Raw genomic sequence first — 72089 nt, 5'->3', positions numbered from 1 at the left:
TTACATTAAATACACAAGTCTCATGTCGCTGCAAGCATGCACCATGACACTTGGGGGCTAATGCAAAGTCCTTTTTACTAGTCTTATTGAAGACCCGACTCATCATATTATAATGAGCCGGCCCTTGGGGGCTACCAATTGCTCCTGTCAACAATTCAAGGTACACAGATTTTTCATTTATTATTGAAGGATCCACTGCTCAGTTGATAAAGCACAAGGCTCTTAACCTTTTGGACGTGGGTTCAAGCCCCATGACGGGGGTTACATCATATGATGTTATTTTCATTGAAGAATACATCAAGTCCCAGCTCAATATTATCTTATTAAGCCGGCCCTTGGGGGCTACATATTGCTGCTCAAGTTTACATGATCATATTTGCAAAGTCCCTGCTCATTATTGCATACTGACCCAGCCCTTGGGGGCTACACTAGTTGAAGTTTTTTATGAGAATAAGGCAATTTCAAGTCCCAGGTTGCTGCAAGCATGATAACCCGACACTTGGGGGCTATATATGTAGAATACTCAATTCTGACTATGATTGAGATGAACAAACCGTATTTCTTCAAGGTTGAAACACTTATTGGAGCAAGTCTTAAGTTATCACTATTCTCCTCTTAAGACTTGGGGGCTACAGGTATTATGCAGATAAAGGAGGTATTATGCAGATAAGGAAGATCAATTACATGACCCGGTCTCGACAACAATTATGACCCGGTGCCATCAATATTTATAAACCGGCCATTTTGGTAAATATTAAATCAAAAAGTTTTACATCTTCAAACCGGCTGAATATCACATAAGTATTTCAAGACCCATATTTCTTAAACCGGCGCTTTGGGAGCTGGGTCAAAGGAGTTATTCTTCACAATATTTCTCAGTGATAAACCAATGTCGGTAAATTTATTATGAAGCTGGTCTGTTGACCCGGATTTCCCAGAAGGAGGAAATAACAAGGACTTAAGGGTGATCAGGTACCGGTTTACAAGAATTCTTAACCTGGAGCATAACCTGTCAAATTTGTTCTTGTGTTTATTTTGCAGTATAAAGTTTACCATGGATAAATCCAAGCTAAACTTGGGGGCTAATGTCGGGGATATACCCCGCGGCGTAAACCGGTCGGAAGTATAACCCGGCTGGACTTGGCGTTTCATTGGTAAACCGCCAGAAGATTGGCGACTTACGTGTCTGGCGGTTCACTGATGACGATTCACAAAGCCTAAAGACTCATTGGTGACCCGGCGCGTGTTCCAGATGGTTAAGACAGACGGTAAACCGGCTGGTGTTAAACCGGCAGACGATCTTAAACCGGTAGACCAATGTTAAACCGGCAGACGTTAAGAAGCCCAGGAAGGGAAGTCAAAATAGTTTAAGTAAAAGTCCGAGTTGGATTCCACATGTAACCTGCCCCTTCAACATATATAAGGAGGGGAAGGGCTCCCCAAAGGGGACAAGATTGACAAGTTCCACAAGTTGGACAAGTTAGGTTTAGACAATAGCTCTCGAGATAGAGCACTCTTGTAACCGTGATCATCATCATCAATATCAATGAAGCAGGATGTAGGCTTTTACCTCCACCGTGAGGGGCCGAACCTGGGTAAAACATCGCGTCTCCCTACCCGCTTAACCCCTCTCAAACTACCACATAAATGCGTTGGCCTCGCGACTAAGTCCTGACACTAAGGACATCTGCCGTGACAATTCCACGACAGATGGGGTGAGGCTTCAGATTTAATTCCACCCACCCACCCGAACATAAGCGATCTATCCCAAATCAGGCAAGAGCCCGATGAAACAGTACATCATTACTGGGCCAGATTCCTCCTGGTTAAGAACAGGATAAAGGACTGCCGCGAGGAAGACGCAATCTCAATCTTCTGCAATAATTGCACGGACAAGGGAATCCTCAACGCCATAAGTCGCTGTGATATTACACGCTTCGATGACTTGGCGTCCATTGTACGAAAGTACTGTGCGATGGAAAGCGCCTAGAAAACCAAAATAAAATTTTGGGACGATCCGGCCCTGATTACAAACCTAGTCCGAAATAAAAGGGTGCATCATCGCCCGACACTCGGGTCAAGCACCAAAAAGCAAAAACCCTCTACAGGGCATGGAACCGTACTGGATGGATGGCTTAATGGACCCTGTAAAATTCACAGTACAGAGGACGCCACACCAACTCACAGCCTTAGAGCATGTTGGATACTCCGGCAGGTGGCCAAAATTGGCGAAGATCTCCTAATTCCGAGGCCACAGAAAGCCACCCCAGAGACACCAATACGGTATTAACAGTCTTCGAGACTTTCGCATCAAATAATATGCGAAAAAGGACACTCCGCAGCCTTGCCGAAGTCTACCAAGTAGCAACAATAAACCCATGGAGTGACACGGCTATGACCTTTAACGCCAGTGATGAACCTAAATTCCGAACAGCCCGAGCACCAGCCGCATTGGTCCTCAGTCCAATAGTGGACGGCTTTTGTCTTACCAAGGTACTCATGGACGGCGGCAGCGGATTGAACCTCATTTATGAGGAAACCCTTCAAAAAATGGAAATAGACTGGAACCGCATTAAGCGAAGCAACACAACCTTTAGAGGAATAATCCCCAGTCGGGAAGCGCGCTGTACAGGAAAAATCACACTAGATGTGGTGTTCAGCACGCCAGATAATTACAGGTCCGAAGAGGTCACGTTCCATGTGGCTCTGTTCAATAGCGGTTATCATGCTCTGCTAGGGCGGGAAGCGTTTACAATCTTCCAAGCAATACCCCATTACGGGTACATGAAGCTCAAGATGCCCGGGCCTAACGAGATCATCACTCTCACTAGTGATCCGGACATAGCACTCCGCGCCGAAAACAAGACAGCCGCACTGGCCCTCGAGGCACTATCTGAAGCCCTAGCGGCTGAGGTACTAACTGCGCTGCGCTCTACGGTGAATAGGGATGATGCCGTACTCGACAAAAGATCCAAGTCCACCTCCTTTAAACCGGCGGACGAAATAGTCAAATTCCAGGTCCATCCAACGGACCCCAATAAAGCAGCTTCCATCGGGGCACATTTAGACCCTGATGTAGATGCCGCACTGCCAGAGTTCCTACGAGAGGACTGGGACATTTTCGCCTGGCACCCTTCAGTCGCCAATGGGAATACAAAACGGATGGTCAAGTAAATGTGACCGCTTACCCAGCTTGGGGGATTGTGCATAGAGAATCCACCCTGTGGGTTGACGCGGAGAAATTCCTCCTCTTCTCCCTTGTACAAAGTGGACAAGATCTTCAGTAGAGCGGCAGCCGAATCCGGCCCCTTACGGTCGTAGCGGGTGGCGTCATCCTCCCCGTTGAAGTCCCACATGGGATGGCTTCTATACTGAAGCGGCTACACCCCCCGCATGATGCATTCGGCCATAACCCCGATCATGGTCAGTCCGGAATGGGCTAACAATCTTATCCGGCCCATCAGGTAAATGATGTCCCTGTCACTTTCCCTCTGAGGGCTCCGTGGGCGCCAGCTTAGGCGCTTCTTTAAGGGAGCACTGTCGAACTTAGGGAGGCCGGTCCGGACAGGATCCGGCAGCGGGACGTCCTCTATATAAAACCATTCCGAAGGCCAGTCTTCGGACACCTTCTCTGTTGATAAGGTTTTAAGGTAAACCGGCGTCCATTCACCCGGCCAGATTATAAGTCATTTCATCAGTCCGGTGTTTTTCAACCCGGCACAAGCTTTCAACTATCAGTTGTTAGTACAAACTCAGTTATAAACCGGAGTTTTCTTAGCCCGGTCTGGCATTGACTATAAGTTGCCAGGATGATTATCCAGTGTTTATTATAACCCGATACTGTTTTATTACAAACCGGCAAAATATGATGGGAGTTATCATACTCAAGATTTGGGTTATCACCCTTACTAAAAAAAGTTGGTAAACCAACGATGTGATTCAATGTCACAGGTATGATCTATTTCATATTTGATTGTTCTTAAGTGCAGCCTTGGTTATAAACCCGGGTTATATATTGGGCATTATGACCCGTCCGGCGGCAAACCGCCAGGACACTTTAAACTTGTTTTATGCAGAAACAGGTTGAATAAAGCATAATTACAAATCACCGGTGTTTATTGACCCGGCCTGGCTCTGGACTATAAGTCGCTAGTATATATTTGGATTGCGCCATTGGAATTATGCGCTTATAAATCATTGGGTATATTATTCAAATAGCCAACATGGCTGGATTTTTTATTATGGTTATCAATAACCAGTACTATGATTAAAGGTTTTCAAAAGTCGCTTTAGCGCAATGGCTATCATATTATCAATATATATGATTTATTCTACAATTGAAGGAATAGTCCCGAGTTGCTGCAGGCTTACAACCCGGCACTTGGGGGCTACATTATTTCAGTTAAAATTACATTAAATACACAAGTCTCATGTCGCTGCAAGTATGCACCATGACACTTGGGGGCTAATGCAAAGTCCTTTTTACTAGTCTTATTGAAGACCCGACTCATCATATTATAATGAGCCGACCCTTGGGGGCTACCAATTGCTCCTATCAACAATTCAAGGTACACAGATTTTTCATTTATTATTGAAGGATCCACTGCTCAGTTGATAAAGCACAGGGCTCTTAACCTTGTGGACATGGGTTCAAGCCCCATGACGGGGGTTACATCATATGATGTTATTTTCATTGAAGAATACATCAAGTCCTAGCTCAATATTATCTTATTAAGCCGGCCCTTGGGGGCTACATATTGCTGCTCAAGTTTACATCATCATATTTGCAAAGTCCCTGCTCATTATTGCATACTGACCCGGCCCTTGGGGGCTACACTAGTTGAAGTTTTTTATGAGAATAAGGCAATTTCAAGTCCCAGGTTGCTGCAAGCATGACAACCCGGCACTTGGGGGCTATATATGTAGAATACTCAATTCTAACTATGATTGAGATGAACAAAGCAGATTTCTTCAAGGTTGAAACACTTATTGGACCAAGTCTTAAGTTATCACTATTCTCCTATTAAGACTTGGGGGCTACAAGTATTATGCATATAAAGGAGGTATTATGCAGATCAGGAAGATCAATTACATGACCCGGTGTTGACAACAATTATGACCCGGTGCCATCAATATTTATAAACCGGCCATTTTGGTAATATTAAACCAGAAAGTTTTACATCTTCAAACCGGCTGAATATCAGATAAGTATTTCAAGACCCATATTTCTTAAACCGGCACTTTGGGAGCTGGGTCAAAGGAGTTATTCTTCACAATATTTCTCGGTGATAAACCAATGTCGGTAAATTTATTATGAAGCTAGTCTGTTGACCCGGATTTCCCAGAAGGAGGAAATAACGCAGTCATAAACCAATGTCGGTAAATTTATTATGAAGCTGGTCTGTTGACCCGGACTCGGCGAAATAAAAGCCATATTGGCAACAAACCCAGTCCTGGCCGGGCCAAACATTGGCGAACCAATGCTATTATACATTGCAGGAACACATCAGGTTGTAAGCGAAGTGCTCGTCGTCGAACGAGAAACGGACGGACACAAATTCCCCCTTCTAAAGCCGGTCTATTATGTGTCCACTGTCCTCACTCCGTGCAAATCACGGTACCCGCATTATCAAAAGATTGTGTGCGCGGTATTCATGGCATCCCAGAAGCTACGACACTACTTTCAAGAGTGTTCAATCACAGTAGCCTCGGAAGTACCACTTAACGACATTATAAACAACCGTGATGCAACAGGCCGGATTGCAAAATGGGCCATTGAGCTCCTCCCGTTCGACATAACTTATAAGCCACAGTGAGCCATCAAGTCGCAAGTCTTGGCCGACTTCGTCGCAGAATGGACGGAGGCCTAACTCCCTAAAGAGTACGGCACATATTCAAATTGGATCATGCATTTCGACGGCTCCAAGATGTTGGCCGGACTAGGGGCTGGCGTCGTTTTGACGTCCCCCACAGGAGACATAGTTCAATACGTACTCCAGATTATATACACGGACTCCAACAATGCAGCCGAATATGAGGCCCTTTTACAAGGTCTCCAGATGGCAGTATCCATGGGCATTCAACGCCTAGAGGTGCGCGGGGACTCGAACCTCGCAATATCCCAAATAAATGGAGTTTTCGATGCCAAGGATCCAAAAATGGCAGCTTACCGCAACGCCGTCCTAAAAATGTCAGCTCGGTTCGAAGGGCTTGAATTCCACCATATAGCCCAGGAAAATAATCAGGCGGCAGATGTCCTGGCACGCATCGGCGCAAAACGCGATGTAGTCCCCCCCAACATCTTCTTGGAAAGGTTGTTCAAGCCATACGTAGTATGGGAAGGGGAGTCGAACAATAACAGCCCGGACCCAACCGCACTGCCCGACACCGAACATTCCGACACAATCGGAGGCTTTGCCAATGAAATAACACCTTCAGCCCACCTAATAATGGCCGTTATCGCCCCGTGGACAGAACCATTCCTCGCCTACCTTACTAGGCAGGAACTCCCTGAGGACCAAAATGAGGCACGCTGCATAGTGCGGCGATCCAAAGCCTACAAGGTCCACGAGGGAGAGCTTTATAAGAAAAGCACTACCGGAGTCCTTCAAAGGTGCATCTCCGAAGAGGAAGGGCGGAACCTCCTGGCTGAAATTCATGCCGGACTCGGCGGTCATCACGCGGAAGCTTGGTCCCTTGTAAGCAAGGCCTTCCATACATGCTTTTATTGGCCGACGGCCCGGGCAGACGCCCAGGACTTAGTCCAACGATGCACCGGTTGCCAGCTCTTTGCAAACCAAAGCCATATGCCACCCACCGCCCTCCAAACTATCCCCATCACTTGGCCCTTCGCGGTCTGGGGGCTTGACATGGTTGGACCCCTTAAAGGCGGAACCCACAAGCAAAAATACTTACTGGTCATGGTGGATAAGTTCACCAAATGGATAGAAGCCAAGCCTGTTAAGACGGCCGAATCCGGACCGGTGATAGACTTTGTATCCGGGGTTGTACACCGTTACGGCGTCCCCCACAGCATCATCACTGACAACGGCACGAACTTTACGGCCGACGAGGTAAAACTCTGGTGCAAAAACATGGGCATCAAGCTCGATTATGCTTCCGTCTATCACCCACAAACTAACGGCCAGGTCGAACATGCAAATGGTCCTATCATGAGCGGCATCAAACCCAGATTAGTGCGGTCCCTCAAGGAATCTAACACGCACTGGGTAGAGGAGCTCGACTCCGTACTCTGGGGGCTGTGGACCACGCCGAATCGCACCACCGGATACACACCATTCTTTATGGTGTACGGCGCAGAGGCAGTTTTGCCTTGCGACATAATTCATGACTCACCTCGAGTGCGCATGTACGAAGAAAGAGAAGCCGAGCTCGATCGGCAGGACAGCTTGGACGCATTGGAGGAGGAGCGTGACGTGGCAAAAGCCCGTTCCGCATTCTATCAACAGCAGGCTCGAAGATACCAAAGCAGAGAAGTACGGGCCAAAAATTACAACGTTGGCGAATTAGTTCTATGACTATCGGACAAGAAAAAGGACAAACTCAAGCCCAAGTGGGAAGGTCCCTTCATAATTGACCAAGTCCTGACTGGTGGAGCGTACCGCCTGCGAGATGCATCGGATAACTGACTCGAGCCGAACCCATGGAACGCAACCCGTCTCCGAAGATTGTATGCCTAGCGCCGGACTCTGTGTTCGTCTCCTTCCTCTGTCCATTTTTTATATACTTTCTGTCTTACATTTCTCTTCTTCTCTCGCTCTCTTATAGCCTTTAAAGGCTCATAAAGTGACGCGCTATCCGCGCCCATTAAATCTGGGGGCTTCTTTAAACAGAAGCTTATTTATACGGGCTTCATGCCCAACACATGTGTCACACTTCCGCATGTACCTTTTATTCACCATTATATGCATCGATATGACTTAAGTTTTGGCCAAGCTGGGTTGCCTGGCTCCTGTGCTTACCCCTACGTTCCCAATTGTTCGGCTAGGTGGTAAAGGGAGCACCTCTGCGATTGTTACTGCCGGGTCAGCCGGACGTGTACCTCAGACTGGGTGAAGCCGAAAGCAAGCGTTCTTAAGGGAATATTCGGTCGTTGAACTAAAGATGATCTTTTTTCACTTATTTATCTATACGCCCCCAGATGTTTTTCCTACGTCTCTTTTCGCAGCATGGACATGCACTTTAGGGCATGCCTCCCAGGGAAAGGAACCCCTAACGGAACTATTCTCCCTGGAAGATGTTTCTTACTAACCATGTAATATAACATAACTAGTCGGGCACTTGTCTGTTCACGCACTAATGACCCCTACGCCTGGTCTCCATGCATTCCCCGGTTCTTATATAACCGCATGGGAATTCGGACACACTCCGGACCGTCAGGTCCCGAGACTGAAGCGAAAAGGTCGGCCATGACAGACGATCTACAATCCGGCTAGAAGGCATTATAAATGTCAATTAAATTACATAGTCATTCTGACTGATTGTATTCCTCTTCAATACCATCTAACAGGCTGTCTAATTTACAGTCCTGCTGGGAATACTTTGCGGCCAATTCTACTTGGCCGTATACTAAGCTTACAGGCATCTCCTTCCCATCGGGCCCCACAGGACCGACCTCGGCCATGTGGTTGGGGTCAGCCTTTGTGTACCGCGTCTTCACCATAGCCCAGGCCTCCCTAGCGCCTTGACGGCAGGCCAATATCTTCCACAATCAGAAGCGCCGCCGTGCTCCCTTTAGCTTCTCCGCAAGCTCTCCAAGACCTTCGGGCATGGAGATGGATGGCCACAGGGCCTGGGCGACGCCTTGCATCGCCTGCCGAACTCGATCGAGTAGTTGCGAGAGCTCGGGCAGAAGGTCACCCGTAGAACCGGGCATCTCCTCTGCAGGACGACCCGTTAGCACACCTACAGACATTGCTCTGTTAGTCGACTTCCCCGCCGAACTTTCTTTCAAAGGTTCATTCAAGCACTTACTAAATATGCCGCGCCGAAGCCGCTGGTTCTCCTTAACGGAGTCTGACAGCTGGGCACGAACATCTTTCAGCTCGACGCCCAGCTTGGTGTTGGCATCTTGGAGATCATTCTTCTCCCGCCTCGCCTTTGTCAGCACCTTCTCACCAGCCTTTAGCTGGCGTAGGAGGTGTTGCCTTTCCGGGTTCAATCCGGCGCCATCTGCAATTTCATTTGTCAGATTCACACCCATGTCGTGCTTCGCAAAATACTTATTTTTCGAAGTGTATATTACCAGAGGGGGTCTCCTTGGGCTCCCCTGCCGCGGCCAGTGCGGCCTCAAGTTGGGCTTTGCACTCTTCCAGCTCCTTGGACAGTAGGGAATTCTTTTCTATGAGAACCTGCATAACAAATGATCCTTAAATCAGTTATTCTAACTGTTTCAAGTCTCGGGGGCTACTGGTATATATATAATTACCAAAATTTCCTTACCCGTATGTCTTTTACATATTGCTCCGTGGCTCTGGCTAGACCATTTTGAGCGGCACGGAGGTACGCATCTCCCGAATTAAAGGCATCTAATGCCTCTTGGGAGAAACAAGCATCGCGAAGAATTGTCCGGCGACGCCTGTGGTTCATGGCACTCTCCACCTCAGAGTTGGTGGCAGACAACTTGTCCACATCCTCCGTCGGAAGAGCGTACGGTGCGCGCCTTGTGTTCACCTCCGCCTCTGGGCCAGGCTTTGGAGCCTGGCTGGTGGAGGCGCGGTTGGCAGCCTCTCCGGGTATAGTCCGGCGAGGTCTCTTTGTCCTGAAGAGAGCACGAGTGTTAATATGCCTCGCAGGTGTAACACCTCGGATAAGGGGGCGCGCCATACCTTTGCGCTGACGCCTCGGTCCGGACTGCACCTCTTTTCTGCCCACGGGGCCCTGCGGCCCCTCGTTGGCTTGTCGCCGCAGGTTCGGCCTCCCGTCTCAAAAACCTCCCCTGCAAAGCTCGGTTTTAATCAGGAAACTGAAAACACGAGAGGGCGGACACCTATTCGGGGTACTGGGACTTCGATCTCAGTTACCTGGGAGGCCGGGATTAGCCCCGGGTAATCAGCCGTAATGGCCACCAAGGCGTTGTCCTTGCTCAATTGATGGAACACTCCATCAATCAGCTCCACAGATATGTCCAGATCCTCTTGAGAGGCCGGGTCGAGGGACCGTCCTGGGTCCTCGTGTTGTGGAGGAGGGTTTTTTATTTCCTTAATAGCCCGGCGCAGTTCCTGCGTTGAAGTCATCAGACTGAATATTTAACAATGGGAATACAAAACGGATGGTCAAGTAAATGTGACCGCTTACCCAGCTTGGGGGATTGTGCATAGAGAATCCACCCTGTGGGTTGACGCGGAGAAATTCCTCCTCTTCTCCCTCGTACAAAGTGGACAAGATCTTCAGTAGAGCGGCAGCCGAATCCGGCCCCTTACGGCCGTAGCGGGTGGCGTCGTCCTCCCCGTTGAAGTCCCACATGGGATGGCTTCTATACTGAAGCGGCTGCACCCCCCGCATGATGCATTCGGCCATAACCCCGATCATGGTCAGTCGGGAATGGGCTAACAATCTTATCCGGCCCATTAGGTAAATGATGTCCCTGTCACTTTCCCTCTGAGGGCTCCGTGGGCGCCAGCTTAGGCGCTTCTTTAAGGGAGCACTGTCGAACTTAGGGAGGCCGATCCGGACAGGATCCGGCAGCGGGACGTCCTCTATATAAAACCATTCCGAAGGCCAGTCTTCGGACGCCTTCTTTGGGGTTCCGGATAGATATCCGGTCCCGGCGATGCGCCACACTTCGGATCCGCCCACTTGATATATGGACCCCTCCTTAGAGCGGGGCACAAGGCAGAATAACCTTTTCCACAGCCCGAAATGAGCCTCAACACCCAAAAACAGCTCGCAGAGGGCTACGAAGCCCGCGACATGCAATACGGAGGCAGGCGTGAGATTGTGTAGCTGGAGGCCATAGAACTGCAGGAGCCCCCGGAGAAACGGATGGATTGGAAATCCGAGCCCTCTTATTAAATAAGGGACAAGGCATACCCGCTCCCCTTTGGAGGGATTAGGGTCACTCTCCGCTTGCTTTCCGCCGTTATAGATGGCAAGACCGGCTCGAACCGGGATCATATAGGCCGGGGGGAGAAATTCCTTGGTCTAGAGCGTCACCAGCTCGCTATGCGGGATGGAGCATCTCTCCCAATATCCAGGCTGAGGGCTGGAAGGGCGAAAGGAGGAGTTGCGACGGCTGGCCATGGTGGAATGGACCTTTGTCGGATGCGCTCTGATGAACACTCGCGAAGGGGGAAGATGTGGTTTGGATCTAAATCCTCGTCCCCTTAAATGGGCAGCTCATTTACACGGCTAGGGGTGTGAATGTAAAAACACTCGGTCTTTTCATATTCGTTTGACACGTGGGAGACGGCCATTATTGGGCGTAGAAGCCAAGGAGCGCAACATCTACAAGAAACCGGACTTTATTCAGCAGGTACACGAAATTTGGAGGAGAACCCGCCTTGCAATGCCGAAGACAATCTGCGCTGCCAGGCTCATCGTCATTGAAGCCTGGTTCGGGGGCTACTGAGGGAGTCGTGGATTAGGGGGTGTTCGGATGGCCGGACTATACCTTCAGCCGGACTTCTGGACTATGAAGATACAAGATTGAAGACTTCGTCCCGTGTCAGGAAGGGACTTTCCTGGCGTGGAAGGCAAGCTTGGCGATACGGATATGTAGATCTCCTACCATTGTAACTGACTTTGTGTACCCCTAACCCTCTCCGGTGTCTATATAAACCGGAGGGTTTTAGTCCATAGAACTACACAACAACAATCATACCATAGGCTAGCTTCTAGGGTTTAGCCTCTCTGATCTCGTGGTAGATCTACTCTTGTACTACCCATATCATCAATATTAATCAAGCAGGACGTAGGGTTTTACCTCCATCGAGAGGGCCCGAACCTGGGTAAAACTTCGTGTCCCTTGCCTCTTGTTACCATTCGGCCTAGACGCACAGTTCGGGACCCCCTACCCGAGATCCGCCGGTTTTGACACCGACACTTCTTCTTCAATATTTTCAGTAGCTTCTCAAATCCTTTGTCAGCCCCACCAGTATTCTCTGCCTTCCACTGCAGCGATTCCAGTACGGTCAGAGCTTTGGTGTTGCCATCTTCGCAATTGGGGTACAACCTTTTTTTGTGGATCCTCTAGCATGCGATCGAACTTCAGCTTCTCCTTTTGACTTTCGCATTGCGTCCTTGCATCGACAATGACCCGACAGAGATCATCATCATCAGGCACATCGTCTGGTTCCTCTTGATCTTCAGCAGATTCCCCCGTTGCAGCATCATCGGGCACATCGTCTGGTTCCTCTTGATCTTCAGCAGCTCCCCGTTGCAGCATCACCGTATTCAGGGGGCACATAGTTGTCATCGTCCTCTTCTTCTTCGTTGTCTTCCATCATAACCCCTATTTCTCCGTGCCTCGTCCAAACATTATAGTGTGGCATGAAACCCTTATAAAAGCAGGTGGGTGTGAAGGATTTTCCGGTTAGAGTAAGACTTCGTATTCCCACATATAGGGCATGGACAACACATAAAACCATTCTGCTTGTTTGCCTCAGCCACTTCGAGAAAATTATGCACGCCCTTAATGTACTCGGAGGTGGTCTGTCACCATACATCCATTGCCGGTTCATCTGCGTGCATTATATATAATGATGTGTGTCAAAAGTAAGAAAATCAGACAAGTATCTATCTAAAGTAAGAAAATCAAACAAGTATCTATCTAAAGAAAAAAAAAATCAGAAAGAAGATAAGAACAAGAGGCTCACTACGGTGGTGCCGGTGACGAGATCGGTGCGGGCAATCGACGGCGGTGAAAACGGGGACGGGGCATGACAGACCGCTAAATCTAGACAAATCTCGAGAAAAATGGAGCTCCGAGGTCGAGCTTCGAGAGGAGAAAGCTTAACTAGTGTGGCTTGGGCATTTCATCGAACACCTCATGTGCATAGGAGGTGAGCTAGAGCACCCAAATGCCCTCCCCTCGCCGTCCAAAAAAATAGAGCAGTGTGGACTGCTCTGCTCGCCGGCGAGAGGGTATATATAGGCAACTCATTTGTCCCGATTCGTGGCAGGAACCGGGACTAAAGGCCCCCCTTCTATACCGGTTCTAGGCACGAACCGATACCAACGGCTGTGGGCCAGGAGCGCGGCCCATTGGTCCCGGTTCGTACCTAGAACCGGAACAAATGGATCCAGATGAACCGGGACCAATGCCCACGAGGCCCCGGCCGGCCCCATGGGCTCATGAACCAGGGACTAATGCCCCCCATGGGTCCCGGTTCGTGAAGAACCGGACTAATGGGCTGGCCAGGCCCGAACCAAAGCCATGTTTTCTACTAGTGTCACATCACAACATACCCTGCAAAAACAAGTTAGACGTCCTCTACTTTGTTGTTGCAAGTTTTACGTGCCCGCTACGGGCTTCTAGTAAGAACCTTTCTTACCTACGCATCAAAATCACAACGATTTTTCGTCACGTGTGATGTTTTAACCTTCAACAAGGACCGTCCGTAGTCAAATTTGATTCAACTAAAGTTGGAGAAACAGACACGCCGGCCACCTTTATGCAAAATAAGTTGCATGTTTGTCGGTGGAACCAGTCTCATGAACGCAGTCATGTAAGGTTGGTCCACGCCGCTTCATCCAACAATACCACCGAATCAAAATAAGACATTGGTGGTAAGAAGTATGACTATGATCACCCACAACTCTTTGTGTTCTACTCATGCATATCATCTAAGCATAGACCTAGCTCTGATACCACTGAAGGGGAACGTAGCATGCAATTTCAAAAAAATCCTATGATCAGGCAAGATCTATCTAGGAGATGCATAGCAACGAGAGGGGAAGAGTGTGTCCACGTACCCTCGTAGACCGAAAGCGGAAGTGTTAGCTTAACGCGGTTGATGTAGTCGAACGTCTTCGCAGTCCAACCGATCAAGCACCGAACATACGGAACCTCCGAGTTCTGCACATGTTCAGCTCGATGACGTCCCTCGAACTCTTGATCCAGCAAAGTGTCGAGGGAGAGTTTCGTCAGCACGATGGCGTGGTGACGGTGATGGTGATGTGATCCACGCAGGGCTTCGCCTAAGCAATACGACGATATGACCGGATGAGTAAACTATGGAGGAGGGCACTGCACACGTCTAAGAACAATTGATGTGCTATGGGGTTCCCCCTGCCCCCATATATAAAGGATGAGAGGGAGGAGTCCGGCCCTAGGGGCGCGCCCAAGGGGGGGGGGGGGCGACTAGGACTCCTAGTCCTAGTTGCCCCCCCTCCCCCTTCCTTTCTTTCGGAGGGGGGAAAGGGAATGAGAGGGAGAGGGAGAAGGAAGCCTGCCGGCCGGGAGGGCAAGGCCCCGCCGTCGTGCTCGATGGGTGCCATGCCTTGGATGCTGCGGGGTGGCCGTGGCTATCAGCATATATCGATGCCGCGAATCGCGACGCGGCGATCCGTGTCGGGTGGATCCGCCGATGCCTCTGAAGCGCCGGGAGGAGCACCATCAAGGCCGAGGGCCCTCGCGTCCTCGGCGCCTGATAGCGTCGCTGCCACGGCTGTGCGTCATGGTCTCGCCGTTGGGGCGAGCATGGCGTCGTCGGTCCTCTTCTCTTGTTCTTCTTCCATTCCTTTTCGCTTGTTGCGTGGCCTAATGCTCTCGGTAGAGGCGTGCGTGATAACGTGTAAAGAGGAAAAAGGGAGAGAGAGGGAACGAATGATTGGAATGAACAGTTATTTCTCATTGATTGAAGACAGGGTATTTATACCCACTTACAAGGCAGTTAGGATTAGAATGTCGGTAACTACAACCGACTTAAACAACCGAGTTAAGCATTGATTATACCCGTGGTGACGCCGTAGATGTCACCGCCGTTTGCTACCGAGTGGACGATCCAGTCGCTGCAGGCCTGGACGCGGACGCGCGCCTCGTCCGCGAACTCGACGGTGACGCTGGCCGCGTCCTTGGCGTGTGCAACGGCAGCCACCTGGCCGACGCTGAGGCCGGCCCCCAGATCCTGACGACAGGCTCACGGAATCGCGCCACCATGCGCTTGACCTCGTAGAGGTGGCTGCCGGTGAGCTCGGCCGCCGCGACACTCCAGAAATGTGCCATTTCTTGTTGCTAGTGGATGAGGGTGATGGTTCGGTTGAGGGTAGTGGATGATGAACCGAGCTCTTCTCTTGGATCGAGCTAAGGCAGATGGTATGCTTAAATAAGAGATGCTAGGATCGGATGGGGCGAAATTGCTGCTATCGCCGCGCAAGGCTCTCCGCCACGCGATCTGCGTGTGAAATGGTGATACGATGAAACGGGAAGGGAAAAAGATGGTGTGTGTTTTTGCTGTCTCGGCATTGAGCAGACAACGGGGGAAAGCGGTTGCACATCCAACCATGTCCCTCTTTTTCTTGTTGGGTAGCTGAAGCAAGCATGGATCTGGCGTGCACTGGTAACTCTTGCGTTGCATTCCATGACCGGCCGGCTACGTGAACATTGGCATGCGCACGCCTCATGCCCGTGCTTCACCATAAAAAGTCCCGTTCTTACATATTAATTTGCAGATAAATAAACAAGAATGACTCGTCAGCTCAGCTGCCATGTGACGTGGATTCATTTCATGCTGGAGTAGCCAGCGAGCCAGCGGCTTTATTATTGACTCACTCATGCCGCAAGTCCCACCTAACAACAAGTATGCACGTAGTATCCTACTGGCTAGACTTGTTAAGGATTAATTTAATCCTAATAATCAATGCTTAACTCGGTTGTTAAGTCGGTTGTAGTTACCGACATTGTAATCCTAACTGCCTTGTAAGTGGGTATAAATACCCTGTCTTCAATCAATGAGAAATAACTGTTCATTCCAATCATTCGTTCCCTCTCTCTCCCTTTTTCCTCTTTACACGTTATCACGCACGCCTCTACCGAGAGCATTAGGCCACGCAACAAGCGAAAAGGAATGGAAGAAGAACAAGAGAAGAGGACCGACGACGCCATGCTCGCCCCAACGGCGAGACCATGACGCACAGCCGTGGCAGCGACGCTATCAGGCGCCGAGGACGCGAGGGCCCTCGGCCTTGATGGTGCTCCTCCCGGCGCTTCAGAGGCATCGGCGGATCCACCCGACACGGATCGCCGCGTCGCGATTCGCGGCATCGATATATGCTGATAGCCACGGCCACCCCGCAGCATCCAAGGCATGGCACCCATCGAGCACGACGGCGGGGCCTTGCCCTCCCGGCCGGCAGCAGGGCGCAGCGGCGCAGTTCCTCAGACGGCGTCCAGCGCACAGTGGCGAACCCCAGCGCAAGGCAAGTCATCGCTCACGGGTTGCAAGTCCTCGATATCCCGGCGGCTACGATGGGCGCTGGGCGGTGGAAGCAGAAAGAATCGATTGATTTGTAAAGGCAGAGCCAAACTGGATAACGACGGCGATTAGAAAATTCCCCATCGTGGAACCGCACATGAAAAAGAGTGGACGCAAGCTTATCCCTTTGGCGGATTTTATATTCAGCCCTCCTCCTTTCTGATATTTGTACATTAATACCTACAGTACATGTTCAACACAAACTGTACTTTACATCTGATAACCTGGATTTCTGAAATGGTTTTTCAGGCTGTAACAACTACAAAATAGTCCACACACTTTTTGTTTAGATCCTCAGATCTAATTAATATAGAGTTCAATATGTTTGCTTTTCAAGCAATCCATATAACATGTTTAATTTAGTGCAACAACCATATCTTTGCATGTGAAAATAATTTTCGTGCAAATCTCGACATTAAATTGAAGTGTCATACTTAATATGACTACCTCAAATCGCATTTGTGAATCACAAGGTATTTGATAGCATCTACTGCATAATTTGCAGATTATCCATCATTACTGTGAGGTCTACATCTTATCATTTTGATAAGATGACTACCTTCAACGTGCTCTTCCAATTATTAATGTGATTACCCAAAATTTTATTTGTGAATCACAAGGTACTGGTGGCATCTACTGTGCCATTTGCAGATTAGCCACCACTACTGTGAGGTCTACATCTTGTCTTTTTAATAAGATGACTACCTTCGTAGTGCTCTTCCAAATATTAATATTTGATGTGACTACTTCAAGATATCATAAGGTAATACTGGCATCTACTGCAAAATTTTGCAGACTATCCACTATTACTGGAAGGTCTACATCATGTCACTTTGACAGATGATTACCTTAAAAGTGATTTCATAAATTCAGCATAACATAAGGTAATAGAATTATGAGCATCTACTGGCAAAAGTCAGAATATGTTTTTCTATTACTGCGAGATCTACACCATTGGTGATTATCTTCAAAGTGTTATCCTATATAATTTGAGGCCTACACATATGGTTATAAAGCACCAGATATTTATAAAATTTGCTCGTCTGAAGCATTTGTTGTTGTTCACTAAAATATTTTTTTACTCTCATAGTAAATATAATTCTTGCACACTCGCTATATACCAAAACGGTATTGTGTGCTAATATCAACTATTCAAGCATCATTTTGCGTGAATATGTCATAGAAAACTACATAAATATTTGCATATAATCGTGATTGACTTCTATTACATTGGTAAAATACATGGCAGTGAAGCCTATGTCACTATTTATAATTTTAGTGTTGTTCATCCATCAAGATGGATCCCATAATTATGGCAACAATTGAGTGTATCAACATTTTTGCAATGTCCACATCACATTGTGGTTATACTTTCACAGTGACTAACCAATGTCAAACAAGAAACGTCTATGTTTTTGGCGGTGACTCTAAAGTTGCGACGCTCATATGCATTTTATGTGTCCCAACTTCACTTAGTTCTCAAACTAAATACATAATGGATGAACTTAGATTCACCCTGGATATTTTCCTTAATATAAACATGATGCCTTGAGCACATCGTGAATGATTACCCATTCGTTTTTGAAGACCTCAAGTCTATCACATCTCGTAATTCTGTCACTTAATCAACTTCAAGTTGAGATCCATGATCAAATATTTTCATATGTAAATCTGGTTGAAAAAGCCCTTAATACCCTTTACATGCTCATATGATGGTATTACCATTTTCCATGACGAAGAAACATGGAATTTCTTCAAATCATCAGATTCACCCAATGGGTTCTGTTCCATTATTTGAAATTCTTGCTAGTACTTAGTATTTTGTGCAACTTCATAGTCGCAAAAAAGAACCATGTGAAATTCAAAATTAAATTGGAGGCTAAAAGACAACTGAAGAAAGAATTACCTCTTAATTACAAAGACAGATGATCACAAAGGAATAAATCATTTTCAAATGATCACAAAGACAAATCTCCAGTTTGTCAAATGTGTGGTTATACAAACATCGTACCTATGATTACCAAATCCTTAAACATATGGTCAAACCACACCACAAATTTATTAAAAGGCCAATAAGTTCAATGGGATAAATTTGCAAATTTGCAAATAACAACCAAATTATGGTAAAGGATGTCTCACAGAATCTTCATCAGAAGGAGGAAAAAAATCTAGTGCAGAAAATGGAGGATGAAAACATTTGCACTCAAAAATATTGGAGACCTCAGGTAATCTCCTAATTATCCCAATATATTATTAGCCCATACTAGTACTACTACATGTAGTAAAGTGTCCAATATCATATCCATTGGATACAATATTCGATAAATTTGAATGTATGTTTCAATTCATACTCAATATTGTTGCGTACACAATGATTTTCTAAGTATTAATTAATTAAATATTAGGCTTGATAGCCTTAGCCATCCTGGTTTGGGGATGATTAGAAAATTCTTGACAATTCGGTTGGTCACAACTTAACAAGTTGCAAAAATATTCCCCAGATCATCAGATTATATGTGCACCACATGTGCCATAGGGGAAATCTGTTTTAAGGAACTCTCACCTTAAAATTCTAAATGAGCTACTTATTCTTTCTTGAACACACTCAAAAGATATATGTGGAATGTTGAACCATTATCTGGGTTAATTTAGACACTTCATGGTACTCATATACACACTCATAAAATGTTTTTAAGTGTGTCTTATCACACACAACCATGATCTTACCCAATAAATTGCTTAACTTATCAAAGTAGGAGCAAATTCTCCTGAAAACAGGATCTATAAACCCATTCAAATGGACAATGTCATTGAAATCATTTCACAAGCAATGTCCGATTATATGTTGTACTCTATGTACATACCCAGAATGGTTTAACTAAATTTCTTATCAAAGATAGTGAAATTAATTACATGACCAATTTTAAAGAATTGTAAATTACCAGCCTCTTGCTGGACACATACGGCCTTACACACCGTAAGTATGATCTAAATCATACCAACTGCATATATACTACTTTCCCTTTGTAGTTACTACGTGGAAATCAACAAAGTATTTCCCATTTGCGTACCGATATCACCACTCCAGCGTACATCAATGGGCACTCGCGAAAATTAGGGGTCTATGTGGGGAATAAAAATTTATCCGTCAATCAAAATTATTCATAGCCCGTATGCTGATTGCATCAGCAATAAGGATATTTTTTCGGCATTAGGGGGAGATAAGTACCATAAAGAATGTCGAGAAATAAATTAGAAATGTTATTGACATTCAATCCTTATATCCACGTACTCAAAGAATCTGAACTAGAAGTTTAGAGAATCATATATTTGCAACACATTGCAAATTTGCCACATACATTTACTGATGACAAGGTGTCACTAAATTTTATATTCCTGCAGTAAAGTGTCAGAAAGAGTGGAGGTACCTGATAAACCACTCTTATCCCCAAATGAGAGCAAGAGGGGGAGAAAATATGACAAGACGAGATATAACTTCTCATATGCTTCCGCGGAAACAGAGGAAATCAAATCCTCAACCAGTAAATGTAATTCAACATCAAGTTGAAAGACACCTCATTGGATGCTCATAATCCAAAGCCCGGCATAAATGTGCACAAATATTTTGGTGCCGGGACATCGAAACACCTTGACTCCATTTGTTGTAGGAAATCACAAGGAGTTAAAATGGAATAAATATATTTCCACAAACTTCAATGATTCCATCAGAATCATATAAACTAAAGACTACATTTGTCGACATATATTTCTTCTCAAAATTGCTAAAACTTTTTGGGCCCTGAACCAAAATCCATGGTAGTTTGCCTCTTGCATTCATATTGGTTCACATAAAAGGAAGCAAGTAACGAATAATAGCTCTCGCTCATAAAACGATGGTATTTACCGCAGTAATACCTACTCCTCAAAACCATCTTTCGTATGGAATACTAAAAAACTTCTCATTCATAGACAAAGTCGATGAGGTGGTGAGAAAGCGAGGCTTGTAGCAAAAGGGTTCACGCAGAGACCCGACATCGATTATGATGTAACATACCCTCTGGTATGAGTGGAATTATGTTTCGATACTAAATAGCATTGGCAATAATAATAATAATAATAATAATATACATGCAGTTGATGGATGAAGTGGCTACATACTCATATGAGTCGCTCATTTCGGAAATCTCTATTGAAGTCCCTGAAGGGCTTATACTTCTGAATCCAAAATAAAATCGCAACAAGTTTTTGTGTAATACTTCATAAGTCACTCTATGACTTGAAATAGTCGGAAATCATATGGTACTACCGACTAAATGAGTTCCTTCTTCAAAAGGACTACTCGAATAATGATGATTATTTACATGTTTAGTAATAGAATCAATTTGATTTTATTTCATCACCTCAGTGTATATTGATGTCCTCATCATGAATGTCTATACAATCCCTAAACATACACAAAATCATCTCAAGGCGGAAAATTTGGATTAAACCAAATTTAGCTTAAGTTTACAACTTGAGCATTCTCTCAAGAATACATATCAGTCAACATATATCCAAAACATATATGAGAAGTTCAATATGGATATATCATACCAACAAAAGGTACATGGTCGATATAAGAAATATTAACTTATATCTCAAGCCCACAATAAATCTTGGGTAATTCCATCAAGAAAATCAAGATATGACCATGATATGATGAATGATATTGGCTCTTTATTTGATCCCAACAATGTCATATCAGTGACTGAATTCACTGGAATAGTCTTCTCGTGGAAGTCATCTAAATAGACTTTAATGACTACTTCCACTAATCACTCTAACATAATTGCTTTATCTAAAAGCATTGCCAAATATGCATGGCTCAGCAGAATGATTAACCACACTCAAAAGCATGTGCTTGGGATTCATCGGAATCACATAACTTGATTTGTTAAGATGCTACCACTTGTGTTACTCAAAAACTACAGGTTATATGAAGAGCAATATCATAAAATACATTGCTAAAAATTACTTATCCTCATGAATTATAGACAAGTGAGGAAACAATATGCAAACAACATACTTTGAAAGTCCTACAGATTATTCATAATTCCATGATCATATCAATGGAATTTGTATTACACATTCTCCAGGTTTGCAAAGTTCAGGGGGAGTAATCTCCCAAATCTATAACATATTAACAATCCTAAGATTGCATATATTGTACTCTTTTTCCCTTCATGAGTTTTTGCGTAATGGTTTCTCACAAAGGTTTTTAACGAGACAATATAAACACAAGTTCCCATATATGTCATATCATCTTCTCCTTATATTTTCCCCACTGGGTTTTAAAGGAGTTTTCAATGGCATATCATATCGCACTCTTTTCCCTTATGAGTTTTCTCTCAAAGTTTCTCATAATGATTTTTAACGAGGCAATATCTTCTCAAAGATTATATGTCATACTTTCTATTTTCCCTATCGGGGTTTTTAAAGGAAGTACTCAAGACATATTTATTGTTATCTAAACTCACTAATGAGTTTTATCCTTCTTCAAAGGTTTTTCTCATATGGGTTATTAAGAGCAATAATCATTATATGTGAAGGAAATATGCCCTAGAGGCAATAATAAAGTTATTATTTATTTCCTTATTTCATGATAAATGTTTATTATTCATGCTAGAATTGTATTAACCGGAAACATAATACATGTGTGAATACATAGACAAACAGAGTGTCACTAGTATGCCTCTACTTGACTAGCTCAGAATCAAAGATGGTTATGTTTCCTAACCATAGACAAAGAGTTGTTATTTGATTAACGAGGTCACATCATTAGTTGAATGATCCGATTGACATGACCCATTCCATTAGCTTAGCACCCGATCGTTTAGTATGTTGCTATTGCTTTCTTCATGACTTATACATGTTCCTATGACTATGAGATTATGCAACTCCCGTTTGCCGGAGGAACACTTTGGGTGCTACCAAACGTCACAACGTAACTGGGTGATTATAAAGGAGGCATTACAGGTGTCTCCAAAGGTAGATGTTGGGTTGGCGTATTTCGAGATTAGGATTTGTCACTCCCGATTGTCGGAGAAGTATCTCTGGGCCCTCTCGGTAATGCACATCACATAAGCCTTGCAAGCATTGCAACTAATGAGTTAGTTGCGAGATGATGTATTACGGAACGAGTAAAGAGACTTGCCGGTAACGAGATTGTACTAGGTATTGGATACCGACGATCGAATCTCGGGCAAGTAACATACCGATGACAAAGGGAACAACGTATGTTGTTATGCGGTCTGACCGATAAAGATCTTCGTAGAATATGTAGGAGCCAATATGGGCATCCAGGTCCCGCTATTGGTTATTGACCGGAGACGTGTCTCGGTCATGTCTACATTGTTCTCGAACCGTAGGGTCCGCACGCTTAAGGTTTCAATGATAGTTTTATTATGAGTTTTGATGTACCGAAGGAGTTTGGAGTCCCGGATGAGATCGGGGACATGACGAGGAGTCTCGAAATGGTCGAGACGTAAAGATCGATATATTGGACGACTATATTCGGACTTCGGAAAGGTTCCGAGTGATTCGGGTATTTTTCGGAGTACCGGGTAGTTACGGGAGAAGTAATGTGCCTTGATGGGCTTTAGTGGGAAGAGGAAAAAGGCTGCTGTGCCCCCCTCCCCTCTAGTCCGAATTGGACTAGGGAAAAGGGGGCCGGCCACCTTTCCTACTCCTCCACTTCCTTCTCCCTTCCTCCCCTCTTGGTGGACTCCTACTAGGACTTGGAAGTCCTAGTAGGACTCCACATCCTAGCCGCGCCTAGCCTTGGCCGGCCTCCTCCTCCTCCATCCTTTATATACAGGGGCAGGGGGCACCCCATAGACACACAAGTTGATCCTTGAGATCGTTCCTTAGCCGTGTGCGGTGCCCCCTGCCACCATATTCCACCTCGATCATATCGTTGTAGTGCTTAGGCGAAGCCCTGCGTCGGTAGAACATCAAGATCGTCACCACGCCGTCGTGCTGACGGAACTCCTCCCCGAAGCTTTGCTGGATCGGAGCCCGGGGATCGTCATCGAGCTGTACGTGTGCTAAGAACTCGGAGGTGCTGGAGTAACGGTGCTTGGATCGGTCGGATCGGGAAGAAGACGTACGACTACTTCCTCTACGTTGTGTGATCGCTTCCGCAGTCGGTCTGCGTTGGTACGTAGACAACACTCTCCCCTCTTGTTGCTATGCATCACATGATCTTGCGTGTGCGTAGGAATTTTTTGAAATTACTACGAAACCCAACAGTGGTTTCAGAGCCAGGTTATTTATGTTGATGTTATTTGCACGAGTAGAACACAAGTGAGTTGTGGGCGATATAAGTCATACTGCCTACCAGCATGTCATACTTTGGTTCGGCGGTATTGTTGGATGAAGCGGCCCGGACCGACATTACGCGTACGCTTACGCGAGACCGGTTCTCCCGACGTGCTTTGCACAAAGGTGGCTAGCGGGTGACAGTTTCTCCAACTTTAGTTGAACCAAGTGTGGCTACGCCCGGTCCTTGCGAAGGTTAAAACGGAGTCTATTTGACAAACTATCATTGTGGTTTTGATGCGTAGGTAAGATTGGTTCTTGCTTAAGCCCGTAGCAGCCACGTAAAACATGCAACAACAAAGTAGAGGACGTCTAACTTGTTTTTGCAGGGCATGTTGTGATGTGATATGGTCAAAACGTGATGAGATATAAGTTGTTGTGTGAGATGATCATGTTTTGATAAAGTTATCGGCAACTGGCAAAAGCCTTATGGTTGTCTCTTTATTGCACAAGATGCAAGCACCAAATAATTTCTTTATTTTATTGCTATACGATAGCAATAATTGCAAGAGCAATAGTTGGCGAGACGACCGTGTGACGACACATTGATATAGATCAAGATGATGGAGATCATGGTGTCATACCGGTGACGATAGAGATCATAACAGTACTTTGGAGATGGAGATCAAAGGCGCAAGATGATGATGGCCATATCATATCACATATTTTGATTGCATATGATGTTTATCTTTTATACATCTTATTTTGCTTAGTTTGACGGTAGCATTTTAAGATGATCTCTCACTAAATTATCAAGAAGTGTTCTCCCTGAGTATGCACCATTGCGAAAGTTCTTCGTGCTGAGACACCACGTGATGATCGGGTGTGATAGGTTCTACGTTCAAATACAACGGGTGCAAAACAGTTGCACACGCGGAATACTCAGGTTATACTTGACGAGCCAAGCATATACAGATATGGCCTCGAAACACGGAGACCGAAAGGTCGAGCGTGAATCATATAGTAGATATGATCAACATAGTGACGTTCACCAATGAAACTACTCCATCTCACGTGATGATCGGACATGGTTTAGTTGATTTGGATCACGTGATCACTTAGAGGATTAGAGGGATGTCTATCTAAGTGGGAGTTCTTAAGTAATATGATTAAATTGAACTTAAATTTATCATGAACTTAGTCCTGGTAGTATTTTGCAAATCATGTTGTAGATCAATAGCTTGCGTTGTTGCTTTCGTATGTTTATTTTGATATGTTCCTAGAGAAAAATTGTGTTAGTAGCAATGATGCGGATTGGATCCGTGATCTGAGGTTTATCCTCATTGCTGCACAGAAGAATTATGTCCTTGATGCACCGCTAGGTGACAGACCTATTGCAGGAGCAGATGCAGACGTTATGAACGTTTAGCTAGCTCAATATGATGACTACTTGATAGTTTAGTGCACCATGCTTAACGGCTTAGAATCGGGACTTCAAAGACGTTTTGAACGTCATGGACCATATGAGATGTTCCAGGAATTGAAGTTAATTTTTCAAGCAAATACCCGAGTTGAGAGATATGAAGTCTCCAACAAGTTCTATAGCTAAAAGATGGAGGAGAATCGCTCAACTAGTGAGCATGTGCCCAGATTGTCTGAGTACTACAATCGCTTGAATCAAGTGGGAGTTAATCTTCCAGATAAGATAGTGATTGACAAAATTCTCTAGTCACCATCGCCAAGTTAGTAGAACTTCGTGATGAACTATGATATGCAAGGAATAACGGAAACGATTCCCAAGCTCTTCGTAATGCGGAAATTGAAGAAGGTAGAAATCGAGAAAAACATCAAGTGTTGATGGTAGACAAGACCACTAGTTTCAAGAAAAGGGCAGAGGGGAGAAGGGGAACTTCAAGAAGAACAGCAAGCAAGTTGCTGCTCAAGTGAAGAAGCCTAAGTCCGATCCTAAGCCTGAGACTAAGTGCTTCTACTGCAAAGGGACTGGTCACTAGAAGCGGAACTGCCCCAAGTATTTGGCGGATAAGAAGGATGGTAAAGTGAACATAAGTATATTTGATATACATGTTATTGATGTGTACTTTACTAGTGTTTATAGCAACCCCTCAGTATTTGATACTAGTTCAGTTGCTAAGAGTAGTAACTCGAAAAGGGAGTTGCAGAATAAACAGAGACTAGTTAAGGGTGAAGTGACGATGTGTGTTGGAAGCGGTTCCAAGATTGATATGATCATCATCACACACTCCCTATAATTTCGGGATTAGTGTTGAACCTAAATAAGTGTTATTTGGTGTTTGCGTTGAGCATGAATATGATTTGATCATGTTTATTATAATACGGTTATTCATTTAAGTAAGAGAATAAATTGTTGTTCTGTTTACATGAATAAAACCTTGTATGGTTACACACCCAATGAAAATAGTTCGTTGGATCTCGATCGTAGTGATACACATAATCATAATATTGAAACCAAAAGATGCAAAGTTAATAATGATAGTGCAACTTATTTGTAGCACTGCCGTTTAGGTCATATTGGTGTAAAGCGCATGAAGAAACTCCATGCTGATGGGATTTTGGAATCACTTGATTATGAATCAGTTGATGCTTGCGAACCATGCCTCATGGGCAAGATGACTAAGACTCTGTTCTTCGGAACAATGGAGCGAGCAACAGATTTGTTGGAAATCATACATACTGATGTTTGTGGTCCGATCAATATTGAGGCTCGCGACAGGTATCATTATTTTCTGATCTTCATAGATGATTTGAGCAGATATGAGTATATCTACTTGATGAAACATAAGTCTGAAACATTTGAAAAGTTCAGAGAATTTCAGAGTGAAGTGAAAAATCATCGTAACAAGAAAATAAAGTTTCTACGATCTGATCGTAGAGAAGAGTATTTGAGTTACGAGTTTGGCCTTCAGTTAAAAACAATGTGAAATAGTTTCACTACTCATGCCACATGGAACACCACAGCATAATGGTGTGTCCGAACGTCATAATCATACTTTATTGGATATAGTGCAATCTATGATGTCTCTTACCGATCTACCACTATTGTTTTGGGGTTATGCATTAGAGACAACTGCATTCACGTTAAATAGGGCTCCATCTAAATCCGTTGAGACGACACCGTGTGAACTATGGTTTGGCAAGAAACCTAAGCTATCGTTTCTTAAAGTTTGGGGTTGCGATGCTTATATGAAAAAGTTTCATCCTGATAAGCTCAAACTCAAATCGGAGAAGTGCGTCTTCATAGGATATCCAAAGGAAACTATTGGATACATCTTCTATCACAGATCCGAAGGCAAGACTTTTGTTGCTAAATTCGGAAACTTTCTGGAGAAGGAGTGTCTCTCGAAAGAAGTGAGTGGGAGGAAAGTAGAACTTGACGAGGTAACTATACCTGCTCCCTTACTGGAAAGTAGTACATCGCAGAAAACGGTTTCAGTGACACCTACACCAGTTAGTGAGGAAGCTAATGATAATGATCATGAAACTTCAGATCAAGATACTACTGAACCTCGTTGATCAACCAGAGTAAGATCCGCACTAGAGTGGTACGGTAATCCTATTCTGGAAGTCATGCTACTAGATCATGATGAACCTACGAACTATGAAGAAGCGATGGTGAGCCCAGATTCCGCGAAATGGTTTGAGGCCATGAAATCTGAGATATGATCCATGTATGAGAACAAAGTATGGACTTTGATGGATTTGCCCGATAATCGGCAAGCCATAGAAAATAAATGGATCTTCAAGAGGAAGACGGACGCTGATAGTAGTGTTACTATCTACAAAGATAGAATTGTCGCAAAAGGTTTTCGACAAGTTCAAGGTGTTGACTACGATGAGAGTTTCTCACTCGTATCTATGCTTAAGTCTGTCCGGATCATGTTAACAATTGCCGCGTTTTATGAAATCTGGCAAATGGATAAACAAAACTGCATTCTTAATGGATTTACTAAAGAAGATTTGTATACGATGCAACTAGAAGGTTTTGTCGATCCTAAAGGTGTTAACTAAATATGCAAGCTCCAGCGATCCATCTATGGACTGGTGCAAGAATCTCGGAGTTGGAATATACGCTTTGATAAGTTGATCAAAGCATATAGTTTTATACAGACTTGCGGTGAAGCCTGTATTTACAAGAAAGTGAGTGGGAGCACTACAGCATTTCTGATAAGTATATGTGTATGACATATTGTTGATCGGAAATAATGTAGAATTATTCTGTAAAGCATAAAGGAGTGTTTGAAAGGAGTTTTTCAAAGAAAGACTTTGGTGAAGCTGCTTACATATTGAGCTTCAAGATCTATAGAGATAGATCAAGACGCTTGATAAGTTTTTTCAATGAGTACATACCTTGACAAGATTTTGAAGTAGTTCAAAATGGGGTAGTCAAAGAAAGAGTTCTTGCCTGTATTACAAGGTGTGAAGTTGAGTAAGACTCAAAGCCCGACCACGGCAGAAGATAGAAAGAGAATGAAAGTCATTCCCTATGCCTCAGTCATATGTTCTATAAAGTATGCCATGCTGTATACCAGATCTATTGTATGCCCTATCACTGAGTTTGGCAAGGGAGTACGATAGTGATCTAGGAGTAGATCACTGGACAGCGGTCAAAATTATCCTTAGTGGAATAAGGATATATTTCTCGATTATGGAAGTGAAAAAAAAGGTTCGTCGTAAAGGGTTACGCCGATGCATGTTTTGACACTAATCTAGATGACTCTAAGTCTCGGTCTAGATACATATTGAAAGTGGGAGCAATTAGCTAGAGTAGCTCCATGCAGAGCATTGTTGACATAGAAATTTGCAAAATACATGCGGATCTGAATGTGGCAGACCCGTTGACTAAGATTCTCTCACAAGCAAAACATGATCACACCTTAGTACTCATTGGGTGTTAATCACATAGCGATGTGAACTAGATTACTGAATCTAGTAAACCCTTTGGGTGTTGGTCACATGGCGATGTGAACTATGGGTGTTAATCACATGATGATGTGAACTATCGATGTTAATCACATGGTGATGTGATCTAGATTATTGGCTCTAGTGCAAGTGGGAGACTGAAGGAAATATGCCCTAGAGGAAATAATAAAGTTATTATTTATTTCCTTATTTCATGATAAATGTTTATTATTCATGCTAGAATTGTATTAACCGGAAACATAATACATGTGTGAATACATAGACAAACAGAGTGTCAGTAGTATGCCTCTACTTGACTAGCTCATTAATCAAAGATGGTTATGTTTCCTAACCATAGACAAAGAGTTGTTATTTGATTAACGAGGTCACATCATTAGTTGAATGATCTGATTGACATGACCCATTCCATTAGCTTAGCACCCGATCGTTTAGTATGTTGCTATTGCTTTCTTCATGACTTATACATGGTCCTATGACTATGAGATTATGCAACTCCCGTTTGCCGGAGGAACACTTTGGGTGCTACCAAACGTCACAATGTAACTGGGTGATTATAAAGGAGCATTACAGGTGTCTCCAAAGGTAGATGTTGGGTTGGCGTATTTCGAGATTAGGATTTGTCACTCCGATTGTCGGAGAAGTATCTCTGGGCCCTCTCGGTAATGCACATCACATAAGCCTTGCAAGCATTGCAACTAATGAGTTAGTTGCGAGATGATGTATTATGGAACGAGTAAAGAGACTTGCCGATAACGAGATTGAACTAGGTATTGGATACCGACGATCGAATCTCGGGCAAGTAACATACCGATGACAAAGGGAACAGCGTATGTTGTTATGCGGTCTGACCGATAAAGATCTTCGTAGAATATGTAGGAGCCAATATGGGCATCCAGGTCCCGCTATTGGTTATTGACCGGAGACGTGTTTCGGTCATGTCTACATTGTTCTCGAACCGTAGGGTCCGCACGCTTAAGGTTTCGATGACAGTTATATTATGAGTTTTGATGTACCGAAGGAGTTCGGAGTCCCGGATGAGATCGGAGACATGACGAGGAGTCTCGAAATGGTCAAGTCGTAAAGATCGATATATTGGACGACTATATTCGGACTTCGGAAAGGTTCCGAGTGATTCGGGTATTTTTCGGAGTACCGGGTAGTTACGGGAGAAGTAATGTGCCTTGATGGGCTTTAGTGGGAAGAGGAAAAAGGCTGCTGCGCCCCCCTCCCCTCTATTCTGAATTGGACTAGGGAAAAGGGGGCCGGCCACCTTTCCTACTCCTCCACTTCCTTCTCCCTTCCTCCCCTCTTGGTGGACTCCTACTAGGACTTGGAAGTCCTAGTAGGACTCCACATCCTAGCCGCGCCTAGCCTTGGCCGGCCTCCTCCTCCTCCATCCTTTATATACAGGGGCAGGGGGCACCCCATAGACACACAAGTTGATCCTTGAGATCGTTCCTTAGCCGTGTGCGGTGCCCCCTGCCACCATATTCCACCTCGATCATATCGTTGTAGTGCTTAGGCGAAGCCCTGCGTCGGTAGAACATCAAGATCGTCACCACGCCGTCGTGCTGACGGAACTCCTCCCCGAAGCTTTGCTGGATCGGAGCCCGGGGATCGTTATCGAGCTGTACGTGTGCTAAGAACTCGGAGGTGCCGGAGTAACGGTGCTTGGATCGGTCGGATCGGGAAGAAGACGTACGACTACTTCCTCTACGTTGTGTGATCGCTTCCGCAGTCGGTCTGCGTTGGTACGTAGACAACACTCTCCCCTCTTGTTGCTATGCATCACATGATCTTGCGTGTGCGTAGGAAATTTTTGAAATTACTACGAAACCCAACAATATGTTGCATCATTTTCTCCTTATTTTTCCCACTGGGTTTAAAGGAGTTTTAGCAACATGTCAAATACAATTCTCCTCACATTTTTTCCCACAGGGTTTTTGGAGGAGTCTTTCTCAAAATGAAGACGATGAACATTCTCAAGGCAAACACATATTCGGAGAAGTCTTTATCAAGATGATGCGTATTAGACTAGCATAGATTTGGGGGAGTGTTAAGGATTAATTTAATCCTAATAATCAATGCTTAACTCGGTTGTTAAGTCGGTTGTAGTTACCGACATTGTAATCCTAACTGCCTTGTAAGTGGGTATAAATACCCTGTCTTCAATCAATGAGAAATAACTGTTCATTCCAATCATTCGTTCCCTCTCTCTCCCTTTTTCCTCTTTACAAGACTAATAAAGAATGAGAGAAAAAACAGTAAGCGCCAAGTGTTCTTGATAAAACTAAAAAATTAAATAAGGATATACTTCAATGTTCGGAAATTGCATTTGGAGGACGAGCTCCATGGAGACCTTTAAATTTGAAATTTAAAATTCATCAAAATTCATATTTCTACTTTTCAAAAAAAATCTGAAAAAAAAGAATAGAGATTGACAAATGCATAATGCATAAATGCGTACATTTTTCAGGACGAAATACATTAAATTATGGGCTGCGCAAAAAAGACAAATCTAAAGCTTTTTAACACATAATACTATTCATCCTACTAGACCATGAATTTGCCTTTTTTGTACAGGTCGCAATTCAAGGTATTTTATCGTGAATTTATATGCACATGTAGATTACATCCTTATATACATGCATATTTTTCAGAATTATTTGAAATAGAAAATTTGAAATTTTAAAAAAATTGGCCTCCATTGTTCTCGGCAGCCAAACGTCCTCACTCATGTTCGGAAATTGCATTTGGAGGCCGAGCTCCATGGAGACCTTTAAATTTGAAATTTAAAATTCGACTCTCAGCAGCCAAACGTCCTCACTTTTCAAAGTTGTCTTATATAGTTTTGTTCTATTGATTGCGTGTGCGTACATTTTCTTCCCATGTGTGTGTGAGAGAAGAAGAGAGAAACCTCAAGAGGGTTGTGCGGCGCCAACGGCACCAATATTTTTTTTTCCAGTTTGGCACTTGAGTTGTTACTTGAGGAGAATAAAGGCATTTTTTTCATGTACAAACGTCCGTGTGTTCGATCATGTCGGTCCAAGGTTTTCATTCGTTTAGGCATCTTTTGTGTATTCGAGTATGGACACCTCCATTGCCGCTTGCTTGCGTCGTTTGAAATTTCTGAACTTGAGAACCACTTGGTTCCGCCAGGTTTCACTAAATCCTTTCATACGCATTGTCTGTTGAAGGAAAGGCCACTTAATTTTATCATATGCCTTCTCAAAATCCACTTTGAAGATAACCCCATCTAGCTTCTTCGAATAAATTTCATGTAGTGTTTCATGCAGAACGACCACCCCTTCAAGTATGTGTCGTCTTGGCATGAACGATGTCTGGCTCGGTTGTACCACTGAATGAGCAATCTGTATCAATCTATTGGTACCCACCTTTGTGAAAATTTTGGAACTCACGTTAAGAAGACATATGGGCCTGAATTGTTCGATCCGAACTGCCTCGTCTTTCTTTGGCAACAACGTTATCATACCGAAGTTAAGATGAAACAACTCTAAATGACCGTTAAAGAAATCATGAAACATAGGTATAAGATTATCCTTAATAATATGCCAATATTTCTTATAGAATTCAGCTGGAAACCCATCTGGTCCCGGTGCTTTATTCGGTTTCATTTGTGAGATTGCATCCAGAACCTCTTTCTCAGTAAACGGTGCAGATAGAATATCATTCTCCTCTACATGTAGCTGAGGGATATCTCCAGTAACAGATTCATCTAGGGCCACCATGCTTGCTTCCGGAGGCCCAAAAATTTGTTTATAGTAATTAGAGATATAAGCTTTCAGATTCTCATGCTCCACAATTATCCCCTCGTCCTGTTCAAACTGTATGATTTTCTTCTTCCCATGTTTACCATTCGCAATCATATGGAAGAATTGTATATTGTCATCCCCTTTGACAACCTTAAGCACTTTAGCACGCAATGCCCACTTGAGCTCCTCTTCTCTAAGAAGAGCTCGTAAGCCTTGCTCAGCTTCGGACATGGAGCTTTGCTCATTAACCGTAAGAAAGTTACCTTCAGCTTTTAAATATAGCGCTTCAATTAATTGAGTGAGTTGCTCTTTTTCTTGTTAGTAAATCCCGTTCTCGTTTCTGGCCCAACCTCGCAAAAATTGTCTCAGATGTCTGATTTTATTTTGCCATCTCTCAATATTAGTTCTTCCACTAACAGGCTTTGCCCATTCGCGTGCAATGATCTTCAAAAAGTTTTCTTTCTCGAACCAACCTCGTTCGAAAGAGAAAGCATTCTTGTTCGCAACATGTGTAGCCTCTCCCGAGTCTACAAGAAGTGGTGTGTGGTTTGAGATCGCTTTCTGCATCGCATGAACCGACACCAATGGGTACTTTTGTTCCCATTCCACACTAGCGAGTACCCTATCCAACTTCTCATAAGTCGGAGTGGGCAACGAATTAGCCCATGTAAATTGTCTACCGGTGAGCTCAATTTCTCTCAAATTAAGACTCTCGATAATCATGTTAAACATCATAGACCAATGTCCATAAAAATTGTCATTATTCTTTTCATCTCTCCTCCGAATTATATTAAAGTCCCCACCAACTAGGATTGGCAGAGTTTCATCTCCACATATCCGCACCAAGTCTGCTAAAAAATTTGGTTTGAGTTCAGGTTGTGCTGCCCCATGTACAGCCACGAGAGATCATCGGAAACCATCCAATTTTGATCTCATCCGAAACTTGACCGCAAAATCTCCCCTAACCACGTTAAGCACCTCAAGTGTTTCACACCAAATCCCTAGTAATATCCCACCAGATAGTCCTCTAGGAGGTAAGACGTACCAATCAAATTTAATTTCTTCGGATAAAGTTCCAAGGAACAACTGTGAAGTAAAATTATCCCACCGTGTTTCTAATAGCGCAATAAAATCTAATTTTTGCTCTATCGTTGTCTCAGCCAAGAACCTTCGTTTAGCCAAGTCAGCTAGACCTCTGCTATTCCAAAAGATTCCTTTCATAAGTCATCATGGAATTTTTTTTCTTAAGCTTAACCCTAGCACTTCTACGAACCGCCGAAGTAGGATAAATTTTCCGTTTCCAGGGTCGCTTGGGCTTCTCCCCATCACCCTTCGGAAACGTAGGATCGATAGAACACGAGACAGTGCTCTCCATCATTAGAGGCTCTACAGTGTCCGTAATCTCCGACCCCTCCTCATCTTCAGCCTCCGCACTAGGCAAGAGATTATTACAGATGTTCTCAAGAGCAACCACTCCTAAATTTTTCATGTCATCGTCATTCATAAACTACTAGGGAAAAGCCTAGCAGCAGCGCGGGTTCTAGGTATATCAGTAGTGAGGGGACCAGCACTACTAATAAGGCGCTACAGCTAACCCGTAGCAGCAGCGCGTGCGCACCCGCGCTACTGCTATACAAGTGTAGCAGCAGCGTGCTTCGTGGAAGCTTGCTACTGCTAATAGCTCTAGCGCTCTTTGCCTGGACGTGCTACTGCTACTGTGACACTGCTGCTAACTTTTCTCCACTCGCTACTGCTAATTTTAGTAGTTTTTGTTTTTTTATTCTGCATAGTTGTTTTGTATTTGAACAGGCTTTACACAAGAATCTTTAGCAGATACAAATGTCATCATGATACCCATACAAATGGCTGCGAGACCACAAATGTAATCATAGCATATACATACAAATAGTCTCATCATAATCATCATCCAACACAATGTGGTATCTTGTCGTCATCTCGAAAATAGCGATACATGCAAGTCTTGAATACTTGCAACTACAACGTCATCCATCTAAATAATGGTATACGCGAGAAGAGCTATCACTATGAGTGAGAGCGGAACTATGCAGTACATGAGTTCGTATCCCTCTCTCGCATTAGCGTGAACCTAAACTAACTACTGCCTGTCGCTCGGAAACCGGAAACCGGTACACCTGGGCCTGACACTCCAGCCACTCGTCGTATATATACTCCTGGCGTAGCACTTCTTCCCCATCGATGATCTATACACCTGCATCGTCACATGAGTCGATGATATGCAACATATATAGTTGAGCAACAGAAAGAGACAGACTTGGCAAAAATAGAAGCAACATATCATAAGCATAAATAACAAAGTTGATCGTACCCAAAATGCCCTAACTAGAGTGATCGTCGCTAGTCGAGGAGGACGGTTTAATTACATCACAAATAAAGTTTCGTCATGCATAACTCAAAGTTTCATCATACAGAAAGTATGGACTAAACGGACACATTGTCATATATCGACAATCACTCCAACATGTCATGCCATCCATCCAAGTCAGGGTGATAGTCCCCGAGCCTAGTGAAAGGATTCAGGTCGAGACGCTGAGAGGCTACCCGTGTTCGGACGTCTTCCCGCAACATTTGTCCTTCGTAGAACATCCTTGTTTTTTCGACGACCTCCTTCATGATGATTTGGGAAAGTTCGCTGAGGGAGTCCTAGACTAAGGGGTCCTCGGGCGTCCGGCCCGTTATCCATGGGCCGGACTGATGGGCTGTGAAGACATGAAGGCCGAAGACTGCACCGTGTCCGGATTGGACTCTACTTGGCGTGGAAGGCAAGCTTGGCGACCGAAGATTCCTTCTTATGTAACCGACTCCATGTAAACCCTAGATCCCTTCGGTGTCTATATAAACCGAAGGGGGTAGTCCAGAAAGGACATCACATATACTCATTACCATACCCACATAGGCTAGGCTTCTAGGGTTTAGCCATTACGATCTCGTGGTATATCCACTCTTTGTAACACTCATATTCATCAATATCAATCAAGCAGGACGTAGGGTTTTACCTCCATAGAGAGGGTCCGAACCTGGGTAAACATTGTGTCCCCCGTCTCCTATTACCATCGATCCTAGACGCACAGTTCGGGACCCCCTACCCGAGAGCCGCCGGTTTTGACACCGACATTGGTGCTTTCATTGAGAGTTCCACTGTGTCGTCGATGAAAGGCTCGATGGCTCGCCTTGTCATAAAGACAATATTACCGCAGGGGTAGTTTTGGCCTCGGGCTAAACTCTCCGGCTAGGCGACTTTACCGTGATCGCCCATTCGGCCGCAGGGCCGACGATGACCTCTCAGGCCATCGAAAATCCCATTCGCATCAACTCCGAGCACTCCAAGCAGATGGATCCGTTTGAGTTTTCATCCTTAAACGAGCTCCTAGATCGCATCGCTACTTTGGGAATCGCCACAGATTACGATCAGATCGGGCCTAAAACCAATCAGGGAGAAACCGAAATCCCACCGGTCACCCACCAGATCGCGGCGGTCCTGGAGCAGGATGGCGAGTCTTCTTCTATATTGAAGACGGACTATGGTCGGTTCGCCATTCATGAAGAGACGGATACTCACCCACGAAAGGACACAACCAGCCCTCCGAACATAGCATCAGACGGCAGTTCCAAACAATCAGAAGATATTCCGGAACCCGGACTGTCTAGTCCGGAAGGTCGCCGGACTCCGGACAACCGGTTAGGTCGGGGTTCGGATTTAATTCCACCCACCCACCCAGATATAGAGGCTCTCATGAGCATAAAACAGCAATCTCAGGAGAAGGCCACCACTTTTGGGCCAGATTCCTCCTTGTCAAGGACAAGGTAAAGGATTGCCGTGATGAGGACGCAATATCAGCGTTCTGCAAAAACTGTGCAGACGAAGGAATCCTCAACGCCACCAATCGCCGCCGCATACTAAAATTTGCTGACTTAGCAACCATCGTACAAAAATATTGCACGATGGAAAGCGCCTAGGAAACTCAGGCAACTCGCTGGGAACCACCAGTCCCAACCCAACTTCCCCTACAGGCGAAAAGGGCGTACCCTCATGGCACGCCCTATCCAACAGTCAAAAAACACAAAGCCACCACATGGCAAGGCACTGTTTTGGAAGGGTGGCTCGATGGCCCATGCAAAATACATACAACAACAGATACCGTGGCAACCCACAGCCTTTGAGCATGTTGGATACTACGACAGGTAGCCAAGAGCGGAGAGGACATCCTAAGGACGCCCCAGAACAACACCCCCAGAAGAAGACGACCCAAGAGTATTGACAGTCTTCGAGACATTCGCTTCAAATAACAAGCGCAAAAGAGCACTTCGCGAGCTCAACGAAGTCTGCCAAATTGATGTAATAAACCCATGGAACGACACGGCTATAACATACAACGCCGGTAACGAACCAAAGTACAGAACTGCACGAGCACCAGCCGCATTAGTCCTTGGCCCCATCGTGGAAGGGTTCCGACTCACCAAGGTCCTCATGGATGGCGGCAGCGGACTAAATCTCATTTATGAGGACACACTCCATAAAATGGAAATAGACATGAGTCGCATCAAACAAAGTAACACAACCTTCCGGGGAATTATTCCTAGTTGGGAGGCGCGGTGCATGGGCGAAATCACACTTGATCTGGTATTCTGATCACCGGAGAACTATCGGTCCGAAGAAATAACTTTCCAGGTGGCCCCTTTCAGCAGCGGATATCAGGCCTTGTTGGGGCGGGATGCTTTTACACGCTTCAAAGCTATACCTCACTACGGATATATGAAGCTCAAAATGCCCGGACCAAACGGTATAATCACTCTCGATAGTGACCCAGACATAGCACTCCATGCTGAAAACAAAACCGCATCCTTAGCCCTGGAGACGCTATCTGAAGCCCTCACGGCCGAAGAATTAACCGTACTACGCTCTACAGTGGACAGGGACGACATGATCCTCGACAAACGCCCCAAATCCACCTCTTTCAAACCGGCAAAGGAAATAGTCAAATTCCAGGTCCACCCAACGAACCCCAAGAAGACAGCATCCATCGAAGCTCACCTGAACCCAACAGTTGATGCCGCGCTACGAGAATTCCTGCGCGAAAACTGGGACATATTTGCCTGGCACCCTTCGGACATGCCAGGGATCCCACACAAGTTGGCTGAACATAGCCTCAATATATTGAAGGGGTTTAAACCGGTTAAGCAAACACTACGGCGCTTTTCCAAACCCAAGCGACAAGCCATGGGGGAGGAGCTGGCCAAACTCATCGAGGCCGGATTCATTCGAGAAATCAAACATCCGGACTGGCTGGCAAACCTGGTGATGGTACCAAAGAAGGACAAATCCTGGCGCCTGTGCGTCAATTTCGAAGACCTCAACAAAGCCTGCCCTAAGGATCCCTTACCCTCCCCACATTGATCAAATCATTGACGCCACCACAGGACACGACTCACTATGTTTCCTTGATGCATACTCCGGATACCATCAAATCAAAATGAAAGAATCCGATCAAGCTGCAATAGCATTCATTAGCCCATACGGGCCATTCTGTTTCAATACCATGCCCTTTGGGCTCAAGAACGCGGGCGCCACATAACAATGCATGATTCAAACATGCCTGGAGAAACAGATTGGCAAAATAGTAGAAGCTTACGTTGATGACGTCGTCATCAAAACCAGGCACATGGAAACACTAATAGACGACTTACGTCTTACCTTCGACAACCTTAGGGCGTATGACATCAAGCTCAACCTGGAAAAGTGTGTCTTCGGTGTCCCTGCTGGAAAACTGCTGGGCTTCATCATCTCCAATAGGGGAATCGAAGCAAACCCATCCAAAATCCAAGCTTTGTCACAATTGGCTAAGCCAACAGACCTTAAACAAGTTCAAAAACTTGCAGGTTGCGTGGCAGCTCTAAGCCACTTTATCTCTAGATTAGGAGAAAAGGCACTGCCACTCTATCGCCTTCTAGGGAGAACCAACCACTTCGAGTGGACGGACGCGGCAACAGCCGGACTGGAAGAAATAAAACCCTTCCTGGCAGTCGTTGCCCCATGGACCGAACCCTTCCTGGCCTACCTTAATAAGAAGGAGCTTCCTGAGGACCAGAATGAGGCCCGCTGCATTGTCCAACATTCCACTAGTAGAAAAAGGGTTAAACGTGAAGCACATTAGTGCCGGTTTGAATTTGAGCCGGCACTAATGTGTACATTAGTGCCGGTTCCAATGGCTAGCCGGGCCGCTGTCATTAGTACCGGTTTGTGGCGAACCTTTAGCATCGGTTCGTGCCACGAACCGGTACTAAAGTGAGTGGTGGCAGGATGTTGTCAGTCCGGGGCCCCTCCAGCACCTTTAGTACCGGGTCGTATCACGAACCGGTACTAAAGGTCGTCCTACATAGACCCTTCGTCCACCCGAGCTCGCTCTGTTCTTCCCCTTTCCCCTCTCCTCTCTGTTCTTTTCCCTCTTCCTCTCAAGCTCATCACACATTTTGCCCAAGATTTGAAGGCCCCCATCCATTCAAATGATCACAAAGGTTAGCAACTCTTTCCTTTCATCTCTCATTGCTAGATTAGCTCGTGCAATGCTTTATATAGTGATTGATTTTTGAGTTTAGTAATTTGGGAGGAATTATATATATGTGCTAGTATTTGATTTATATGCAATTTGAGGTAAAAAATAACACTTAGTTTTGCATATGTAGGTGTGGTTTACTTAGTACCTTCTAAATCTCCGTCGTAACCACCGTCGATCGCTCGCAACGTCCCGTCGCCGGCACCACCTTGTGGTGAGCCTCTTGTTCATGAAGTTTTATATAAAAAAATGATGTTTGTGTGATTTGGATATATAGTTACTCGTCTAATTATCTTACCCATACGTTGTTTGTTATGCATAGTGCCATGGTTTTGATATCCGTCCCCGTCGGCCCTCGTCCGGGTTATGATTCGGATGTGGTATATTCTCTTTTAAAACTATTCATTGCATTTCGTGTTTATGAAAAATTATGCCCATCAAGTTGACATAGATATTTGTATGTAGGAGGTAGTTGAACCCGAAATTCCAACCGACCCTATTGTCGAGAGGTTAAATTTAGTTGAAAGTGAAAACGAGGATTTGAAGGAAAAATTGAAAAGAATTGAGGGGGAGAAGATGGAATTGGAGTTGCATCTTGCTGATGTCGTCGATGATCACAAGATTAAGATGGAGAAAATGCGCTTGAAGATTAGAAAGATTAGAAAATATGCCATTCATAGTGAGGCTTGGTATCATTATGCTGTTGGATCAATTGTTACCTTAGTTGCGATCTTGATCGCATTTGTTGTTGCATTTAAATTCTTTAGCTAGAGAGTTATTTGTTTGTTGCATTGAAGTGTTGTATGCTCTTTATGTATGAACTTTATGTATTGTATTAATTTGATGTTTTCAGTTCTGTGTATTGAAGATGAGCCGGCAATGGATGTACGATGACCGATGCTCTCCCGAGTTCATTAATGGCATGCGTACTTTTCTGCTTGCGGCTGAGGCAAACAAGCGAGCGGATGGTTTTATGCATTATCCATGTGCTGGCTGTAAGAATGGTCGCAATTACTCTACGTCAAGAACCATTCACGTCCACCTGTTTGAGTCCGGTTTCATGCCCCACTATAATGTTTGGACCAAGCATGGAGAAAGAGGGGTTATGATGGAAGACAATGAAGAAGAAGAGGACAACGACAGCTATCCTGGCCATGGGTTCCCTGAATACGATGATACAACAATGAGGGAAGAAGCTGAGCCGATAATGCGGGAAGAAGCTGAGCCGGCAATGCGGGAAGAAGCTGAAGAAGAGGCATCAGATGAGCCCGTTGATGATCTAGGTCGGGCCATTGCCGATGCAAAGAGAAACTGCGCAAGTGATTTGGAGAAGAGGAAGTTGCAGCGCATGTTAGAGGATCACAAAAAATTGTTGTACCCGAATTGCGTAGGTGACAAGAAAAAGCTGGGCACCACACTGGAATTGCTACAATGGAAGGCAGAGAATGGTGTATCTGACAAGGGATTTGGAAAGTTGCTAGTAATGATAAAGGATATGCTTCCAAAGGACAACGAATTGCCCGAGAGTACGTACGAAGCAAAGAAGGCTGTCTGCCCTCTAGGGTTAGAGGTGCAGAAGATACATGCATGCCCCAATGATTGCATCCTCTACCGCCGTGAGTATGAGGATTTGAACGCTTGCCCAGTATGCGGTGCATTGCGCTATAAGATCAGCCGCGATGACCCTGGTGATGTCGGGGGCGAGCGCCCCAGGAAGAAGATTCCTGCCAAGGTGATGTGGTATGCTCCTATAATACCATGGTTGAAACGTTTGTTCCAAAACAAAGAGCATGCCAAGGTGATGCAATGGCCCAAAGAAGACCGTAAGAAAGACGGAAAGTTGAGAGTACCCGCTGACGGGTCGTAGTGGAGAAAAATCGAAAGAATGTACGGGAAGGAGTTTGCAGATGACGCAAGGAACGTATGGTTTGGTCTAAGCGCAGATGGCATTAATCATTTTGGGGAGCAGAGCAGCAACCATAGCACCTGGCCTGCGACTCTATGTTTGTATAACCTTCTGAAGGAAATATGCCCTAGAGGCAATAATAAAGTTATTATTTATTTCCTTATTTCATGATAAATGTTTATTATTCATGCTAGAATTGTATTAACCAGAAACATAATACATGTGTGAATACATAGACAAACAGAGTGTCACTATTATGCCTCTACTTGACTAGCTCATTAATCAAAGATGGTTATGTTTCCTAACCATAGACAAAGAGTTGTTATTTGATTAACGAGGCCACATCTAGATGACTCTAAGTCTCGGTCTAGATACATATTGAATGTGGGAGCAATTAGCTAGAGTAGCTCCGTGCAGAGCATTGTAGACATAGAAATTTGCAAAATACTTACGGATCTGAATGTGACAGACCCGTGGACTAAAATTATATCACAAGCAAAACATGATCACACCTTAGTACTCTTTGGGTGTTAATCACATAACGATGTGAACTAGATTACTGACTTTAGTGAACCCTTTGGGTGTTGATCACATATCGATGTGAACTATGGGTGTTAATCACATGGTGATGTGAACTATTGCTGTTAAATCACATGGCGATGTGAACTAGATTATTGACTCTAGTGCAAGTGGGAGACTGAAGGAAATATGCCCTAGAGGCAATAATAAAGTTATTATTTATTTCCTTATTTCATGATAAATGTTTATTATTCATGCTAGAATTGTATTAACCGGAAACATAATACATGTGTGAATACATAGACAAACAGAGTGTCACTAGTATACCTCTACTTGACTAGCTCGTTAATCAAAGATGGTTATGTTTCCTAACCATGAACAAAGAGTTGTTATTTGATTAACGGGATCACATCATTAGATGAATGATCTGATTGACATGACCCATTCCGTTAGCTTAGCACCCGATCGTTTAGTATGTTGATATTGCTTTCTTCATGACTTATACATGTTCCTATGAGTATGAGATTATGCAACTCCCGTTTGCCGGAGGAACACTTTGTGTGCAACCAAACGTCACAACGTAACTGGGTGATTATAAAGGAGCTCTACAGGTGTCTCCAAAGGTAAATGTTGGGTTGGCGTATTTCGAGATTAGGATTTGTCACTCCGATTGTCGGAGAGGTATCTCTGGGCCCTCTCGGTAATGCACATCACTTAAACCTTGCAAGCATTGCAACTAATGAGTTAGTTGCGGGATGATGTATTACAGAACGAGTAAAGAGACTTGCCGGTAACGAGATTGAACTAGGTATTGGATACCGATGATCGAATCTTGGGCAAGTAACATACCGATAACAAAGGGAACAACGTATGTTGTTATGCGGTCTGACCGATAAAGATCTTCGTAGAATATGTAGGAGCCAATATGGGCATCCAGGTCCCGCTATTGGTTATTGACCGGAGACGTGTCTCAGTCATGTATACATTGTTCTCGAACCGTAGGGTCCGCACGCTTAAGGTTGCGATGACAGTTATATTATGAGTTTTGATGTACCGAAGGAGTTCAGAGTCCCGGATGAGATCGGGGACATGACGAGGAGTCTCGAAATGGTCGAGACGTAAAGATCGATATATTGGACGACTATATTCGGACTTCGGAAAGGTTCCGAGTGATTCGGGTATTTTTCGGAGTACCGGAGAGTTACGGGAATTCGCCGGGAGAAGTATTGGGCCTTGATGGGCTTTAGTGGGAAGAGGAGAAAGGGCCTGCTGCGCCCCCCTCCCCTCTAGTCCGAATTGGACTAGGGAAAAGGGGGCCCGCCACCTTTCCTTCTCCTCCACTTCCTTCTCCCTTCCTCCCCTCTTGGTGGACTCCTACTAGGACTTGGAGTCCTAGTAGGACTCCACATCCTGGCCGCACCTAGCCTTGGCCGGCCTCCTCCTCCTCCATCCTTTATATACAGGGGTAGGGGGCACCCCATAGACACACAAGTTGATCCACGTGATCGTTCCTTAGCCGTGTGCGGTGCCCCCTGCCACCATATTCCACCTCGATCATATCGTTGTAGTGCTTAGGCGAAGCCCTGCGTCGGTAGAACATCATCATCGTCTCCACGCCGTTGTGCTGACGGAACTCATCCCCGAAGCTTTGCTGGATCGGAGCCCGGGGAGCGTCATCGAGCTGTACGTGTGCTAAGAACTCGGAGGTGCCGGAGTAACGGTGCTTGGATCGGTCGGATCGGGAAGACGTATGACTACTTCCTCTACGTTGCGTCAACGCTTCCGCAGTCGGTCTGCGTGGGTACGTAGACAACACTCTCCCCTCTCGTTGCTATGCATCACCATGATCTTGCGTGTGCGTAGGAAATTTTTTGAAATTACTACGTTCCCCAACAGTGGCATCCGAGCCTAGGTTTTATGGTTTGATGTTATATGCACGAGTAGAACACAAGTGAGTTGTGGGCGATATAAGTCATACTGCCTACCAGCATGTCATACTTTGGTTCGGCGGTATTGTTGGATGAAGCGGCCCGGACCGACATTACGCGTACGCTTACGGGAGACCGGTTTCCCCAACGTGCTTTGCACATAGGTGACTTGCGGGTGACTGTTTCTCCAACTTTAGTTGAACCGAGTGTGGCTACGCCCGGTCCTTGCGAAGGTTGAAACGGAGTCAAATTGACAAACTATCGTTGTGGTTTTGATGCGTAGGTGAGATTGGTTCTTGCTTAAGCCCGTAGCAGCCACGTAAAACTTGCAACAACAAAATAGAGGACGCCTAACTTGTTTTTGCAGGGCATGTTGTGATGTGATATGGTCAAGACGTGATGAGATATAAGTTGTTGTATGAGATGATCATGTTTTGTTGAAGTTATCGGCAACTGGCAAAATACTTATGGTTGTCTCTCTATTGCATAAGATGCAAGTGCCCAATAATTGCTTTACTTTATCGCTATGCGATAGCAATAGTTGCAAGAGCAATAGTTGGCGAGACGACCGTGTGACGACACATTGATATAGATCAAGATGATGGAGATCATGGTGTCATACCAGTGACGATAGAGATCATAACAGTACTTTGGAGATGGAGATCAAAGGCGCAAGATGATGATGGCCATATCATATCACATATTTTGATTGCATATGATGTTTATCTTTTATACATCTTATTTTGCTTAGTTTGACGGTAGCATTTTAAGATGATCTCTCACTAATTATCAAGAAGTGTTCTCCCTGAGTATGCACCATTGCGAAAGTTCTTCGTGCTGAGACACCACGTGATGATCGGGTGTGATAGGCTCTACGTTCATATACAACGGGTGCAAAACAGTTGCACACGCGGAATACTCAGGTTATACTTGACGAGCCAAGCATATACAGACATGGCCTCGGAACACGGAGACCGAAAGGTCGAGCGTGAATCATATAGTAGATATGATCAACATAGTGATGTTCACCAATGAAACTGCTCCATCTCACGTGATGATCGGACATGGTTTAGTTGATTTGGATCACGTGATCACTTAGAGGATTACAGGGATGTCTATCTAAGTGGGAGTTCTTAAGTAATATGATTAATTAAACTTTATCATGAACTTAGTCCTGGTAGTATTAGCATATCTATGTTGTAGATCAATAGCTCGCGTTGTTCCTTTCATATGTTTATTTTGATATGTTCCTAGAGAAAAATTGTGTTGAAAGATGTTAGTAGCAACGATGCGGATTGGATCCATGATCTGAGGTTTATCCTCATTGCTGCATAGAAGAATTATGTCCTTGATGCACCGCTAGGTGACAGACCTATTGCAGGAGCAGATGCAGACGTTATGAACGTTTGGCTTGCTCAATATGATGACTAATTGATAGTTTAGTATACCATGCTTAACAGCTTAGAATCGGGACTTCAAAGACGTTTTGAACGTCATGGACCATATGAGATGTTCCAGGAGTTGAAGTTAATATTTCAAGCAAATACCCGAGTTGAGAGATATGAAGTCTCCAACAATTTCTATAGCTAAAAAGATGGAGGAGAATCGCTCAACTAGTGAGCATGTGCTCAGATTGTCTGGGTACTACAATCGCTTGAATCAAGTGGGAGTTAATCTTCCAGATAAAATAGTGATTGACAGAATTCTCTAGTCACCATCACCAAGTTAGTAGAACTTCATGATGAACTATAATATGCAAGGGATGACAAAAGTAATTCCCAAGCTCTTCGTGATGCTAAAATCGACGAAGGTAGAAATCAAGAAAACATCAAGTGTTGATGGTAGACAAGACCACTAGTTTCAAGAAAAGGGCAAAAGGAAGAAAGGGAACTTCAAGAAGAACGGCAAGCAAGTTGCTGCTCAAGTGAAGAAGCCCAAGTCTGGACCTAAGCCTGAGACTAAGTGCTTCTACTTCAAAGGGACTGATCGCTGGAAGCGGAACTACCCCAAGTGATTGGCGGATAAGAAGGATGGCAAAGTGAACATAAGTATGTTTGATATACATGATTATTGATGTGTACTTTACTAGTGTTTATAGCAACCCCTCAGTATTTGATACTAGTTCAGTTGCTAAGAGTAGTAACTCGAAAACGGGAGTTGCAGAATGAACAGAAACTAGTTAAGGGTGAAGTGACGATGAGTGTTGGAAATAGTTCCAAGATTGATATGATCATCATCGCACACTCCCTATACTTTCGGGATTAGTGTTGAACCTAAATAAGTGTTATTTGGTGTTTGCGTTGAGCATGAATATGATTTGATCATGTTTATTGCAATACAGTTATTCATTTAAGTTAGAGAACAATTGTTGTTCTGTTTACATGAATAAAACCTTCTATGGTCATACACACCAACAAAATGGTTTGTTGGATCTCGATCGTAGTGATACACATATTCATAATATTGAAGCCAAAAGATGCAAAGTTAATAATGATAGTGCAACTTATTTGTGGCACTGCCGTTTAAGTCATATTGGTGTAAAGCGCATGAATAAACTCCATGTTGATGGGTTTTTGGAATCACTTGATTATGAATCACTTGATGCTTGCGAACCATGCCTCATGGGCAAGATGACTAAAACGCCGTTCTCCGGAACAATGAAGCAAGCAACAGATTTGTTGGAAATCATACATACTGATGCATGTGGTCTGATGAATATTAAGGCTTGCAGCGGGTATCATTATTTTCTAACCTTCACAGATGATTTGAGCAGATATGGGTATATCTACTTGATGAAACATAAGTCTAAAACATTTGAAAAGTTCAAAGAATTTCAGAGTGAAGTGGAAAATCATCGTGACAAGAAAATAAAAGTTTCTACGATCTGATCGCGGAGACGAATATTTGAGTTACGAGTTTGGTCTTAAATTAAAACAATGTGGAATAGTTTCACAAACTCATGCCACCTGGAACACCACAGCATAATGGTGTGTCTGAACGTCACAACCGTACTTTATTGGATATAGTACAATCTATGACGTTTCTTACCGATTTACCAATATCGTTTTGGGATCATGCTTTAGAGACAGCTGCATTCACATTAAAAAGGGGCACCATCTAAGTCCGTTGAGACGACACAATCTGAACTGTGGTTTGGCAAGAAACCAAAGTTGTCGTTTCTTAAAGTTTGGGGCAACGATGCTTATGTGAAAAAGTTTCATCCTGATAAGCTCAAACCCAAATCGGAGAAATGTGTCTTCATAGGATACCCAAAGAAGACTATTGGGTACACCTTCTATCACAGATCCGAAGGCAAAACTTTTGTTGCTAAATTTGGAATCTTTCCAGAGAAGGAGTTTCTCTCGAAAGAAGTGAGTAGGAGGAAAGTAGAAAACTTGATAAGGTAATTGTACCTTCTCCCTTATTGGAAACTAGTTCATCACAGAATTTTGTTCCTGTGACTACTACACCAATTAGTGAGGAAGCTAATGACGATGATCATGTAACTTCAGATCAAGTTACTACCAAACCTCGTAGGTAAACCAGGGTGAGATCCGCACCAGAGTGGTACGGTAACCCTATTCTGGAAGTCATGCTACCAGATCATGATGAACCTACAAACTATGAAGAAGCGATGGTGAGCCCAGATTCCGCAAAATGGCTTGAAGCCATGAAATCTGAGATAGGATCCATGTATGAGAACAAAGTATAGACTTTGGTTGACTTGCCCGATGTTCGGCAAGCCATTGAGATTAAATGGATCTTCAAGAAGAAGACTGACGCTGATGGTAATGTTACTGTCTACAAAGCTCGACTTGTCACAAAAGGTTTTCGACAAGTTCAAGTGGTTGACTACGATGAGACCTTCTCACCCGTAGCGATGCTTAAGTCTGTCCGAATCATGTTAGCAATTGCCGCGTTTTATGAAATCTGGCAAATGGATAAACAAAACTGCATTCCTTAATGGATTTATTAAAGAAGAGTTGTATATGATGCAACCAGAAGGTTTTGTCAATCCTAAAGGTGCTAACAAAATATGCAATCTCCAGCGATCCATCTATGGACTGGTGCAAGCATCTCGGAGTTGGAATATACGCTTTGATAAGTTGATCAAAGCATATAGTTTTATACAGACTTGCGGTGAAGCCTGTATTTACAAGAAAGTGAGTGGGAGCACTACAGCATTTCTGATAAGTATATGTGAATGACATATTGTTGATCGGAAATAATGTAGAATTATTCTGCAAAGCATAAAGGAGTGTTTGAAAGGAGTTTTTCAAAGAAAGACCTCGGTGAAGCTACTTACTATTGAGCATCAAGATCTATAGAGATAGATCAAAATGCTTGATAAGTTTTTTCAATGAGTACATACCTTGACAAGATTTTGAAGTAGTTCAAAATGGAACAAGTCAAAGAAAGAGTTCTTGTCTGTGTTACAAGGTGTGAAATTGAGTAAGACTCAAAGCCCGACCACGGCAGAAGATAGAAAGAGAATGAAAGTCATTCCCTATGCCCCAGCCATAGGTTCTACAAAGTATGTCATGCTGTGTACCAGATCTATTGTATACCCTACACTAAGTTTAGCAAGGGAGTACAATAGTGATCTAGGAGTAGATCACTGGACAGCGGTCAAAATTATCCTTAGTGGAATAAGGATATGTTTTCTCGATTATGGAAGTGACAAAAGGTTCGTCGTAAAGGGTTACGTCGATGCAAGTTTTGACACTAATCTAGATGACTCTAAGTCTCGGTCTAGATACATATTGAAAGTGGGAGCATAGCTAGTAGCTCCGTATGCAGAGCATTGTTGACATAGAAATTTCGCAAAATACTTACGGATCTGAATGTGACAGACCCGTTGACTAAAATTATCTCACAAGCAAAACATGATCACACCTTAGTACTCTTTGGGTGTTAATCACATAGTGATGTGAACTAGATTACTGACTCTAGTAAACCCTTTGGGTGTTCATCATATATCGATGTGAACTATGGGTGTTAATCACATAGTGATGTGAACTATTGTTGTTAAATCACATGGCGATGTGAACTAGATTATTGACTCTAGTGCAAGTGGGAGACTGAAGGAAATATGCCCTAGAGGCAATAATAAAGTTATTATTTATTTCCTTATATCATGATAAATGTTTATTATTCATGCTAGAATTGTATTAACCGGAAACATAATACATGTGTGAATACATAGACAAACAGAGTGTCACTAGTATGCCTCTACTTGACTAGCTCGTTAATCAAAGATGGTTATGTTTCCTAACCATGAACAAAGAGTTGTTACTTGATTAACGAGGTCACATCATTAGTTGAATGATCTTGACCCATTCCGTTAGCTTAACACTTGATCGTTTAGTTTGTTGCTATTGCTTTCTTCATGACTTATACATGTTCCTATGACTATGAGATTATGCAACTCCTGTTTACCGGAGGAACACTTTGTGTGCAACCAAACGTCACAACGTAACTGGGTGATTATAAAGGTGCTCTACAGGTGTCTCCAAAGGTATTTGTTGGGTTGGCGTATTTCGAGATTAGGATTTGTCACTCCGATTGTCGGAGAGGTATCTCTAGGCCCTCTCAGTAATGCACATCACTATAAGCCTTGCAAGCATTGCAACTAATGAGTTAGTTGCGGGATGATGTATTATAGAACGAGTAAAGAGACTTGCCGATAATGAGATTGAACTAGGTATTGAGATACCGACGATCGAATCTCAGGCAAGTAACATACCGATGACAAAGGGAACAACGTATTGTTGTTATGCGGTCTGACCGATTAAAGATCTTCGTAGAATATGTAGGAGCCAATTATGGGCATCTAGGTCCCGCTATTGGTTATTGACCGAAGACGTGTCTCGGTCATGTATACATTGTTCTCGAACCCGTAGGGTCCGCACGCTTAAGGTTTCGGTTGCGATGACAGTTATATTATGAGTTTTGATGTACCGAAGGAGTTCAGAGTCCCGGATGAGATCGGGGACATGACGAGGAGTCTCGAAATGGTCGAGACGTAAAGATCGATATATTGGACGACTATATTCGGACTTCGGAAAGGTTCCGAGTGATTCGGGTATTTTTCGGAGTATCGGAGAGTTACGGGAATTCGCCGGGAGAAGTATTGGGCCTTGATGGGCTTTAGTGGGAAGAGGAGAAAGGGCCTGCTGCGCCCCCCTCCCCTCTAGTCCGAATTGGACTAGGGAAAAGGGGGCCCGCCACCTTTCCTTCTCCTCCACTTCCTTCTCCCTTCCTCCCCTCTTGGTGGACTCCTACTAGGACTTGGAGTCCTAGTAGGACTCCACATCCTGGCCGCACCTAGCCTTGGCCGGCCTCCTCCTCCTCCATCCTTTATATACAGGGGCAGGGGGCACCCCATAGACACACAAGTTGATCCACGTGATCGTTCCTTAGCCGTGTGCGGTGCCCCCTGCCACCATATTCCACCTCGATCATATCGTTGTAGTGCTTAGGCGAAGCCCTGCGTCGGTAGAACATCATCATCGTCACCACGCCGTTGTGCTGACGGAACTCATCCCCGAAGTTTTGTTGGATCGGAGCCCGGGGAGCGTCATCGAGCTGTACGTGTGCTAAGAACTCGGAGGTGCCGGAGTAACGGTGCTTGGATCGGTCGGATCGGGAAGACGTATGACTACTTCCTCTATGTTGCGTCAACGCTTCCGCAGTCGGTCTGCGTGGGTACGTAGACAACACTCTCCCCTCTCGTTGCTATGCATCACCATGATCTTGCGTGTGCGTAGGAAATTTTTTGAAATTACTACGTTCCCCAACACCTTCCTCCTTGGTTGTGCATGAAGTGGAAGTTCATTATGATGCCAGTGCTCATCCAAGGCCCTAAGCAACCCGGCAACGACATTGATGTGTACCTAAGGCCATTAGTTGAAGAACTCTTACAACTATGGAATGGAACAGGTGTACGTGCGTGGGATGAGCACATGGGGGAAGAATTTGACCTAAAGGCATTGTTGTTCATGACCATCAATGATTGGCCTGCTCTCACTAACCTTTCAGGACAGACAAACAAGGGATACCGTGCATGCACGCACTGTTTGGACGATACCGACAGTATATATTTGGCTAATTGTAAGAAGAATGTGTACCTGGGACATCATCGATTTCTTCCGAGAAGGCATCCCGTAAGAAAGAAAGGCAAGCATTTCAAAGGTGAGGCGGATCACCGGACGAAGCCTCGCCACCATACTGGTGCTGATGTACATGATATGGTCAAGGATTTGAATGTGGTCTTTGGAAAGGGTCCTGGTGGACAACCTGTTCCGAATGACGCTGACGGACGCGCACCCATGTGGAAGAAGAAATCTATATTTTGGGACCTGCCCTATTGGAAAGACCTAGAGGTCCGCTCCGCAATCGACGTGATGCACGTGACGAAGAATCTTTGTGTGACCCTGCTTGGCTTCTTGGGCGTGTATGGGAAGACAAAAGATACACCTGAGGCACGGGAGGACCAGCAACGTATGCACGGAAAAGACGGCATACATCAGGGTCATGCAAGCTACGCTCTTACCAAAGAAGAGAAGGAAATCTTGTTTGAATGCCTGCTTAGTATTAAGGTACCGTCTGGCTTCTCGTCGAATATAAAGGGAATAATAAACATGGCAGAGAAAAAGTTCCAGAACCTAAAGTCTCATGACTGCCACGTGATTATGACGCAACTGCTTCCGGTTGCATTGAGGGGGCTTCTACCGGAAAACGTTCGATTAGCCATTGTGAAGCTATGTGCATTTCTCAATGCAATCTCTCAGAAGGTAATCGATCCAGAAATCATACCAAGGTTAGAGAATGATTTGGTGCAATGTCTTGTCAGTTTCGAGTTGGTGTTCCCACCATCCTTCTTCAACATCATGACGCACGTCCTAGTTCACCTATGCGAAGAGATTAACGTTTTGGGTCCTGTATTTCTACACAATATGTTCCCCTTTGAGAGGTTCATGGGAGTCTTAAAGAAATATGTTCATAACCGTGCTAGGCCAGAAGGAAGCATCTCCAAGGGCCATGAAAATGAGGAGGTCATTGAGTTTTGCATTGACTTTATTCCTGACCTTAAGCCGATTGGTGTTCCTGAATCGCGGCATAAGGGCAGACTGGATGGAAAAGGCATGCTAGGAGGGGAACAAATAATATGTATGGATGTACATTCTCTCACTGAAGCACACTACACAGTTCTACAGAATTCCGCCTTGGTGGCTCCGTATATGGATGAACACAAGAATTTGCTACGCTCTAAACACCCGGAGCGATCTGATGACTGGATTACACGTGAACAAACCAGGAGTTTCGCCAGCTGGTTGCAGACACGTACCATGCATGACACCTCTATTGAAGATGACCTGTACTTGCTGTCCCAGTTACCATCTTCGAACATAATGACTTTCAAAGGGTACGAGATAAATGGTAATACATTTTACACGATCGCCCAAGATAAGAAGAGCACCAACCAAAACAGTGGTGTCTGCTTTGATGCAGAAACCAAGACGGGAAAGGAAACATATTATGGTTATATACAGGACATATGGGAACTTGACTATCGACATGGTTTGAAGGTCCCTTTGTTTCGGTGCAAATGGGTCAATATGACACGAGGCGGGGTAACGGAAGACCCGCAGTACGGAATGACAACAATGGATCTCAACAATCTTGCGTATGCAAATGAACCATTCGTCATAGCCAATGATGTGGCACAGGTTTTCTATGTGAGGGACATGTCTACCAAGCCAAGAAAAAGAAAAGATAAGTAAGCGAATGCATCGTACAATGAGCCAAAGCGGCACATAGTTCTTTCTGGGAAGAGAAACATCGTGGGAGTGGATGACAAGACAGACATGTCAGAAGATTATGAAAAGTTTGATAAAATTGCTCCATTCACAGTGAATATTGACCCAAGCATCCCGTTAAATGATGAAGATTTTCCATGGTTACGGTGCAAAGGGACACACCCGAAGAAAAAGTTTCACACCCAAAGATCTGGGATGTGATCGGCTTCACTATCATCACTTTGTTCTGTGTTTCACACCCAGGAGGGAATCTCTGTAATAGTTAGGGTAGTTATGTGTTTTGGCATTTGAAACGCGAAGAAATTTTATGTGCAAACAAATTCTTTCATGCCTTTACTGATTTTTAAAGTTAAGTTATTCACAAACTAGTGATTCACACTAATTTCAAATAATTCAAAATTTAAACTATTCAAATTTGAAAACTACGGGCACTGACAGAAAGTTTGTAATTTTTTGTACCTAAAGCAAAAATATTCACAAAGAAACTCTAAATACACAAAAAAACAACTCAAAAATAAATAAAGCAAAAAAATAAAAAAATAAAAGCCCGCCTACTGGGCCAGAGCGGCCTGCATACGACTAGAAACCCAACCCGTTGTTGGGCCAAGACGCAGGCCCGCAAAGGCCCAGTAGGCCACAGGGCAGTACAGAACATGTAGGCCCAGTAGGCCTGCTTTGGAGAGGAGCTCGAGAGAGCTACCGCACTGGGATTTATAAACCAGTGCGGACGCCCCTCGGCTACCAAGGTGGGACTAAACTTGCCGCACCGCACCTACGCCAGCGCACCCCCTTTAGTGCCGGGTGGTAGCACCAACCGGTACTAAAGGGGGGGTCTTTAGTACCGGTTGGAGCCACCACTCGGCACTAAAGGGGTGCGGTTCCCGACGCTTGGCCTGGCCAAAACAGGCCTTTAGTACCGGTTGGTGGCTCCAACCGGTACTAAAGGTGTTTTCTATATAAGAAAACACTTCAAAATTTTTTGTCAGTTTCCTCTGCTTCATCGCCGCTGCCCAGTCCCGCACCGTCGCCACCCCCGTCGCGCCGTCCCCGTTGACTCCGCGCCGCCCCTGTCCTCGTCGCGCCGCCCCTGTCACGCCGTCCGCGTCGCCGGCCCATCCCCGTCCCCACACCGGCCCGCGTCCACGTCCCCGCACCTGTCCGCATCATCGTCGCCGTCGCCGTCGCCTCGACCTCTCGCCCGCGCTGTGAGCCCCTGTCCCCCCTATCCTCCCTCCAATCGAAGCCGCCGCGCCGTCGACGCCGTCGCCTTGGCTCGCCGTCGCCGTCGCCTCTGCACACACGCATGCATACACAAACACACATATACACACAAACACACACACACACACACAATGTTTTTAGTTTTTAGTTTTTCTATTTTTAGTTTCTAGTTTTTAGTTTTTTTCTTCTGTTTTTTCTGCATTAATGTTATAGAAATGTTAGTTATATATAGAAATGTTAGAAATGTTAGTCATATAGAAATGTTAGTTTTTTCTGTATTAATGTTATAGAAATGTTAGTTATATAGAAATGCTAGTTTTTTCTGTTTTTTAGTTATAGAAATATTAGAAATGTTAGTTATATAGCATTGTTAGATATGTTATAGGAATGTTAGTTATATAGAAATGTTAGAAATTTTAGTTATCAAAATCCAATCATTAAAAAAATGTTACTTTTTGCGGGCATATAGCTAGTATTTGTTCTCGATGATGCCCGGCCCGCATCCTCGCCGTCAACCCGTCCGCGACGACGTCCGGCTGACCCATGTCTGGGACTGGGCTCCGCCGGGCTGGCACTGGGAGGTGCTGCCTGGAGGGGCGCGCCGCTTGATGAGGAACCCGGCCTCGGGTCCCGTCGTCGACCCTGATCTCGTTTGGTGGTGTTCGCGTGGGCCAGTTTTGGTGCGGAGGGAGCCGGCCCCGCCGGAGGAGGTACATCGCCGTGTCAGGGAGGAGGACGAGCACGTCCATCGCTACATGGTTGCGTTAGAGGGCGGCAGGTTCTCCAATACCTGGCCGTTTCTTCAGGGATCTCACTTCAGCTATGATCCTGTGAGGGTTCCTTCTCTTTGGGTGTCCACCGCCCGCGCCGCAGGAACCGCGAGTGTCCTAGATTCTTCTGTAGTATTTGATCTTTATTAGCTACCTAGGCAGTGATGTACTCGATATATAATATTCGAGACGATGTATTCGAGATTATATATTATTCGAGACGATGTATTCGAGATTATATCTATTATTCGAGATGATGTATTCGAGATTATATCTATTATTCGAGACGATGTATTCGAGATTATATCTATTATTCAAGATGATGTATTCGAGATTATATCTATTATTCGAGACGACGTATTCGAGATTATATTCGATGATGCTTATTATGTACTATGATTGATTCAGTTTTTCCTTATTAATTGATTGCATCCATGCATTGTAATTTGAATATATTTCTTTTGGATTAGTTAAACAAAACCTATGGCGGACAATACTGGCAGAGAGGGAGAAGAGGCCCTGTTCAATATCATACGCAATCCTCGCAGGCCAGATGATGATCAGAATGACAAAGAAGATTATGACGGCTCCGAATATCTAAACAACACTGGGGAGGGTGATAAGATATTCGATCGCGACGACCGAATTGATGAAGTCGTGAACTATGAACATGACGAAGAAAATGTTGATTTTGAAACAACAAAGACCGGCGAGGTATATATATTTATATAAGCAGGCATCTGGTGATCATCACATGTTTTAAATGACTTGAAGATATATTAACGAATCGCTCATTCTTCTTTCAGCCATCCGGATCGAGCAAATCTTCAGGAAAAAGGACGAAACGAGGCCCGAACAAAAAGTTGAAAGAGGGCGTAAAGTACAATATCAAGGCAATCAGACCTAATGGCGAACCATTAGTGCCTAAGAAGATTGCGGACAAGTTCGTTCGTCAGTGCGCAGTTCTTGTGAAGGACCAACTCCCGATCTCCCTTCAAGAATGGAGAGAGCCAGCAAAGCCACGTCCAGGAGTTACTTTTGTCGACGACAGACAAAAACATTTGCTTTGGGAAACGCTCATGGAACATTTCACCCTACCAGATCATTTCACAGATGCAGATGTGGAGAAAGTCAAGGACGCTGCTCTTAGGAAGATGGCGGCTGCATTCAAGAACCACAAGATTCGTGAATGGGCCAAGTACGTCAAGGGAGGAAGGAAGACTCCAGTATTCGAGGGAGTAATAGAGAAGCAAAGTGCTCATTGGGACGATTTCGTGAAATTCAAGGATTCGGAATTATCTAAGGAACGGTCCAGAATAAACAAGGCCAATGCCGCAAAAAAGGATAAGTTCCATAAGCTGGGGCCAAGTGGCTATGCGGTGGGAATGCCTAAGTGGGATAAGTCTGAGAAAGAGATGCTGGATGCATGTGTCACTCCAGAAACATTGAGCTGGCCCCCCAGGTGCAGGACTTGGTTCTATGCGCATGGAGGGGAGTTGGACCCGAAGACAGGCAAAGTTTCGAAGAAGGCATGTCTGGACGGAGCCGAAGATAAGCTACTTGTTGCAATAGAAGAGGCTCGATCGGGGTTGTTCGAGCCCAACAGAGAGAACGACGAGCTTACGCGTGCCCTGGGAAATCCTGAACACCCGGGAAGAACACGAGGCATGGGCGCTATTCCGTGGTATGAGGGGTTTTCGGACTGGAACGCCGACTACAGAACCCATGCGAGAAAGAAGATTGCGGAGGAGAAGAAGAGGAAGATGGAGGAGGAGCAGAGGAAGCTAGACTATGAATGCCTTCAAGGCCTGGAATTAGCGCACGTGGACTTGGCAATCAAATTCCAGCGGCAGCAGGAGCAGATCGACTCACTTAGCCAGCAAAGGGGGTCTCAGCAGCTAGCGGATGATCCACAAATGGATAGCACCATCCCATCCATGCCGAGAAGCAGCGTGGGTTCCGCCCCAGGTGACGCATTGCTGGATAGCTACCAAGTGGATGACATCATGGAGAACACTAACTGCGAGCTACACTTCAAAATGAAGAACATATCCATGAAGGTGGCGGACGCCCTTGCTTTTACAAATCCCCCCGAGGCAACCTTCCATTGCAACCCGATTCCAGCAGGCTATGCTCGTGTCTTGGTTGATGAGGTGGTGGACCAATATTCGGGGCTAGAGCTTGACATTCCTGGAGGTGACGATGAGCACACACTAGGAGAGGCCAACCATCGTATCATCCTATGGAGAAAGGATTGCATCATCTTTCGAAGGCCACCGACACCGCGTCATCCGACTCCTCGTCGCAGTCCGCCACTGAGTCAGCAGACTCCCGCTCCTCCAAGTCCACCAATGCGTCAGGCCACTCCTCCTCCAAGTCCGACACAGCTTCAGGCCACTCCTCCTCCAAGTCCGGCAAAGCGTCAGGCCACTCCTCCTCCAAGTCCGGCACAGCTTCAGGCCACTCCTCCTCCAAGTCCGGCACAGCTTCAGGCCACTCCTCCTCCTCCAACTCAGCCACGTCAGCCGTCTTCGCCGCCTCAGCAATCACGGAAGAGAGCCGCCTCAGCTATGGTGCGTAGCGGTACAAGTCAAGGTAGTACTGCAGGTACAGGCGGAGGCAAGCGATTTCAATATGGTCCATGCCTCGCGCCTCTTCCGCAGAGGCCTTACGACAAGTCCAAGGAGGAAAACGTAGCCATATCGAAGGCCGAGGTGGAAGCCCATTTTGCACCGAAACCGCCACTGCCGCCAAGGGAGAAAGTGCATGTGGAAAAGATTGACCACTTCATTCATATGGCTAGACCACCAGCTCGCAAGCCTGTTGACACAGACTATGAGCGCCACCTCAGGAAGTTAAATCGAGCACGTCTACAGAAAGAGGCGAGCTCGAGCTCGGGCAAATAAGATGGCAAAAAATGCGGTAAAACCGTTCCCAAGCTAGGAGAACAGGCGGCGCAATCAAACCCCTCGCTTGTTGTGCCAACAACACATGAGAGTAGGCGCGCCCAATATTATTGTGGGCAAACCGTTAACGTTCCCGGGGTGGGCGATGTGGTAATAACCGAGGAGCATATTGCGCAGGCTGAATCGATCGGGATCACTGTTGGACAACTCCTCGGTATCGAGCCCATGTCTCCGACTAGAGAGGAGGAAATAAAACGGAAATATGCCCGAGGCCAACCTTTGGTCGAGCCAGAGGAGGTCAATAAGCTCCCAACAAGAATGTATGCATTGCATCAATGGTACATGGACATTACCAAGATTTCCAATCGAGAGTCCCTCATGGTGAATGTCAACGAGGAGCATTACTACCATAAGAAAGCTGTGACCGTTGAGTATTCAGAAATTTTTCAGCTATACAATAAAGACGCACTCGACAAATCTATCGTTAGTTGCTATTGTCTGTAAGTGATTTCTTTCTGTAATTTAAGTCTCAAGCTAGCTGATCATTTTGATCAATCATTACCTGTAATTATCCTCACTATATTCTTTTCTGTGGTATTATGCAGGATGAAGATTTATGAAATGAAAAAAGGTGGATGCTATGGCATTGGGTTCGTTGACCCAAATACCATTAATGAATACACATGGAAAATAGATCCATATCACACAAAATGTGTAGAGGAAAGCATGCTACAGTTCTTCAAGGAACTCAAATACAATGAAGATATACTACTTCCTTACAACTTCCAGTGAGTCACACTGTCTTGTACTACAAATTCTGTTTTTCCCTACTAGCTATAGCTACATGTTTTTGCTTACATATGCCCGCTTAATTAAGACATACAAACGTGTGTGCATGTAGATTTCACTGGATCTTGTTAATCATTAAAGTTGATGAAGGAACAGTTGAAGTACTAGACTCGCTACTTAAGAAAGCAAGTGACTACAGCATCGTGAAGGGGATAGTCAACAGGTAATTTCAAGCATTATTAACTATATCTCGGCCTATTTAATTAGTTCGTCATTTCCTGATAACAACTATTTAATAACCCATTTATTCATTTTCTTTGTCGGCGGGCAGGGCTTGGGAAAAGTTCATCAGGGTCACTCCAGGCCCATGGAAACAAAGTCTGAAATGGTATCGACCCAAGGTAAGTAATTAAGTAGTACTAGCTAGCTGCCATCTCTTTAATTATCATGCTTGATTAATTATTATCTGATCAAAATTCCATTCTCGTAAAGGCCCTGAAGCAGGCGCCGGGGAATGATCTATGTGCATACTACGTTTGCGAGAACATTCGCATGATGGTGTCCGAAAGGAGCAAATCTCAAAGACAGGAGTGGGTACGATATCGATTGTCAGAACACTATTCACAATTTTTACACCATTATCGATATCTAGTCACACAACTAATACACATGCATATTGATCTCCTTCTTAACAGTTCAAAGAGGTGCGGGACAAGCTCCTACCATAGGACCGCATAGAAGCAATTCAAGAGGAAATAGCGGGACTTTTGCTCGACCAGGTCATAGATCCCAAAGGAGAATACTATTACCCGCTACCGCCTCCATGAACCACTTCCAATTGTTATCGTGCTCCGAAGGCACCAATTAGCTAGGCTAATGCCACTGGCTCCGAAGGCACCAATTAGGAGAAATTGTATATATATATACATGTGTGTATATATGTGTGAATTAATTAATGGTGGTTGTGAGACATTCGATGATATATATATATATTATGATCGGTTCTACTAGAAATTCTATTTATATATATGCATAACATGTACAATATGTAGTATCGTAAAATACCAGCAAACAAAAAAGAATTAAATGGAAAACACAAAATTAAATGAAAAAGAACTCATAAACCCAAACCCCCCCCAACATTTTAATACCGGTTGGTGACACCAACCGGTACTAAAGGGCTACCTGCACCCGAAGCTGGCTCGTGCCACATGGTTGCCCTTTAGCACCGGTTCGTGCTGAACCGGTACTAAAGGGGGGGGGCCTTTAGTGCCTACATTTTAGCGCCGGTTACGAAAACGGCACTAAAGGGCCTTACGAACCGGTGCTATTGCCCGGTTCTGCACTAGTGTTTGAAGGCCTACAAGGTTCATGATGGAGAACTCTACAAGAAAAGCGCCACCGGAGTCCTTCAACGATGTATATCCGAGGAAGAGGGGTGGCAGATCTTGGCTGAAATTCATGCCGGACTCGGTGGTCACCACGCCGCAGCTCCAGCCCTTGTTAGCAAGGCCTTCCGTACAGGGTTTTATTGGCCGACGGCCCGAGCGGACACACAGGACCTTGTCCAACATTGCGTCGGATGCCAACTCTTTGCCAATCAAAGCCATATGCCCCCCCACTGCCCTACAAACAATCCCCATCACTGGGCCTTTCGCGGTCTGGGGACTCGACATGGTTGGACCCCTTAAAGGGGGAAGCCATAAGAAAAAATGTATGCTGGTTATAGTGGACAAATTCACTAAGTGGATAGAGGCTAAACCAGTCAAAATGGCTGAGTCCGGCCCGGTGATAGACTTCATATCCGATGTTGTGCACCGTTATGGTGTCCCACACAGCATTGTCACTGACAACGGCTCCAATTTCACAGCCAACGAGGTCAAAACCTGGTGCACTACTCTAGGTATCAAACTCGATTACGCCTCCGTCTACCACCCACAAACTAACGGTCAAGTAGAACGCGCCAATGGTCTTATTATGAGCGGCATCAAGCCCAGACTAGTGCGGTCTTTGAAAGAATCAGACAAACACTGGGTTGAGGAGCTCGACTCCATACTCTAGGGGCTGCGGACCACGCCCAACCGTACCACCGGATACACACATTTCTTCATGGTGTATGGTGCAGAGGCCGTATTGCCCTGCGATATTATTCACGACTCACCTAGAGTGCGTATGTACGAACAGAGAGAAGCCGAGCTCGAACGGCAGGACAGCCTAGATGCCCTGGAGGAGGAACGCGATGTCGCAAAAGCTCGTTCAGCAGTTTACCAACAGCAGGCTCGAAGATATCAAAGTAGAGAAGTACGGGCCAAGACTTACAACGTCGGCGAACTCGTTCTATGCCTCCCGAAGAAGAAAAAGGAAAAACTCAAGCCCAAATGGGAGGGTCCCTTCATAATTGACGAATTTCTCACCGGAGGAGCGTACCGTCTTCGCGATGCATCAAACAATCGCCTCGAGCCGAACCCTTGGAACACGGCCAGACTCCGGAGATTCTACGCCTAGCGCTAAACTCATTGTTCATCTCCTCCTCCCCTGTAGTTTCCATTATTTTCTCTCTCTTTTCCAATTACTTTCTTTTTCTCTCTTTAAAAGCTTTAAGTACGGCTAGACCGCAAACCATTGGCAGATACATCTTTAAACATGTACGCCACTTGTACCTGGAGGCTTCTCCGACAGAAGTTCTTGTCATTCCTTGAGCATCAAGCTCCTCACATATGAGTTTTTTCCATATGTACCTTTTCTTCGCCACTATATGCATCAATATGACTTAAGTTTTGGCCAAGCTGGCTTGCCTGGCTCCTATGCTTATGCCCTACGTTCCCGTTAGTTCGGCTAGGGCATAAAGGGAGCACCTCTGCGATTGTTACTGCCGGGTCATACGGATGTGTACCTCAGACTAGGTGAAGCCGAAAGCTAGCGTTCTTAAGGGAATATTCGGTCGGTGAATTAAAGATGTTTTCTAAACTCACTCCATTGTGCACCCCCAGAAGTTATACGAACTGTGGTGCTCGCATCACAATTCTGACATGTACATTAAATGCATGCACACCCAGGGAAAGGAACCCTTAACAGAACTATTCTCTCTGGAAGATGTTTCTTACGATATCCATGTAATATAACATAGCTAGTCGGATACAACTTGTCTGTTCAAGCAACTATGACCCCTACGCCTAGTTTTCCAAGCATACCCCGGCCTATTCGGCCGCAACGGTATTCAGAAACACTCTGCACCTTAGAGTCTGGAGGTTGAAGCGAAAAGGTCTGCCATGACAAATGATATACAATTCAGCTAGATGAGGAAAAGTACACAGTCACTTAGACTCAAACACCTCTTCCTCTAGACCTTCCAACAGGCAGTCTAACTTACAATCCTGTTCAGAATATTTGGCGGCCACCTCTACTTGGTCATATACTATACTAACGGGAATTTCTTTCCCATTCGGACCTACCGGCCCGACACGAGCCATGTGATTAGGATCCAGCTTGGTATAGCACGTCTTCACCATGGCCCAGGCCTCTCGCGCACCCTCTTGGCAGGCAGATATCTTCCACAGCCGGATACGCCGCCGCGCTCCCTTGAACAGCTCTACCAGCGTCTCCATGCTTCCTGGAGGGGAGTCGGATGGCCATAAAGCCTTGGCTACACTCCGCATAGCCTGCTGAGCTTGCTCGTGCAACTGCGACAGCTCCTGCAGAAGATCATTTGATGATCCGGACACTTCCTCTTCGGGGTGGTTCATCAACAAACCTGCAATTACAGCTATATCAGCTACCATTACCTCCACACTATTGTAAGACAAAAGAGGCCACATACTGAATATGCCGCCTCGGAGCTTCTTGTTCTCCTTCATAGAGTCCGCTAGCTGCGCTCGCACATCTTTCAGTTCTTCGCCTAGGTTGGTGTTTGAATCCTGGAGATTCTTTTTCTCTTCAACGACCTTTGTCAATACACGCTCGCCCGCTGCTAGCAACATTTTGGCTCCGTTTTCTTCGCTTCGAGCGGCGTCCAGCTGCTCTTGTACTTGGTCTAAACAACCTAACACAAAAATTAGAACCCGGATTCACACTATCGGTGCAGCCGTATGAATTTCCGATGGAGGAAAATATTACCTGCAGATGCCTTGTATTTCTCTAGTTCGGCGTTAGTAGCAAGCAGCTGGCGCTGACACTTTTCTAGCTCCTGAGCCAGCTGGGTATTCTTCTCCGTAAGAACCTGGTTGTACATTGATCCTTAAATCAGTTGATTCAACTCCTTTAAGTCTCGGGGGCTACTGGCATATGGTTGTCGTAATCAGACAAAGCGAATTTACCTGCACATCTTTCAGATGTTGCTTTGTGGCCCCGCTAATCCCATCTCGAGCAGCCCGGATGTACGCATTGGCTGCGTTGAAGGCGTTAAACGACTCTTCCGAAAAGCCTGGATCTTGTAAAATGGCCCGGCGGTGCCAATGATCATAGCACTCTCCACTTCCGAGTTGGTGAACGATACATCATCCGAATCCTCGGCTAGAGGACAGTCCGGCGTTGCCCCTGCATCAGCCCCCGTCTTCACGGCGGGATTTGAATCCTGGCGGTGGGAAGTACGGCCGCTCGGACCCCCAGATACAGTCCGGCGCGCCTTCCTCCTGGCAAATGGAAAACGGGAAGGTCATGGTTGGACGTGACTGCTCAGGGGCAGGTTGGCGAATTCATACCTCTTCAATGAAGGCGCGGTCGTGTCTTCATTTGATTTCCTCTTGGAAGGATTGTCCGGCGCGGAAGCCAATCTCTTTGAAGCCGCCGAACGTCTCCCCTGTGAAGCACGATACGGTGCGATGGTGAGACGGAGTAAGAGCACTCTTTTAGAGAAGGTGATTTCTTAATTATTTACCCGAGAAGCAGGAAGAAGGCCTGGATAGTCTGCGGTAATGGCCACTTCTATGCCGTCGTAGCTGGTCTGGTAGAACACTCCCTCCGCAAGCACCACAAATATATCCGTGTCCTCTTCGAACCTGGGATCTAGCTCCTGGTTGTGGTCCTCCGGCTGTGGGGCGGGATTATAAAATCCCTCGGTGACCTTTCGCCAATGCTGTCATAAGCAAACAAGCTAGAAGTTTATCAAAAGCAATTTGGAGATGGAAGAAGTAAAAAACGGAGGGGTCGGGCCTTATCCAGCTGGGAGGGTTATACATAGAGTACCCGTCTGTAGATTTGATGCGGAGAAATTCCTTTTCCTCCCCTTTGAGTAGTTCGGCTAATATCTTAGCCAAAGCGGCAGTGGTATCCAGACCTTTCTGGCCACAGCGAGAAGCGTCTCCCTCCCCATTATAGTGCCACATGGGAAGCCCTCTATTGGAGCGGTTGAACCCCTCGCGCTATGGAAATCGCCATAACCTCGATTACTGTGAGTCCGGACTGAGTGAGCTCTCTTATCCTACTCATCAGCTGACGAACCTCCGCGCCATCTTCCTCTTCAAGACTCCGGGGACGCCAACTGTGGCGTTTCTTCAGCAGGACACGAGCAAATTTGGGAAGACCCTTTTGAATCGGGTCAGGAAGCGCAACGTCCTCTATATAAAACCATTCGGAGGGCCATTAATCTAGTGCCTTCCTTGGTGTGCCGGATGGATATCCGGTATCGGCGACGTGCCACACTTTGGCTCCGCCCACTTCAAATATTGACCCTTCATGATTGCGCGGGACGAGATAAAATAGCTTCCTCCACAACTTGAAGTGAGCCTTGACGCACAGGAAAAGTTCACATAAAGCGACGTAACCCGCAATGTGCAGAATAGAGGCCGGAGTGAAGTTGTGCAGTTGGAGGCCGTAGTAATCCAGAATCCCTCGGAGGAACAGATGGATTGGAAATCCGACGCCTCTTAGCAGGTAGGGGACAAAACACACTTGCTCCCCTCCGGGATGGATTGGGGAAGTCCTCTGCCTGAGTCCCCTCGTTGTAGGAAGCTAGCCCCGATCGAACACGGACTAGATGTGCATGGGGAAGGAACCCTTGCGTTTGCAACTTCGTCAAACGGCTATGAGACACGGAACACTTCTCCCACTCGCCTTTCTCTGGGACGGGACGAGCGGAGGAGCTGGGAGCATTAGCCATGCCGGAATGGTTTCTCCTAAAGCAGTCTCTGGGGATTTCTTCTGCATAGCGCTAAATGGATCTGGGGTCCAATCTCTTTAAATAGGCGCTCTTCCTCGCATGAAGAGGGTGTTATTCGCAAAAATACCCTGACATTCCACATTCACTCGACACATGGAGGACAAAGACTATTCAACGTGCAGAAGCCAAGGAGGCGACATTGGATCAATGGCCAAATACATACTTGGAGATCGTCGAAGGGAGAATCCGCCTTGCAATGTCGAAGACAGTATGTGTGCCGAGCACTTCGTTATTGAAGACTGGTTCGGGGGCTAGTGAGGGAGTCCTGGACTAAGGGGTCCTCGGGCATCCGGCCTGTTATCCATAGGCCGGACTGATGGGCTGTGAAGACATGAAGGCCGAAGACTGCACCGTGTCCGGATTGGACTCTACTTGGCGTGGAAGTCAAGCTTGGCGACCGAAGATTCCTTCTTATGTAACCGACTCCATGTAAACCCTAGATCCCTTCGGTGTCTATATAAACCGAAGGGGGTAGTCCGGAAAGGACATCACATATGCTCATTACCATACCCACATAGGCTTGGCTTCTAGGGTTTAGCCATTACGATCTCGTGGTATATCCACTCTTGTAACACTCATATTCATCAATATCAATCAAGCAGGACGTAGGGTTTTACCTCCATAGAGAGGGCCCGAACCTAGGTAAACATTGTGTCCCCCATCTCCTGTTACCATCGATCCTAGACGCATAGCTTGGGACCCCCTACCCGAGATCCGCCGGTTTGGACACCGACATTTGCGTTGGATGTGATAGAACTCGGCTCGAAGTCAATGATCCTCGATATCTCCTACGTTCTTTGCCCATTGCAGAATATGGGCATCGCCGGATGTAGGTGACATGTGAAGGTTCTGGCAATCCCGTATGTACTCCAGCAAGTGGTGTAGGACATAGAATCCATCATTAAGAGAATCACTCGGTTGCTGGATGCAGCAGAAGTCGGTCTTATGGCCGAAGGCGGGCCTGCCGTCCCTTCTCTTCTTGTCCTTGACCTCTCCACCTCGTGCGTCGTAGTAAAACATAGCACTGTCGAGAACATCCTAGTTTGTAGCACAAGTCATGCCAAAATTCACAGAAAATTTCGGCATGACCTTTGCTAAAAAGTGGACAAATCGAGAACCTAAAATTTGCCGGAACGGAAATGAATCAACATTCCGGCAAAACATAGGCCACTCAGCTTCATTCCCTGGAAACAGTGTTCAAATATCCATCTTCGACACCGCAACACATGTCCAAATATACACGAGCAACCACATGTCCAAATATACATGTCCAAATTTCACAAGCTAATTCAAAAACAAAGTGTAGAAGAAAATTCATTTAACTACTAATAGAACAAAATTCAGTTAACTTTAGTGCTCTATAATGATGAAAGGAAAAAAATTCAGTTCACTACTAATTTCATTCATTTAGATTATTCATTTAACTTCACCTAATTAACCTACTGTACCACTACTACTAGGAGCACTACTAACCTAATTAACCTAGAAAAACTCTACTGCCCTAACTAAAAAACATCTAATTGACATCTACTAGTACCACTACTGCCCTAACCTAATTAACATCTACTAGTATCACTATATACTACAAGCAGCATCTACCCTAATTAAACCCTACTGCCCTAACTAACTTTTGATGTAAATCAAATTTTTTGTTCTAAACTAATATTTGCTCTAACATCTACTACTTAACACTTTTGCTCCAAACTAAATTTTTTGCTATAAACTAACTTTTGCTCTACTAATTTTTTCTCTAAAATGCATAGAGAGAGCAGTGGGGGGAGGGGTGGGGGACTTATAGAGAGGGGAGAGACGGTGGCGGGGAGGTGCTCGACGACTGATACGTCTCCAACGTATCTATAATTTTTGATTGCTCCATGCTATATTATCTATTGTTTTGGACTATATTGGGCTTTATTTTCCACTTTTATATTATTTTTGGGACTAACCTATTAACCGCAGGCCCAGCCCAGAATTGTTGTTTTTTTGCCTATTTCAGTGTTTTGAAGAAACGGAATATCAAACGGAGTCCAAACGGAATAAACCTTTCTGGAACGTGATTTTCTTCCCGAATATGACCCAGCAGACTTGGACCCTACGCCAAGCTAGCTTCGAGGTGGGCACGAGGTAGGGGGGCGCGCCCTATACCCCCAGGCGCGCCCCCACCCTCATGGGCCCACCGAAGCTCCACCGACGTACTTCTTCCTCCTATATACACCTACGTACCCCCAACCAAATAGAGACGGAGCCAAAAACCTAATTCCACCGCCGCAAATTTCTGTATCCACGAGATCCCATCTTGGGGCCTGTTCCGGAGCTCTGCCGGAGAGGGTCATCATCACAGAGGGCTTCTACATCACCATAGCCTCTCCGATGAAGTCTGAGTAGTTTACCTCAGACCTTCGGGTCCATAGTTATTAGCTAGATGGCTTCTTCTCTCTTTTTGGATCTCAATACAAAGTTCTCCCCCTCTCTTGTGGAGATCTATTCGATGTAATCTTCTTCTTTTTTGCGGTGTGTTTGTTGAGACCGATGAATTGTGGGTTTATGATCAAGTCTATCTATGAATAATATTTGAATCTTCTCTGAATTCTTTTATGTATGATTGGTTATCTTTGCAAGTCTCTTCGAATTATCAGTTTGGTTTGGCCTACTAGATTGGTTTTTCTTGCCATGGGAGAAGTGCTTAGCTTTGGGTTCGATCTTGTGGTGTCCTTTCCCAGTGACAGAAGGGGCAGCAAGGCACGTATTGCATCGTTGCCATCAGGGATAACAATATGGGGTTTATTTCATATTGCATTAATTTATCTCTCTACATCATGTCATCTTGCTTAAAGCGTTACTCTGTTTTTAACTTAATACTCTAGATGCATGCTGGATAGCAGTCGATGAGTGGAGTAATAGTAGTAGATGCAGAATCGTTTCGGTCTACTTGTCACGGACGTGATGCCTATATACATGATCATGCCTAGATATTCTCATAACTATGCTCAATTCTGTCAATTGCTCAACAGTAATTCGTTCACCCACTGTAGAATACTTATGCTCTTGAGAGAAGCCACAAGTGAAACCTATGGCCCCCGGGTCTATTCTCATCATATCAATCTCCATCACTTTAATCTTGCTTTGCTTTTTTACTTTGCCTTTTACTTTTCACTTTGCATCTCTATACCAAAAATACCAAAAATATTATATCCATCAGATCTCACTCTCGTAAGTGACCGTGAAGGGATTGACAACCCCTAATTGTGTTGGTTGCGAGTAGCTATCGTTCTGTGCAGGTATGAGGGACTTGAGCGTGGCCTCCTACTGGATTGATACCTTGGTTCTCAAAAACTGAGGGAAATACTTATGTTACTCTGCTGCATCATCCTTTCCTCTTCGGGGAAATCCAACGCAAGCTCAAGAGGTAGCAAGAAGAATTTCTGGCGCCGTTGCCGGGGATTCTACGCAAAAAGTCAACATACAAAGTACCCATCACAATCCCTATCTCTCGCATTACATTAGTTGCCATTTGCCTCTCGTTTTCCTCTCCCCCACTTCACCCTTGCCGTTTTATTCGCCCTCTCTTTCTCAATCTCCTTCTCCTCCTCCCTCTCTATTTGCCTGTTTTTGTCCGCTTGCTTTTTGTTCGCTCGTATGGTTGGAATAGTCGTTTATTTATTACTAAACAGAGAACCTAAGATCTATGGATCCTCATCCGCTTGCTAATCTTTTTAAGAGATCCAGTTATGTTGAACCAATTGCTAGTGAGTTTTGTGCACTAGATTATCTTTATGAGGTTTTGCTTGAAATTCGTGAATCTAAAAAGTGTGATGAAGTACTTCATGAAGTGATTCACGATAGATCTTTGAATAAAAAGCATGATTGCAATGATGATAGTATAAATTCTATTAATATAAATTGTGCTAATAATATGCAAAACCCTAAGCCTGGGGATGCTAGTTTTGCTATTGTTGGGGATCGTAGCAGAAAACAAAAAAAAATCCTACGTTTCACCAAGATCAATCTATGGAGTCAACTAGCAACGAGAGGAGAGTGCATCTACATACCCTTGTAGATCGCGAGCGGAAGCGTTCAAGAGAATGGGGATGATGGAGTCGTACTCACTGTGATCTAAATCACCGATGACCAAGTGCCGAACGGACGGCACCTCCGCGTTCAACACACGTACGGAGCGGATGACGTCTCCTCCTTCTTGATCCAGCAAGGGGGAAGGAGAGGTTGATGAAGATCCAACAGCACGACGGCGTGGTGGTGGATGCAGCAGTGATCGCAGCAGGGCTTCGCCGAGCTTCTGCGAGAGGGGGAGGTGTAGAAGGGGAGAGGGAGGCGCCAAGGCTTGAGGTGCGGCTGCCCTCCCTCCCCCCCCCCTTATATAGGCCCCCTAGGGGGGTGCGCCGGCCCTAGGAGATGGGATCTCCTAGGGGGGCGGCGGCCAAGGGGTGGAGTACCCCCCAAGGCAAGTGGAGGCGCCCCCTCCCCTAGGGTTCCCAACCCTAGGCGCATGGGGGCCCAAGGGGGGGCGCACCAGCCCACTATGGGCTGGTTCCCCTCCCCACTTCAGCCCATGGGGCCCTCCAGGATGAGTGGCCCCACCCGGTGGACCCCCGGGACCCATCCGGTGGTCCCGGTACAATACCGGTGACCCCGAAACTTTCCCGATGGCCGAAACTACACTTCCTATATATAATTCTTCACCTCCGGACAATTCTGGAACTCCTTGTGACGTCCAGGATCTCATCCGGGACTCCGAACAACTTTCGGATTACTACATACTCATATCTGTACAACCCTAGCGTCACCGAACCTTAAGTGTGTAGACCCTACGGGTTCGGGAGACAAGCAGACATGACCGAGACGACTCTCTGGTCAATAACCAACAGCGGGATCTGGATACCATGTTGGGTCCGACATGCTCCTCGATGATCTCATTGGATGAACCACGATGTCGAGGACCTAATCAATCCCGTACTCAATTCCCTTTGTCAATCGGTACGTTACTTGCCCGAGACTCGATCGTCTGTATCCCAATACCTTGTTCAGTCTCGTTACCGGCAAGTCACTTTACTCGTACCGTAATGCATGATCCCGTGATCAACCACTTGATCACACTGAGCTCATTATGATGATGCATTACCGAGTGGGCCCAGAGATACCTCTCCGTCATACGGAGTGACAAATCCCAGTCTCGATTCGTGCCAACCCAACAGACACTTTCGGAGATACCTGTAATGTACCTTTATAGTCACCCAGTTACGTTGTGACGTTTGGCACACCCAAGGCACTCCTACGGTATCCGGGACTTGCACAATCTCATGGTCTAAGGAAATGATACTTGACATCCAGAAAAGCTACAGAAAACGAACTACACGATCTTTGTGCTATGCTTAGGTTTGGGTCTTGTCCATCACATCATTCTCCTAATGATGTGATCCCGTTATCAATGACATCCCCATGTCCATAGCCAGGAAACCATGACTAGCTGTTGATCAACGAGCTAGTCAACTAGAGGCTGACTAGGGACACATTGTGGTCTATGTATTCACACATGTATTACGATTTCTGGATAATACAATTATAGCATGAATAATAGACAATTATCATGAACAAGGAAATATAATAATCATTTTATTATTGCCTCTAGGGCATATTTCCAACAGTCTCCCACTTGCACTAGAGTCAATCATCTAGTTACATTGTGATGAATCGAACACCCATGGAATTCTGGTGTTGATCATGTTTTGCTCTAGGGAGTGGTTTAGTCAACGGATCTGCTACATTCAGGTCCGTATGTACTTTACAAATCTCTATGTCTCCATTTTGAACACTTTCACGAATGGAGTTGAAGCGACGCTTGATATGCCTGGTCTTCCTGTGAAACCTGGGCTCCTTGGCAAGGGCAATAGCTCCAGTGTTGTCACAGAAGAGAGTCATCGGGCCCGACGCATTGGGTATGACCCCTAGGTCGGTAATGAACTCCTTCACCCAGACTGCTTCGTGTGCTGCCTCCGAGGCTGCCATGTACTCCGCTTCACATGTAGATCCCGCCACAACGCTTTGCTTGCAACTGCACCAGCTTACTGCCCCACCATTCAAAATATACACGTATCCGGTTTGTGACTTAGAGTCATCCAGATCTGTGTCGAAGCTAGCATCGACTTAACCCTTTACGACGAGCTCTTCGTCGCCTCCATAAACGAGAAACATTTCCTTAGTCCTTTTCAGGTACTTTGGGATATTTTTGACCGATGTCCAGTGTTCCATGCCGGGATTACTTTGGTACCTTCCTACCAAACTCATGGCAAGGTTTACATCAGGTCTGGTACACAGCATAGCATACATGATAGACCCTATGGCTGAGGCATAGGGGATGACACTCATCTTTTCTCTATCTTCTGCCGTGGTCAGGCATTGAGCCAAGCTCAATCTCGTACCTTGCAATACATGCAAGAACCCCTTCTTTGACTGATCCATTTTGAACTTCTTCAATATCTTGTCAAGGTACGTACTCTGTGAAAGACCAATGAGGCGTCTCGATCTATCTCTAGATCTTGATGCCTAATATATAAGCAGCTTCTCCAAGGTCCTTCATTGAAAAACACTTGTTCAAATAGGCCTTTATGCTTTCCAAGAATTCTATATCATTTCCCATCAACAGTATTTCATCCACATACAATATGAGAAATGCTACAGAGCTCCCACTCACTTTCTTGTAAATGCAGGCTTCTCCATAAGTCTGCATAAACCCAAACGCTTTGATCATCTCATCAAAGCGAATGTTCCAACTCCGAGATGCTTGCACTAGCCCATAAATCGAGCGTTGGAGCTTGCACACCTTGTCAGCATTCTTAGGATCGACAAAACCTTCTGGCTGCATCATATACAATTCTTCCTTAAGGAAACCATTAAGGAATGCCATTTTGACGTCCATTTGCCATATCTCATAATCATAGAATGAGGCAATTGCTAACATGATTCAGACGGACTTCAGCTTCGCTACGGGTGAGAAAGTCTCATCGTAGTCAACCCCTTGAACTTGTCGATAACCCTTAGCGACAAGCCGAGCTTTATAGATGGTCACATTACCATCCGCGTCTGTCTTCTTCTTAAAGATCCATTTATTTTCTATGGCTCGCCGATCAACGGGTAGGTCAGTCAAAGTCCATACTTCATTTTCATACATGGATCCTATCTCGGATTTCATGGCTTCCAGCCATTTGTCGGAATCCGGGCCCGCCATCGCTTCTTCATAGTTCGAAGGTTCACCGTTGTCTAACAACACGATTTCCAAGACAGGGTTGCCGTACCACTCTGGTGCGGAACGTGTCCTTGTGGACCTACGAAGTTCAGTAGCAACTTGATCTGAAGTTTCATGATCATCATCAACAACTTCCTCTCTAGTCGGTGCAGGCACCTCAGGAACATTTTCTTGAGTTGCGCCACTTACCGGTTCAAGAGGTAATACTTCATCAAGTTCTACCTTCCTCCCACTTATTTCTTTTGAGAGAAACTCTTTCTCTAGAAAGGACCCATTCTTGGCAACAAAGATCTTGCCTTTGGATCTGAGGTAGAAGGTATACCCAACAGTTTCTTTAGGGTATCCTATGAAGACGCATTTTTCCGACTTGGGTTCGAGCTTTTCAGGTTGAAGTTTCTTGACATAAGCATCGCATCCCCAAACTTTTAGAAACGATAGCTTAGGTTTCTTCCCAAACCATAATTCATACGGTGTCGTCTCAACGGATTTCGACGGAGCCCTATTTAAAGTGAATGTGGCAGTCTCTAAAGCATAGCCCCAAAATGATAGCGGTAAATCGGTAAGAGACATCATAGATCGCACCATATCTAATAGAGTGCGTTTACGATGTTCGGACACAGCATTATGCTGAGGTGTTCCAGGCGGCGTGAGTTGTGAAACTATTCCACATTTTCTTAAGTGTGTGCCAAATTCGTGACTCAAGTATTCTCCCCCACAATCTGATCGCAAGAACTTGATTTTCCTGTCACGTTGATTCTC

The 72089-nt window shown here is 45.1% G+C and overlaps 2 pseudogenes; one reads left to right on the top strand and one right to left on the bottom strand.

The window, feature by feature from the left end:
- Positions 1 to 14418: 14418 nt before the first annotated feature.
- On the bottom strand, positions 14419 to 16641 carry LOC125506319 (annotated as a pseudogene).
- On the top strand, positions 16150 to 53441 carry LOC125507551 (annotated as a pseudogene).
- The last annotated feature ends 18648 nt before the right edge of the window (positions 53442 to 72089 follow it).

Source organism: Triticum urartu, chromosome 5 (genome assembly GCF_003073215.2).
Source record: "Triticum urartu cultivar G1812 chromosome 5, Tu2.1, whole genome shotgun sequence".
In the NCBI taxonomy this organism is placed as follows: domain Eukaryota; kingdom Viridiplantae; phylum Streptophyta; class Magnoliopsida; order Poales; family Poaceae; genus Triticum; species Triticum urartu.
This window is presented reverse-complemented; position numbering and strand designations above follow the sequence as displayed.